The sequence below is a fragment of the Mesoplodon densirostris genome, chromosome 16 (genome assembly GCF_025265405.1).
Source record: "Mesoplodon densirostris isolate mMesDen1 chromosome 16, mMesDen1 primary haplotype, whole genome shotgun sequence".
Lineage (NCBI taxonomy): Eukaryota > Metazoa > Chordata > Mammalia > Artiodactyla > Ziphiidae > Mesoplodon > Mesoplodon densirostris.
The window spans coordinates 53,904,788-53,965,735 of record NC_082676.1 but is presented as its reverse complement, the minus strand read 5'-3'; the positions used below and the strand labels follow the sequence as shown (position 1 = coordinate 53,965,735).

The following is a 60,948-nucleotide window of genomic DNA, read 5'->3' as shown; positions in this document are numbered from 1 at the left end:
AGTTCTTTTGGGAGATGACTCTATGTAACATATATTCATAGATGAAAAGATGGAAATGCTCTAAAGCAGTGGTCATGGGAATCCTAATTTTTCTTTTTCCTTGCTTTCCCTTTTCTATTTTCTTTCCTTCTGCAATGAGCATGTATTCCTTTCAAGATTGGAAGGAAAGACTCAGCTTTTTCAGACCGACAAGCACAGGTGCTCAGTTTGAGTGAAGAATTCAAATCCTTTGCGCTCTCCATGCTGCCCTGTTACTTCTTGTCCTCTTTTTCCCGCCTCCGGCAGGGCTTCCACAGCATGGGTTCCCTGGCCTTTTCCCCTTTCCTTTTCTGAGTTTCTCCAGCCCTGGTCTGGGGCCTAGGCAGTATGCCTTCAGCTGTCCTCCTGCCTGGGAGTTGTGGAAGAGCAGGGACACAGAAACTCAAGGATCTGTCTTGAGGCTGAGTGTGGAGGGTCTGCTGTTTACATTCAGATCACGTCTGTTTATTTGAGGTGGTTTTGGTGGAGGCTGATGGAAATTATGGGGAGGCTTGAGCCCCATCTCCCTGAAACCCCCGCTCCAGTTGGCATTGCCACAGTCCTAGTGCTTTATTTCTTTGTATACCTGAAGATGAATTTGAGGGGAATGGTGAAAGTTTGAGGGAGAATGGTTAGGAAGGCAGGAAGAACACAGAGGAAGAGCCAAGAACAGAACTCGGGCATCCCAAAGCCTACTTTCCAGCTCTCTGAACAACACATGGCTGTGTGCCGAGCCCTAGATAAGTCCCTTTCCCTCTCTGGGCCTCAGTTTACCATTCTGTAAGAGAAGAAGATTCCATAGGCCAGCATTTCCTAATCGATGGCTTTCACCCCCGTGGTGATTTGCTAAGACAAACCAGGGATTTATGTTAGGGACAGTAAAGGGCATCTGTTTCCATTGTAATGATAAATAATGAACCTCAGAAAATAAAACCATTATTTAAATAGTTTCTCTTTATAATTGAACAGTTGAGAATCTCACTGTATTTGGAGTGAGAATGCAGAGTGAGAAGCAGAAATCTGATGCGCTCATGATTGAAATCCTCAGTGGGTGTATCGTTGCATTGTAGCCACTGTGAAGGTTTTGACGATTGTGTAGTTTAAAATCATTGTGAGTCATAATTGTATAATACTGCTTGAGTTTTAGCCACAGTGGCAAATTTCAGTGGGAAATCTTCTCTTTTACCTCATCATTTAGAAACAAAGTATTAAAAACTATCAAAATAAAGCACTTGATGTTTTCAGGAGTAAAATGGAAGACTTTCAAATATCAGGTCAGAAAAGCAATTTTTGTCTATTTTGATGTGGTGACTTGTAGTTCATCTACACTATGTTATACACTCAGTCTTAGGACAAAATATAACGTGCTGGTTTTTGAACTTATTTGCAGACAAATCATGCATCGTCTCACAGAGCTAGTTCAAAGTAAATCAAACTGCATGCATCTCTTGCTTACTGGGGGAAAACCCTCAAAGTTTGTTTCTATACAAATGTCATTAGAGCTGGGATTAAATAAAATTTAAATACCTTTTAAATATTATGCTGAACTTAAATGACATGTTTTTCTTTAAAAAAAACGAATTCATCATTTATCACCAGTTGACACAAATCCCTAAAAGGGGTTTGAGATTATGCTTGTGAAATTTACGGTCAAAAAGATTCGGGAAAGTTGTTGGATACTTCGATCAACAGTCCTTTCCAGTTTCAGTGCTACTGAATTCCAAAGTAGGGTTTAGCTATGTAGTTTATGACTGTACACACACACCCCTTGCAACTGCACCTGCCTGACGGTGCGCGGAGTCCTCCAGGCCTCCAGAGGGCACAAGTGGTCTCGTTTTGTTGCTGAGCATGCGCCATAATTCTTTTGCCTGGGGGAGTGGGCGTGCGGCCGGATCGCGCACGCGCGGCCTTGTCGGGGCGGGGACTGGGCTGTCAGCCGCCCGTGGTGGAGGAAGCCGCAGGCCGCGGGCGGTTTGAGGGGCGGGACCTGGAGGCCTGCGGAGGGTCTGGCAGCAGAGGCAGGACCATGCGGGAGCGCCGGGGCGTGGGGCCGCCGGGGTCGGTGGTGGTGGTCGCCACCGTGGTGCTGCTGCTGAGCGGCGTGGGGCCGGCGCGCGGCTCCGAGGACATCGTGGTGGGCTGCGGGGGCTTCGTCAAGTCGGACGTGGAGATCAACTACTCGCTCATCGAGGTGAGCGGCCGCCCCGCGGCCCGGAGCTCGCTGTGTGACCCCGGGCCAATCGCTCAACCTCTCTGAGCCGCGGTGGCCTCGCCTCTGACACCTGGCAGTTGCCACCAGCCCCCCACTCTGGGAGTCCTTTCCTTTTTAAAGGCGCCGCTCTCCGCGGGTCTCCAATATCTCCTCCCCAGTCGCGTTGGAGTGAGGGTTCTTATCTTGGGGTCAGCTACGGAGTGGGGGCGGGGGCGGGGCCCCGAAGGTATGTGCACATGGGTGTGCGGGACATTTTTGGTGACGATGATGGTGGTCTAAAACTTTTATTAGGTCACGCAAAACTAAGGATCCTCCTGCAAATCAAGACTCCAGATTCTTCAAAACCTAAACTCCAGATCCCCAGAATCCAGGCCCCAGATCTCTTAAAACCCAGTCTCAGCAGGACCCAGACCCCTTAGGACTGATTGATACCCCAGATGCTCAAACTCCCAGGAACACAGACCTCCTGAAACTGAGATTTCTGAAACCTATATTCCAGAACCTAGATACAGCAAGTCTTACCCACACAACAGAGAGTCCCCGCAAAGTTCAAATCCACTGCTCCTCCAACCACCCTGGGGAGCTTTTAAAGAGCATGGATTCCCATCCCAGAGATCCTGACCCAGTAGATCTCTCTTGGCATCTCTGGGGCTGGGAAACTATTTTTAATTTCCCTGGTTTCCCCCATGGGACCCCTTTTCCTCTGAAAATGTAGAGTTGTCAGCTGCCTGTACTGGGTAGTTATTGGAATTACACTAGAGATTTGTGCAGGAGTCTTTTTATTAAGTTGCAATGCCTGTTCAGTTAGATGATTATTAGCCTAGTGGAATTATGACCCAGAAAGCTTGTGAGAAGAAGGGAGATAGATGGAGGTAGGGATAGAAAGTCACTTGCAGGACAGATGGGAAGGGACCCGAGGGAGGGCTGGCCTCTGTTTCAGGAGGGTACTGATGATGGGGCAGAAGAGGGAATTGGGGAGAGAAAAAAGGAAGTGGCTGAAAAAGAGAAGGGAGTGGGGACTAAGACCCCAAAGGCTGTCTGTCTGAAAGCACATTGAGCTGCTTCTGTGCAGGTAGCTGGAGGGCTGCGGTGAAGGGTTGGACCAGTGTGTTCTACAAAGTAGGTTGCTGAGGATTGGGGGAGGGGTAGGAAGTAGATTCACATCCCACTAACTCTTTGACCTGGCCTTGCTCCAAGTCCCAGTTTTTATTCCTGTAAGATGGTGTTGGGTGAGAGGCAGCAGAACCCAGCATCATGTATTTTCTAAAGAAGTTAATCAATCGTCACCTTCAAGACGATTGGTCTTAAGAAGTCAGGCGTTCAATGAATCTACCCACTGACAGTGGCAGGGCTCCTAGGATCTCTGGGTGCCCATGCCACCTCCTGGGTTGTGGGCACAGGACATTCCAGAAGCCGCCTGGAAAGGCTTTGCAACTTGTAGTTTCCTGGGGCTCCAGGAGGAAAGTGAAGGCAGTAAGGGGCACTCCCATCCCAAACACTAATAGTGACCTTGAGAGCAGAGGGCAGGTTTTGTGACCTAGTATGAAATGTGTTCCCTGAGCCCTAGGGCTGCCTGTCCAGGTGGTCTGAGACACTCATTCTTTCTTAATTTCTGATTGTGAAATGAGGTGTTTCATATGTGTAATGTATATTGCCATTCTGTGCCCTGACCTGTGCTTTATGCAAGAAATGTAAATAAGATATTTCATAATCATTTCTTGATCGTGTTTTCTGTGTCCCAGTAAAACTACCTTCGCTCTTCTCCAGCTCTCTTCCCTTCTGGGTGTTTTTCCATCATATTCACTCAGTCAGTAACTGTTGAGTGAGCCCTGGCATGTGCAGAAGCCTTGTGTCTGGTGGGGATATTCAGTTCAGTGAACAGAGCAGACAGAAATCCCTAAAAAAGAAAAACTTATTGGTTGCTAATTCTTTAACAATCAGGAGATTTCACATTAAAAACTGCATTCCTGATTTCTCTGGAAAACCAGCTGATCTTTGGGCTGCAAAACTTGGCTTGGGTTAAGTAGCAATCTGTCTCTCTTTAAGTGAATGCCCCTTGATAGGACTTCCATGGCCCCTCTGGACAGCCAGATTTTTAGTCCCTGCTTTAAGTGCATGCATCTGAATTTCTTTATGGCCTGTGAACAAGTTTGAGTATTTATTGAGTACTTACGCTAAATAAGACACTGACCCAGGCGCCATGGAATGTAAGCCGTGGTCACCGCCCAAGGGGAGCCTGCAGTCTGTACGTAATTTCACTGTGTTCTTTTTTTTTTTTTTTCTTCTTTTTGCGGTATGCGGGCCTCTCACTGCCGTGGCCTCCCCCGTTGCGGAGCACAGGCTCCGGATGCGCAGGCCCAGCGGCCATGGCCCACGGGCCCAGCTGCTCCGCGGCACATGGGATCCTCCCAGACCGGGGCACGAACCCGCATCCCCTGCATCGGCAGGCGGACTCCCAACCACTGCGCCACCAGGGAGGCCCTTCACTGTGTTCTTTTCCTAAGTGCGCATGTTCTGAGTCTGCTGCTTTATACATCTTCTTAGCTGGTGTGACCCAATTCTGTTATCATAGTTACAGATTATTAACATTAAAAGTTTCTAGATGGATGTTACTCCAAGCATTGGAACTCTTTAGGGTAAATAATACAGATCCCTGGCCCTCACCTCAGACCTTCTATTTTAGAAACAGATGTGGGGCTCAGAAATTGCATTTTTTTAAGGTACTTTACAAAAACTTGAAGTATAGTTGATTTACAGTGTTGTGTTTAGTTCCTGGTGTACAGCAAAATGATTCAGTTATACATATATATATATTCTTTTTCATATTCTTTTCCATTAAGGTTTATTACAGGATATTGAAAATAGATCCCTGTGCTACACAGTAGGACCTGTTGTTTATCCATTCTATATATAATAGCTTGCATCTGCTAGTCCCAAACTTCCAATCCAACCCGCCCCAGGAATTGCATTTTAACAAGCCCCTTACTAACAGCAAAATTTGAAAATTTGTTTTAGACCCAGAAACAACGTAGAGACAGACACTAAAATAAACTGAAAACCATTGAAAAAATATGACTTTGGGAGATAGTTTCTAACCTGAAAAATATCAAATCACATTATTTTGGGGATACTTATCATTTCCCTCTGACCTAATGCCTAGTGTTAGTAGCTTCATATGGTAGGTCCTTAGCAAATGCATTTTGACTAAATGCATTCAGGTGCGTTATATGTAGCTAATTCTCAACAGTGATATTATGACTTCTCTTTTCTTTCCTTCCTTTCTAGATAAAGTTGTACACCAAGCATGGGACTTTGAAATACCAGACAGACTGTGCCCCTAACAATGGTTACTTTATGATCCCCTTGTATGATAAGGTAAGAGGGGAGAGTACTTTAGTCTTTTACGATGGGAAGTTGTCAGTGTGACCCACAGGGCTGCGCTGACTAGGAGAGTGGCTTTCCCACATGTGCAAATACTCATGTTTTGTATGTTGTAAGTGGAGTATGGTCATTCTGGCCAAATTCTGGCCAAGCTTATGAACTGGTTTGATTGAATGCAGTGATTCTCAATGTCTCCAGGGACATTTGGCAACATCTGGAGACATTTTTGGTTGTTACAACTGTGAGGGAGGGAGAGTGGTGCAGTTATCTCGTCAGTGGAGGCCAGGAATGGAGCTAAACATCCTGCCATGCTGTATGGGGCAGACCAAATGTCACCAGTGCCAAGGCTGAGAAACCCTGATTTAATAGAACCCTTTACTTGCAAGCGGCTTAAAATATCATTAAAAAGAATTATATAAGTAATATGTGAATTCATGAGCTTTGTGAAAAAAATCAAGGTGTTTAGAAGTTTATGAAGTAAAGTTTATCTTTTATCCCCCAAACCCCCCTCCCTCTGTAGTGATAACCCCTGATAAAAGTTTCAGTGTGTATCCTAGCAGATGACTTTCTGTGTATTTAGAGTTGTACGGATATCCACGAATATACATGCATGTACATATATGCAGATACACAAACACATGTGCACATAGATGGGTGTCCATGCATACCCGTTCTCCCACCCCTCATTCTCCCCACATTTCAACTTTTTACTTGGAAATACAGATTCACAGGAAGTTGCAAAAGTAGTTAATATACTGTGTAGTTTTGCTTTTGATTAAAAAAAATACAAATGGACTCAAACACTAGGCATTGTTCTGCAATGTGATTTTTTTTCCCTGTGGTGGTGTTTTGGCACACTTTGGACATCAGCATGTATGGACCTTCCTTTTAATGGCTGCACACATGTCAGAGGCAGGCCAAACTAATTTATTCCCAATTTCTCTATAGACACAGAGGCTTTTTCCCAGTTTTTAAAATTATTATTACTAACCACACAGCAATAAACATTCTTGAACTTACATCTTTATGCACAATACATAAGATTGATTTCTAGAGGTAGACTAGTTGGGTCTTGAAATCTGTTTTTGTTTTTTTTTTTAAACTATTAAAACATTCTCAAGGAACCCTTCACTCAAGGGTGTATGTAAAATCTAATTTTAAGAAATGACTTTAGTTCCTGAAGATCTGGCTGACCCTGGCAACCTTAGTCATATGAGGGGTTAACAGGAGACTGGATTAATAGAATGTTTGGAATCAAAAGACCAAGAGCTCTGAATACAGAGTCTTTGTAACTCTTTGATGGGTTAAACGGGAGGTTCGGGCGTTGAGATCGCAGCACATGAAGGGAATCGAGCTCACTACCCTTTACAAGTACAGAGTTTATGCTTGGAATTCCATTTCAGGTGGGAAAATTCTAGATAATAGGCTAGCACTAAACTAAATTAAACTAGTTGAATAGTCATCAGTTCTTAGTCCTTTGCAGTGATTTTTTTTTTCTCCTTGTAGGGAGATTTCATTCTGAAGATTGAGCCTCCTCTAGGGTGGAGTTTTGGTAAGTTAACAAATAACCAGGTACACTCTGTAAAGGATTAGGTTATATGCTGAATATTAATTTAAATTGACAGAGTGCATAGATTGTTAAAATATTAAGGATTCCTTTCTAGTGTGGAAGAGGGTTTTTTTTAACCACCTTGCCCCTATTACTTTAGAGTAGATTGGAGTTACTTTAGACCTACCTTAAGATTTTCTGTCATGTTTCTTAAAGTAGGCATCTTTTCTTGTACCTCTCAGAAAACTCCACTTTAGCAGCTTCGTTCATTAAGTGCCAGTAGAACTTGATGAATATAGAGGTCAGGAGTGGGGACTTTGTTCCTCTTGCAGGATGGCTTCTTTCTTAGCCCCCTCAGTGTTTTTAAAAAAAATTTTTCAGTGAATTAATGGCAACATTAAACATTGTGAGACTTGACATAAAAATCCAGATTTACTTCTCTTAAGAGATCAGAAGATCTGACAGCCTTGGGCCTTACCAGCTCTGTGACGACCTTGGACGAGTTACTTCCGCTGGGTCGGCGTCCGTCTTCTCACTAGGGGTCAGGAGAGTAGTAGTACCTGCCTCACAGGCTACTGGAGGATTAATGGACCAGTGTATTTATGTGTTCAGAATCGCTGGCACATAATTGGCAATTAATTAGTAAATACTTAAAAGCAGTCTTTCCGCACACGTACAAACAAAAGCTCCAGACTTTCCTGAGGTGACTGTCTTTTAGCAAAGTCAGAGGAGCGGGAGTGGGCTGGATCAGAAGAAGGGGTCCTGCTGTGACATGGCTGGTGTTTTTGGAGAGCAGAGCCTTGACGTTTCGGTAGAGGGTGTGTGACCCCAGTTCTGTAGCCTGCGGGGAGACGTGGAGGGCCCAGTTGTTCCTACCAGGCCTGCCTGTGAGTTAGAGGGGGAAGAACTGAGTCCCTGCTGTCACAGTGGCAGTGACAGCCAACTTGCATCTGGGCGACAAGCTCTTTCTCAGTTCACGGCCGGGGGTGCCTGGCTGGTGCGGTCCAGAAAAGCGGAGGGGAGTCAAAGCCAACCCACGGCCAGAGAGACGGAGACGACAAATCTGCCAGAGACGTCACAGATCGGTGGCTTGCAGGAGTGTTTTGTTTGAATCCCCTCCCTTCTTGTCAGTTCTTTTTCTTTTAATAAGTTTTTAAATTAAATTATAACATACTTTCCGATAACTGTACTCATCACAGGGATATCAGGTGATGAATTTTCACAAAACGAACACACTCATGTAACCACCACTTAGATGACAAGACAGAACCTGACCAGCACCCAGAAGTGCCCCATCCCAGGCACTTGCTAATTGCGCCGCCCGACCTAAAATTATAGATTATTTTGTCTGTTTTGAACTTCATGTAAACAGAATCACACAGGGTACGTTTTTGTGCCTGGTTTCTCTCTCTTGACAATTTGCACAGAATTCATCCTTATTATGTGTTATGTGTTAGTATATTAGTTCATTCTACTGCTGTGTGAATATCAAGTGATTTACCCCCTCTACTGTTGGCGGACATCTGGGCTGCGCCCCAGTTTTGGCCACTAGGAGCAGTGCTCCTGCGAACATCCTTGTATATATCTTGTGGTGCACACATGTCTACATTTCTGTTGAGTATATACCAGGGTGGAATTGCTGGGCGATAGACTTTTTACATGTTCAGCCCTAGTAGAGACTGCTGGACAGCCAAGGTAGATGTCGCAAAGCTTTGCTCTACCAGCCGTGTGTAAGAGTTCAGACCTCCACATCCTCACCAGCACCGGCTGTCAGTCTCTTTCATCTTAGCTGTCCTGGTGATGGAGTGGTGGCCTCGCATTGTGGTTTTGATTTGCATTTCCTGATGGTCCATGAGATTGAGCACTTTTTCATAGGTTTCGTGGCCATTTGGATATCCTCTTTTTGTGAGCTGCCTGTTCAAGGTTTTGCCCATTTTTCACTGGTGCTTTCCCCTGTGTATGTGTGTCATTCTTCATTTTACCAGAAATTCTCTCGACTGGTCCATTTTTTCCTCTGCTTCTCACTTCATGGTCTTCCTAACCTTTTTAAAACTCAACTTTAACCCCTGTTTTGATGAACTCTTCAGTTTTTTTTTTAATTTGACTCAGTTGCTAATATTGAAAAATCAGGACACGGCACATAAAATCCAGATTTCCAGTTCTTGAGAAGGTGGAAGCTTGGGCAGCACTGGGTCATGTGGCAGTAGTTGGTAGAAGCTGTCCCCCTTTTTCCATTTGCTGCAGTCCGTACTTGGCCAGTCTGCTGACTTCTAATCCACCCGGTTACTGTGGACATTGGAGTTTACAGTCCTGGTATAATGTGGCCAAACTCCTGTACTTGGTCAGGAGACAGATGTGGAGCCAGACTTTTGGGGTTGAATTTGGGCTCTGTCCCTCACAAGCTCTGTGATTTTAGGAGATTCTTTAACCTTCCTGTGCCCCACTTTACCCCTCAATCAGCTGCAGATGTTACTAGCTACCTCTAAGATAGTTGTCAGGATTAAGTGTACTTAGCTCAGTGCCTGGTCTGTGGTGGGCGTTCAGTAATAAAACTCTTGGGCACTCACTGGATTTTCCATGGGACTCTGAGATATAGCTCAGCTGCAAGACTGTTTACAAAAGTATATCACACTGTAAACTCTGGTTCCCTTTGGGGTGGGGGAGTGGGTGTAGGATGTAGGGGTGGGAAGGAGACTTTTCCCTGTGTATCTCCTTGTGCCTTCGGATTTCAAGCCACGTGAGTGGCTCAAAAGTGAATACAGTGAAAGTTAAGCAGTTCAATGTGTTTGACGCAGACAGTTTCATCCTGTCCCAGAACTCAGCTTGCTCTTGTGTCCTGTACCCTGTTCCCCCCTCCCCCTGTCATTGGGCAGAGCCAACCACCGTGGAGCTCTACGTGGATGGTGTGAGCGACATCTGCACGAAGGGCGGGGACGTCAACTTCGTGTTCACGGGCTTCTCCGTGAATGGAAAGGTTTGGCATTTGTCACGTTTGCACTGTGGTACATACTGGGTCTTCTCTTACCTTTAAAAAAGCAAGACGTTTTTAAACTGGGGGCTTTGAGCCCACAAGGGACCCACAGATAAGCTTCAAGAGGGCCTGGGAGCTCAATGAAATTGCATGTAAAACGTAGCAGGTGTTTTTAGGGGCCGGGTCTAGGTTGCTGGTCACTCCCCTGTCCGAGTATAGATGCCAGGATGGCTTTTTAGAGGGACAGGTTCTCAGGGGAGAGTTCCCCCTCCCCACACCCAGCACCACGGTTGAGATGCGCATATTTATTGCCTTCCTTTTTCTTCATGGTGGGTTTATTCTCCTTTCCCTTGACCCTGAGAGTGAGGGCCTTTGGTCCCGGCTTTTTGTGTGGGTTTCTTGTTAGAGATGGGGACCCTGGGTATTTATTCTTTCGCAGTGGTTTGTAAAATAATTGTGCATCTTTAATTGAAGGTATCTTAGAGTCAATGAAACAAAGTGTCATTTTACTGTTGCTGTTCCCTGTCCCCAAGCCTCCCTGGGAAGGGTATCCACAATCTCTACTATCTTTTCCAAGGAAACTTGACCCAAAGAAGGTCATGGGCTTCATGTGGGGAGCAGGATGGACCGTGCGGCTGGGAGGAGAACGTAGCTGCCGGGTGGCTCCTAACTCCTCCGTCTCCACGGCAGGTTCTCAGCAAAGGGCAGCCCCTGGGGCCCGCAGGAGTTCAGGTGTCTCTGAGAAACACAGGCACAGAAGCAAAGATCCAGTCCACAGTCACACAGCCTGGCGGAAAGTGAGTCATGCGTGTTACGCCCTGCCCCGAGGCTAGAGCCGGGCCCTGATGTGTGGGGAGCTTTGGATTTAGGGAGACCTGGGTTCAAATCCTGTTTCGGCCTCTCAACTTCAGATGGGTTCCTGCCCCTCAGGGCCTCAAGTTCCTCATCTGTAAAATGGAAGTCATTTGACCCATTACATCTAGCATTGATGCAATGATTAAATATGAGATAAATAAAGCACCTGCTGCAGGGCCTGGCACATGGTAGGCCTTCATTTAATGGTTGGGACTGGCTCTGCAGCCCGACAGCCTGGGTTTGAATCCTGGTTCCCCCATTTGCTAGCTGTCTGCCCTGGAGCAAGTTACTTAACGCCTCTGTGCCTTGGTTTCCTCATTTATAAATGAGGATAATCATGGAACCTACCTCTTAAGGTTATTGAGAAGATTAAATTACGATATTATCATTTCAAACTGTCTGGCATAGAATATGTGCTTAATAACTTAGCTCAATACAGATTAGCTCAGTTTTGATTTTTAAAAATCATTTTATCACTATTACATCACAATCATTTTGTAGTTGGAACTAATAACTATTTAATTAACCTTGCTGAGTCAAATTTAAAGCATTTATGTAATGGATTTATATCGTTGAGTTGTAAATGTTAATAGATGTGCCAAGATTCATATCAGAATAGTTCCACCTGATGATGTTGAAAGCACGCAAATCACCACTGACTGCTTCAATCCACAAATATGACTAAACTGCAAAATAGAAGTTTGTAATGAGTCTGTCAGTACATCATCCAATTTTTAAATGATGATTGTTGAAATTATATTTCAGTTTTGAAAAATACTTATTGATGCCTCTCCAACCCCCTCCCCGATCTGTAGAGGATCAGAGGAGGGGGTGGGACTTTCATTTTCTCTAGTTTCAGTAATTTGCTGCTGACCGTGCTGGGAAAAGTGACTTGAACTTTCCGAATCACTTTCCAAATCTCTTTCCTATGCGCTAACTAAACTGACAGTAACGCGCAGAACCGGGATGCTGTGAACGTGAAGTAGAGGCTGAATCTTACCCAGGCCAAAATCCAGTGGCAGTGTCAACTCTTTTGTAGCAAACTGATTTCCAAGCTCTATCCAGTTATTACAGGCAACATTGGATGTAATATAATACCACCACAGAAGAAGAAATTGCATGAAATTTTTCATGTCGCTGGAATTAGCCCTTTCATGGTCCGATGATTTGCAAATCCAAAGGGCTAAATGTGGCAGAAACGTGGTAGTAGTACTTCCATCCTCGGCTCATCCCACTCTGGTCTTGGTTTGTTCACAGCTGCTAGAATAATCTTTGGCAGCTTCTGGTTTCATCACAGTTGCTTTGTGCAAGAACACAGATTGGCTTCTATTTGTGTCTGATAACAGGTCTTAATAAACTCTGGGGTAGGAGTCACGCTCTTTGTCACCTGCCCTCCCCTAGCGCTTAGTGTCATCTTGTGTAAGCGTCCGTCTCAGCTTATTGGGTCTGTCCTCTGTTCTTTACCCATCTCTCATCCCTTCCCACTTCTGCTTTGGATGCTTCCCTTCTCTTCTGTTCATGCCTCTCACTCTGTCAACACACACTTGAATGTTCTGTGACTGATCCTTGCTGAACCACAGGGACTGGTTTTTAGGCCAGAAATTTCTGGGGTTAAGGGAAACATCAGCCTTCTCTCCCATTAGCACACGAACCCCTCTCCTTGCACACAGCCAGTGCCCAATAAGTGTTGTCTGATGAGGATTTGTACAGTGAAGGATTGAATTTCATTTATGCTCATTTAACTGGCTAAGGGCAAGTTCGTGATAACTCAAACATTGTTTTCTTATGCTTCCAATAGTTGTCCTAAAATTAGAAGTGCTCGGGTTGTTGCCAGAAAGTGAAGTGGTATTTTGTATTTCTTAGGTTTGCGTTTTTTAAAGTTCTTCCTGGAGATTACGAAATCCTTGCAACTCATCCAACCTGGCCATTGAAAGAGGTGAGCATTTATTTCAGTTATGTCGATGGCCATGCCAACAGTGTGCTGGTTTGGGGACAAATGTAGAGGTTTTCGATTCCAGATATGAAATGATTTTATGGTTTTTCTAGAAGTCGATGGAAAAACACAATGGTGCTGCTGATTAGTTTGGTGGTACTTATACAGGAAAACTCCCTCCGTGTAGCAGATGTTGCTTATATTGGTTTCAGTTTTAGGTAACAACATTGTCATCCTGCTGTGAAATTGGTCTGTTATTAACTGTAGCTATTTTAAGCTAAATCAACACCAGAAGGACCCGATGAGATTATTTTATTGTTCTTTTTTTAGTCTGTAACAACAATCTATAAATACACTTAACAATTTAGAAACTCTTGTACATGTGCCCAAGGAGAATGTATAAGAATGTTTATTGCAGCTTTGTTTGTAGTAGCAGAATACTATAAACAACCTAAATGTCCATTAAGAGCAGAATGGGTTGTGGTTTCATCACACAATAGAATTCTGTATGTCAGCAATAATGAATGAACCAGAGCTACGCATATCAATATGACTGTGCTTAAAAGCATAAAGTTGAAGGGAAAAGGCAAATTGCTGAAGGATAAGGAAATATGATACCGTTTATATAGTCATTAAAAACACTTATGATAATACCACTTATGGATACATTCACACGTAGAAAATTATAAGACACGAATGGGAATGGCAAACAGTATATTCATTATGGTACTGATGTTTGTAGAGGGAGGGAGGAAGGGGACGTGGGCATCTGCAAGGGTCTAGAATTGTATTCTCTTTTATTCTTTAGCTGGTTGGAACTTATATAGGTGTTCTTTGGTATAGATCCCTATAGTTGTTTTTGTTTAACTGAAATAGTTTATAATAAAAGAGCAAAAAAGGAAGAAAAATACTAAGCGAGGTTCTGTAATAACTGAAGAAACAAATTGAAGTTAAGACTTAAAGAACATTTTGACAGGCTTAGTTTTTATATTAGTTTTGAGGCTGTGTCTCATTGTTTTGCTAAAGAAGCATCAGTATTTCAGTTTTTACCTTGTAAGTTTTACGCATTTATAATTGATGATATAGTTTCACACCTAGATATGTCTGTATTCTGTTTATGACTTTGTTTTCAGGATTTTTCTCTTCTGGGCAACACTGAAAAATGTTTCATTTAAAACTCCATAGCTTACACATTATAAATAGAATACATTTTAAGGTTTGCATTGTTTGTTAATTGTATACATAAAGGAATTTGAGTTTATTCATGTAAAATTGTGTTTTAAAGTAAAGCAGGCTGTTAAAAGTCAGGATAATGGTTGCCCTTTGGGGGAGTAGTGACTGGAAATGAGCATGAGGGGAGCTTCTAGGGTGCTGGTTCTGTTCTGTGTCTGGGTGTTGGATGCATGGTGAGTTTGGGAAAATCACTGTGCTGGACGCTGAGACTGTGTGCAGTGTTCCCCATGTGAATTATACTTTGACAAAGAGTTTAAAAATACACACATACATACCATGAAACATGGAAAAAAATAAAGCATGTTCATTAAAAAAAATTGGAACATACAGAAGAGCATAAAGGAGTGGAAGTGGAAAATCTGGAAGGTGGAAAACTGTAAAAGAGGTAAATTGTTACCATCTAGACGAAATCACCATCATCTCCATTTTGCCACAGTTCCCTTCACTTCATTTTGCGAATTAAAAAACTGTTGTTATGGTACTACACGTGCAATTTTGTATGTTGCTTCCCCCCAGTTAATATTTTAGTGTCAGCACGTCCTCGTGTTGTTAAACGCTTTGTGTTTATTCTTTTGGAAGTTGACACCTTCTCTTGTAGGCGAGCACCACTGTACGAGTAACGACCTCCAACGCCAATGCCGCGGGCCCCCTCATAGTGGCTGGCTACAACGTGTCTGGCTCTGTCCGCAGTGACGGGGAACCCATGAAAGGGGTGAAGTTTCTTCTGTTCTCTTCTTTAGTAACCAAAGAGGTAAGCAAAGAAGAGTGAAGAACAAGAGAGATTGTGGGCAGGGCTGGGGGCACAGGGGATCACAGACTAAGAATACACGGTTTAAAATGCAGGTCAGTCTCAGACTAGAAGACAAACGTACGGTTACCAAAGGGGATAGCGGGAGGTGGGGAGGGATAAATTAGGAGCTTGGGATTAAGAGATACACACACCACTACATATAAAATAGATAAACAGCAAGGTTCTACTGTGTAGCACAGGGCACTATATTCAATATCTTGTAATAAGCTATAATGGCAAAAGAATCTGAAAAAGAATATATATATATATGTGTGTAACTGAATCACTTTGCTGTATACCAGAAACTAACTCAACATTGTAAACCAACTATACTTCAATTAAAAAAAATTAAATAAAAAATAAAATGCAGGTCAAGGTTGATTTATAGTTTCAGCATTTAAGAACCTTGTGTTTCTCTGTTGACTCACAAGAAATTGAATGTCTGCACTGGGAGACAGTGGAATTCAGTGGAAAGTGCACTGGCTTTGAAATCAAACAGACCCAAGTTCAGACAAATCCCAGCTCTTCCTCTGGCCAGCTATGTGAACTTGGGCCACTCTGGTTTCTTACCTGGAGGATGGTGACCATTTTTAACTTTTCAAACTTGAATGTAAAGATTTTACATTCTACTATGTCCTCTGCTCTGTCCTAGGTTTCAGAAATATATATTTTGTGAAATAAAACTTATACAAGTATTTTTTTAAATTAATTTATTTATGACTGTGTTGGGTCCTCGTTTCTGTGCGAGGGCTTTCTCTAGTTGTGGCAAGCAGGGGCCACTCTTCATTGCAGTGCGTGGGCCTCTCACTATCGCGGCCTCTCTTGTTGCGGAGCACAGATTCCAGACACGCAGGCTCAGTAATTGTGGCTCACGGGCCCAGTTGCTCTGCGGCATGTGGGATCTTCCCAGACCAGGGCTTGAACCCGTGTCCCCTGCATTAGCAGGCAGATTCTCAACGACTGCGCCACCAGAGAAGCCCCTACAAGTATTTTTAAAGCATGGCTATTTGATAATAATCAGAACATGTAAGTGGAAAAGGAAGTCATCTTGGGTTTTTTCTCCTGGCCTAGGATGTCCTGGGCTGCAACATCTCCCCAGTGCCCGGGTTCCAACCCCAAGACGAGAGTCTGGTGTATTTGTGCCACACGGTCTCCAAAGAAGACGGCTCCTTCTCCTTCTATTCGTTGCCGAGTGGGGGCTATACTGTGGTGAGTGAAGCCGACTTCCGTTCTGTTTATGTTTGGGATACTTACATCATAGGAAGAGTCAGTGCCATTTGGATATCAAAGGACTGAATGGTTGGCCTGCAGTTCCATGACCATTTTATTTAGCAGTTACTGAAGATGTAACTCTGTCCCCTCAGTAACAGCTGGGAATAGTGCAAGTCTTTCTCTTGCACAAATCTGAAACAGTTAGGATTAATAGTGTCTCTTTGCCTGCTTTGGACCCCTGGTTATTTGTGGGCCGCTGGATTGAGTGTTAATATTGATGGTTGAATCATGTTATTGGCTCTTGGTAATTAACCGACTTTTTCTTCCAGATTCCATTCTATAGAGGGGAGAGGATTACCTTTGACGTTGCTCCTTCTAGACTTGACTTTACGGTGGAACATGACAGCCTGAAAATTGAGGTAAGGCCTCTTTGTTGGAGTTCCCATCCCTGGGCACAGGTGTTGCAAACGTGTTAAAAAAAAAATCAGTTTATCTAGAAGTACTGTTGGAAAAAACAGAATGAGGTACTGTCTTCCACTTCATTCTGGGATCCACTAGATCCTTCACCTCTCTCACATAATGTCTTTATCTTAGAGAATCAGAGCCCTATTTACATCTACTTCATTCAATGAAATATATTTACCAAGTGTCAATGACATATATTTTAGGTATTATTCTAGCGATGGGCATATAGCAGTGACCCAAAGAGGCAAAAGTTCCTGTTTTTGTGAAATTCATGTTCTAATGGCAGAAAGAGATAATATACTTACAAATAAGTAAATAAGAAAGTATATGAGAAAGTCTTTGTTCTTTAGAAACATAAAGCAAGAAAAGAGATTATATAGTTTCAAGGTTAAGATAGGGTTGAGGTCTCATAGGTTGTTCTTGGGAAGGCCTTAGGGTGAAGGTGACTTTTGAGTGACAACCTGAAGGGGAAGAGGCAACGAACTGTACTTACATCTGTGGGAAGAGTGTTTAAGACAGGGAATGGCAGGTGCAAAGGTCCTGAGGCAGGAGTGTGGCCAGAAGGTTTAGGGAACCCCAGAAAGGCCAGGGTGGCTGGAATGGAGCGAGTGAAGAAGGGAGGAAGAGGGGAGAGCATCAGAGAGATGGTGGGGTAGGTTGTGCAGGTCCTGGTGGGCCATTCTGGGTGACAGTTGGCACCGCTGAAAGGTTCTGAGCAGAAGAAGAGGTGTGTCCCCTCCAGCTGCCATGTTGAGAAGAGTCTGCAGGGGGCAAGGTGGAAGTGAGGGACGGGTTGAGTAGGTGAGAGCTGACAGAGCCCGCAGTGGAATGACAGCTGGGGTGATGGATGGGGTGATACAGGCCCTAAAATAGATGGTAAATGTGTTTTTCATCACAGTTCTGTCTTTAATTACAGACGTAGAAAATGGTTACTGTAGAAAATTTGCTAGATAGAGCAAATCCCCAAAGAAAACAGCAGTCTTTCATAAGTGGACCACCCAGTGTTACAGTTACTGAAAAAATTAAATTTAATCGTTTTCTTTTAATGTTATATTAGAAAGTACTGCGTTAAAGTAGCTTAAACTGGTGGGAGCCAGCTTTTAGGTCACATTCTCAGTGGGGTTCTGACTCTGCCTTTTAAGATTCAGTAAAGCATTTGACTGTAGCGCTGTGCCCTGGAGCGGGGATGGAAGGGTGAAGGTCAAGTCCTTAGTGCTTCAAGGGGCTTGCACAGAAGGATGGGGGCAGGTGAGTGGGGAAAGACATTTCCCAGATCACAACCAAATGCAAGGTTTTAAACAGACATGAATGGAATTTCAGGGAGGGGCTTGTAAGCTGTATGAGGTCGGGACCATTGAGTCTTATTCTTTACTGTATTCCTAACACGTGATTTAGTGCCAGGGACGTGGTAGGTGCCTAATAAAAGTGATTGTTGAGTGAATATATAATTTAATAAGTGGGTTAACCACGTCTTTTTAGAAGGATCAAGAAGAGCTGCCTGGGCTTCCCTGGTGGCGCAGTGGTTGAGAGTCCGCCTGCCGATGCAGGGGACATAGGTTCGTGCCCTGGTCCGGGAGGATTCCACATGCCGCGGAGTGGCTGGGCCCGTGAGCCATGGCCGCTGAGCCTGCGCGTCCGGAGCCTGTGCTCTGCAGCGGGAGAGGCCACAGCGGTGAGAGGCCTGCGTACCGCAAAAAAAAAAAGGAACTACCTGACTAAAGAGGAAGCCATTTTATTTTCTTAGAGCTCAAATGCTGTTGCATATATGTGTGCATGCATGCATCCATCCATTCATTCAGGAGTCATTTATTGAGTGCCTACTGTGTAGCAGGTGACTAAGACAGAAAAGGTCCCTATCTTCATGAAGCTCACATTCTAGTGGGAGGTAGACAAACTAGAAGAAATCAAACAAGGACATACCAGATATTGGGGAGGTTTTTGCTGAAGCCTAGAAAGTAGGTTAGTGTGATGGACAGTAACTGGCTGGGGCGTGAGGCAGGGGCTCCCGAGAGAGGGTAGTTAGAGCATCTCAGAGGTGATGACAGTTTGAGCTAAACCTGAAGGACGAGAAGGGGCGGCCTCTCCCCCATCCTCTGCAGGTGTGGGAGGAGATCCAGGCTGAGGGAGCAGCTGGTGTGAAAGCCCCTCGTGGGGAAAGCATGCAGGAACCCAAGATCAGGGTGGCGGGAGCCCAGCTGAGTGCAGAGAGCCAAGCCCTGGCCCTCACAAGCGAGGAGGGCCCAGACACATAAACCAAGCGGAAGACAAGACCTGGGAAGGGGCTGCGGGTGGGTGAGCTGGGAGGGAGCTGGCTGGCACGGGGCACCAGAAGGCAGTGTAGGCAGGGGTGCTGAGCGGCGGCATGAGGGGCATGAGGGGGGCTTCTGTGGCTCAAGCACATGACAGCCTCCTCCCTGTTCTTCATCTTCTAGCCTGTGTTCCACGTCATGGGATTCTCTGTCACTGGGAGGGTCTTGAACGGACCTGAAGGAGAGGGTGTCCCGGACGCGGTGGTCACCCTGAACAACCAGATCAAAGGTGGGCAGACACGTTGGGCCCTGGCCTGTTTGCCTGGGCTGGGTTTTGCTCACAGAGAGGAATGGAAAGGAAAGAAAATCTTAACGACTCTATGAAAACATGCCAGCTTTTGGTCTCGAGTATCCCTGTGTAAATGAGGACTACACAGTTGTTTTTGTCTCATCCTTTGTTGGCCTGTTTTTGTTTTACAGTCAAAACAAAAGCTGATGGCTCATTCCGTCTGGAGAACATAACAACTGGGACATACACCATCCACGCCCAGAAGGAGCACCTCTACTTTGAAACCGTCTCAATCAAAATCGCACCCAACACGCCTCAGCTGGCTGACATCATCGCCACAGGGTAAGGCGGGTGTGCGGGGCCTGGAAGGGCCGGTGCTTATGTTGGCGGCCAGTGGAGGACAAGACCACCTTTGATCTGACCGTGCATTTCTGCCAAGGGTCCACATTCCAGTCTCAGACACCTATGGAGAAACTCAGGCTGGCTTCTTTAGAAAGATCAGGGCTAAGTGTTATAAACTGAATGTGCTTAACTGTTAGCTGCTTCAAGAAAATCATCTTGCTTCAAAGTTAAAGTGGGTTCAAGTTAGAAGAAGATCTGTTGTGCCTGACTTCACATCTATGAGGCCTGCCTTGGCTTCACTGGAAGATAATGTACTTGGTTGAGAACGTTTGCTGTAAGATGCTTCAGGTCGTTGTCACAGTTTTTCCCACTTTGTTGTACTTATTGTGAGTTGTGAGGGGATATCCCGTGGTTGAATTCCTATAGTTTTATCAAGTAGTGGCAGTGTCTAGTGCGGAGAACCCCGGCCTTGGAGTCAGAGTTTGGGTCTTTCTCTTATCCGTGTGTCACCTATAGAATGGGGAGGCTGCCATCCCTCCTTGGCAATAGGTGCTCACTAAACAGTAACTTAACGGGGTGGGGAGTGGTGAGCAGGGTCTGCGTGGAGAGAGGCCTCTCAGAGCAGCGCGGTGCGGATGGGGGCATAGCACCTGGTGTTGCTGGAGTGTAAAGTGCTGGGTGGATGAAGGGGGCAGGTGTCAGAGGGCCTCCTCACTCCCCGTTGGAAGATGGGGATTTTCTCCACCAGGGAGAAAAGTCAAGGGGCCGGTGAACGGTGTGAGCACGGAGGTAACGTGGTGAGGTTTTTGTCTTCAGTGAGACACTATGGTGCCACGGCTGGGGGGAGGGCCTCGAAGGGGACAGGAGAGGGTGCGGGAGGCCTGAAAGCAGAGTTGACGAGGGCCTGTCTTATGGGGAAGTCAGGGACAGATCGGGAAGATGTCTCAGGGTTCCCAGCCCGAGAGGCAGGATGCCTGTGGACCGGGAGAGGAGCCGGTCGGGGATGAAGCTTCAGTTTTGGCCGCAGCGGTCCATAGGCCCACTAGGTGGCGCTCTCCACCACGTGCTTGGATAGATTGTAAATCGGGAAGACTCGGTGGCAGGTGGCAGCCAGAACCTCGGATGTGTAAGAGCAGGTAGAAGTGGATCAGTGGACCGGAAATAGAATGTCAGCCTTCGAGGGGCGGCCTCAGGAGAACCTGGGGCGGGGGGTTAGGTGTGACCTCCCGAAGGTCCCGGAGTTCCAGGAGCTGAGCCCTGAAGGCATGCTTTATTGGCTTGGTCGCTGAGGAGGTGACCGTTGTCTGTAGGCAGGCGGGGGGTCCGGGTCCGGGGTTCAGCGTTGAAAGGCAGGTGAGGAAGCAGAGCACCCGTGGAGCCTGCTGCCGTGTGTGTCGTGGTGGAGCCTCAGGAAGTGACTCCTGGGCTGCAGTTCTCCCTGCTTGCCTCATAAACAGTTCTGAGCAGCGACTCCAGGTGAGCCACCGTGATAGGTGCTGGGTGTGTACAGGGAACCAGGCTAATGTCACAAAGGCAGGGGTCCAGGAGACAGACTGAAGACGAAGAGTCAGTGACAGTAAGTTGGGGTGGGTGTGCAGGGAGAGCTCGGGGACTCCGAGTGGACTTCGTTTAGGTGGGGCGCTGTGGAAGCTGAGACCTTCGGGAGGACCAAAAGGTAGCCGAGTGGAGGGCTTGGCAGGCAGAGGGGACAGCGTGTGCCAGGGCCTGGAGGTGACAGGGGAGCTCTGGGGTCGGGGTGGGGACAGCCAGCGTGGCTGGGGGCGATGGTGAGGCTGGAGGGCCACGTGGCCTTGTAGCCATCTTGTGGGGATGGGCTTCTCCCCAAGTGCAGTGGGAAACCACTGACGAGTTTTCATCAAGGGAGCCGCATGGATCAGGGCATTTTGGAAAGGTTTTTTTTTTTTTTTTTGTCTTTTTTTTCCTCCCGACTGCTGTGTGGAGAGTGGATTGGAGGAAAGCCAGAGTATAAGTGGAGGGCGTAGATGGGAGGTGTGACAGTTGTCTGGAGGAGATGGTGACCGGTGGAACCTGGGACCCTGCTGGCGGGGGTGGGAGGAGGCGTAGGTGGATTTGATGAGTGATATGGAGGCTTTGTGCATCAGAGCCCAGGTTTCCTATTTGAGCATCCAGGTAGATGGAGGAGGTGCCATTCATGGAGATGAGGAAACGTAATTTAATTTTATATTTATTTTCTTCTTTAAAGTGGAATATTTGGGTCAAAGAAAGAGAAACAACATTTGTTGAGCATCATTGGAAAAATTCATCATTTTCCTTTTGGCCCGTTTGCCTTTTAATTCATTGATATTTCGTACTCTTTCTGTTTTTCCCTTTTAAAAAATTATTTGCTAATTTATTTGAAAATCAAACTCTGACTTCTGTCTAAATGGTAATGAGAATATAGTTGTCTCACGATGCACCAAAATTACTGATTTCTCTTCATTAATGTATTAAATCCTGATGAAATAATTTATTGACACATCAATTTTTAAGAGCTTCAGTATAACAAAACACTGTCTTACTGGCTTTTTAGTTCTTTTTCTAAACTAAACCAATATATATTTGAGGTTTAGGGTAATTGGACACTTATCTTTAATTGAGAATACGAGCTAAAACTGATTGTATGGTTAAAATATTTAAAACGTAGGCAAAGAGGTTCAACTTGGAATGAATAAGGGGACTTCCCCCCCAACATGGGCACAAATGAAGGGAATATGGAAGGTCCTTGAGAATAATTCCATCAGTAGTCCCTTCCTATCCATTTTCTCTGGTAGTACACAGTAGGGAACCAAAAGGCAAACCTTTGAATCTAGATCAGGGGCTGGCACAGTTTGTCTGTCAAGGACCAGAGAATAAATATTTCAGACTTCACGGGCCGATAAGGTCTCTGTGACGAAACCCACTACAGACAGTTCATAAATGAACAGGCTTGGCTGTGTTCCAGGAAAACTTTATGTGTGGACACTGACGTCATAGTAGCATGTCATTTATTATGTCAGGAAATAATCTTTTGATTTTTTTTTCCCCTTTAAAAGTGTGAAAACAATCTTAGCTCACAGTCCCTCCCGAAACAGGTGGCTGGTGTGACTTGGCGCATGGGCTGTGGCGTCTTGCCCCTCACTGTCCAGCCTGAGCCCCCATGGCCGGGCTGGTCACATCCCTTTAGGGAGACGGCTGTGCTTTCCTTCACTCCTGGACTTCACACACACAGCGTTCCACCGCCTTCTTGTTCCTTCTGCTGTTTTTTCTTTGCAGCAGAGTGGGTGTGCCAGCATTTAGTGCGCCCCATAATTATCCAACACTGAATCCAGCATTTTTTATTCTCCTTCTGTCAAAAGGCACAACTGAATTTTTATCTAAAGTGATTCTCTTTAAGATTAGAAAATATAACCTTTAGGCAGTTGAAGAAGCGATTGTGGCCTCCAGCTGTGGGACATTATTACACTTAAACACACCAACTGACTAAAAATGAAGACGGTCACTCCACGGACGCCAGGCTTCGTTGGTGTTTATTAGCGAGCGGATGTGCCTTTCATGTGCTTCTGGAGGTGTGCCTTGTAGCACTTTACATGCCGCTCATTGCAGTCTCCAGTCTGAGCCATTACGTTAATAGGGCTTTTCACTTATAAGTTGCTTCTGTGGCTCCTAGCTCCTAAGGAGTTCAGTTAGCTCTGCATTTTTGTTTACCTTAATTACCTTTCCTATTCAGACGTCTCAGATTGCTTTTATCTGTGCATTATATATAATCACAGGCGAGGAAGGCGTCTTTGATAACCCTGCCTTGTTTTATCCCCTGGGTAATACCACACTTTCATAGGCAGCATACAGCTCTTGCTTTTAAGGACTAGTCTACATTCTCAGTTTGAGGCTGCTCCACCGTCAACGAGCCAATTATCTGAAGCTTTTTTTTTTTTTTTCTTTGCGGTATGCGAGCCTCTCACTGTTGTGGCCTCTCCCATTGCGGAGCACAGGCTCCGGACGCGCAGGCCCAGCGGCCATGGCTCATGGGCCCAGCTGCTCCGCGGCATGTGGGATCTTCCCGGACTGGGGCACGAACCCGTGTCCCCTGCGTCGGCGGGCAGACTCTCAACCACTGCGCCACCAGGGAAGCCCTATCTGAAGCATTTTTATCATCCACAGATTGTTTGAAAATTGCTTCTGCAGTGGAGGATGGCCAGATGTCACCCAGAACATACGAACAGCCCTGCCCCGGGCCCCGGGCCCTCGCTCTGCCTTTTCCTTATGCAGAAAGAGGTCCAATCGTCTTTCTAAAGGGTGCTTTTAAAACTGGAGTCATTTTGGCTACATTCCTGTCTCTTCATTAAGATCATACTAGTCTTAGGGACGAGGGCTGAAAGAGGGATGCATAGTTTGGGTTGCTAAGCACCTTTCCTGTGATAATTGAGTTCTCATGCTGGAATGAATGGTCCCCTTGTTGCAGGTTCAGTGTCTGTGGCCAGATATCAATCATTCGCTTCCCCGACACTGTCAAGCAGATGAGTAAATACAAAGTTGTCCTGTCCTCTCAAGACAAGGACAAGTCTTTGGTCACCGTGGAGATGGATGCTCAGGGATCATTCTGTTTTAAAGCAAAACCAGGGACCTACAAAGTCCAGGTATGACCAGTTTTGTTCTATTTAAGATATTTGAAGAAACACCAATGATTTAAAAAGGGTTATCTTAAAATGGGATTAGAGAAGGAGCATTTCCGTTCCCAACTTCTTATTTTGAAATCTTTACATTCCTGCATGTCACAGTTAGTAGAGCAGACAGGTAGCTGGTTTGCAGGTGATGCAACAGGCCTTTCTCTTTTCCAGTCCTGATGTTTATTAGGTGTTAGTATCAGGCTGCCAGTCACGCCTCCACCTTCTCAGGCTTCTGGCTGCTGTTGAATATCCACGGGTCCCCAGAGGAGATCGCAGTGAACTCTTTATTAATGGCAGCTCAGTAACATCCACAGAGCATGGCTTCTGGACCCTGAGGCCAAACACAGCTTCCCTTTTCCTGCCTTGCTGTAAATTGAAGACGCTGGGCAGGCACCACCTGATTTCTCCATCCAGGCAGGTGGAGAAGCAGGGGAGACCCTGGCTTGTAGTCTCACCATCAGGGTGAAAGCCTGAGCACTGGTGGGGGCAGTGGGCAAGAGATGAGACAGACGTGGAGGTCAGGTCACCGGCCCCCTGGGGTCTCAGGCTCTCACCCATCAAGTCAGCTGCTCCCTGGGGAAGAGCAGGGGAGGGGACTGGGAAGGGTCCTTCTAAGACTTTGCTCTCCTGTAGGGCCAGTGGGATCCCCCCTGGCTAAGGAGATGAGGTGGGCGCACAGCCTTGACCCTGCTTCCACGAACAGCATACTGTGTGGGTGGGCAGCTCCTTTACCAGCCAGCCAGTGTCTTGTGACGTTGGCCACATGGACAAGCCTTTAGAGGCCCTTGTCCAGGGAAGGGCCATTCCAGAATGTGGTCCCTACCAGGGATGAAGAAGGCGAGCACCACCTCCCCTCCCAGTCCCTCCTGTGAGCTTGAGAAAGGCACATAGAAATGAGGGAAGAAGAAATGGCCCCGTTCCACTGATGGTCATCCACGTGGCATCCACAAGTTCACAGCTCCTGTCACGAGTGACCTCAAGCCAGGATCAGGTTCTGGGATTTAGTATGGTTTCCACCTGGGTGCACATGATCACTGACAGCTTTGCATGCCCTGACACGCTTCTGTGTACACCCTGGTGCTGCTGAAGGCTAGTGTTTTATGTCTGCTTAGAAATACGTTTTCTTCACACCGGCTGTATGCAGATTTGTTGTGATTATAAAACTAGGCCTAGGAATGAACCTTCGTCCTACAGAATCCGTTTAGCCTTGGGCCCAGGTGGATGTTCTGGTGCCATGTTGGCCAGGGAGCAGCGGCCCTGATGCAGCCGCTGACCTTGTTCTGTGTGTCCCGCAGGTGATGGTTCCTGAGGCGGAGACCAGAGCGGGGCTGATGTTGAAGCCTCAGATGCTGCTTCTGGCTGTGACTGACAGGCCTGTGATGGACGTGGCCTTCGTGCAGTTTTTGGCATCGGTTTCAGGGAAAGTCTCTTGTTTGGGTAAGGTGTCAACTGAAAGCAAGAACAGATAGGTTCAAAGAAGTAAGTGGGGAGAGGTGGGATTCTGGTGAGCTTTTCCTCACTGGGCAGCATTGAAGGTAAAAGCAGAAGCTGCTCCAGGGGAGTGGTGTCTGTCTGAGAGTCTGTGTAGTGTGCAGTTCTTTCTAAATAATTGCCACAATCACCATAACATTTCTCTTTGAGTAATGCTGCCTTGGCTTCCAGAAGAAAATGTGAGTTTCTTTTTATTGCCCTCTGATTCTGAAAGGAAGATGGTAGTTGGGCCCAGGTTTCCATCCCAACTCTCACTTACCGCTGTGAGACTGTAAGCATGTACTTGCCCAGCCTCAGTTTTTCTTCTGTAAAATGGGAATACTGCTGCTCTCAGGGTTTTAATGAGGCTTAAATGCGGTCATGTCAAGAGGCAGTGTAGCACAGTGGTTAAGATCATAGACTCTGGAACCAGACCACATGGGCTTGAACCTTCGCTGTGTGACCTGGGGTAAGTTACTTAACCTCTCTGTGCTTTGAGTCCCTCATCTGTAATGTGGAGATGTTAATAGTACCTATCTCACAGGGCAGTTGTGAGGATCAAATGAGTTACTGTATGTATAGCCGTTGGAAGTACCTGGAACACAGCAAGAGCCATATAAATCTTTGCCATTATTAGTAATATTATTATGATGATGATAAAGGGCCCAGTTCTATACCTGGTATGAAGTGGATTTTCAATAAAGTTTTATCACCTTTGTCTATTTTTCTCTGGCTCCTGTTGATGCTCCATAGATATTACTTCCCCCAATGCAATAATTGCTGAGTGGCTTCATTGTTTGGTACCAATGATAAGCATAGGGGGAGACTTCCTAGAATCAAGTAGATGCATGTTAGCTTTGAAGGAACCTCCTGGCACTGTCCTTCAGGAGCTAAGCGGAGGCAAGCAGCACACAGAGATGGAGGGTTCGAACTGGTGCTATGGTTCACAAGGCAGTCAAGTGAGGCCCCCGCATCTTTTCTCTGCAGACACCTGCGGTGACCTGCTGGTGACCCTGCAGTCCCTGAGCCGCCAGGGCGAGAAGCGGAGCCTCCAGCTCTCCGGCAAGGTCAACTCTATGACTTTCACGTTTGACAACGTGCTGCCCGGAAAATACAAAAGTAAGAACCGAAGGCAGCACTTCCTGTCTTTCTAAACTTTCTAGAAACCTCTCAAGTTGCATCCCAGCTGTACAGTTGTACTTGTTTAACTCTTCTTTACCCCTTGACCTTGAATGTGCATTATTTAGCCTTGGGCAGTAATGCAGAAGTTGAGGCTTTATGAACTGACCGCTGCCTTATCAGGATGACCCACACACTTCTTCTCATGCCATTTTATTTCTAAATGCCGGAAAAGAGTGTGAAATAATTACACGGATGTGTTCTACCACTTAGCAGCTGTGTGAGCGAGGCAGCTTACTTGATCTCCCTGAGACTCAGTTTCCCCTTCTGAAATAGGAGTCATAGAACCTTTCTGCAGAATGTAAGACTCATGAAATCCAGTATGTGAAGCCCCTTGCACAGGGCCTTGGAAGCAGAAGGTGCTGGCAAATGTTGTTTCTCTTTTCTCCGCCTTTCTTGAGAAGCTCCCATTGCTTGTATTTTTGCTGTCAAAGTTTAGCTGGGAGCTGCTGGCAGTGAATGGCTTATAAAGTAGGCTGATTTTTCTGAGGAATTATATTTTCTGTTATGTCAGGTGTTGGCAAACTATGAGCTGAGGGCGACTGCCTGTTTTTATGAATAAGTTTTATTGGAACACAGCCACGCCCACTTGTTTGTTTATTGTCTGTGGCTGCTTGTGTGCTGCAGAGGCAGAGTTGAATAGTTGAGACCATGGGCCCGCAAAGCTGAAAATATTTACTCTCTCGCGCCTTACAGAAGAAGTTTGCCAATCCCTGAATGTCTGTCTTGTAGTCTGCTCTTAGGCCCAGATGAATTTCTTTCTTGGTGATTTTTTTTTTTTTTTTTTTTTTTTTTTTGCGGTATGCGGGCCTCTCACTGTTGTGGCCTCTCCCGTTGCGGAGCACAGGCTCCGGATGCGCAGGCCCAGCGGCCATGGCTCACGAGCCCAGCCGCTCCGCGGCATATGGGATCCTCCCAGACCGGGGCACGAACCCGTATCCCCTGCATCGGCAGGCGGACTCTCAACCACTGCGCCACCAGGGAGGCCCTTTCTTGGTGATTTTAATGGCCATTGGTTTCAGTTTTTCTTTAGCAGTTACTTATTCCCACTGTGATTAGCTCTATGTGTATAGTGACACACACACACACACACACACACACACACACATACATATTTGTTGGTATGTATGTGTATAGAGGCTCACACAAAGAATTCATTAGCACTGTTTTTCTGGGGGCACTCAGTGAGGCGGTGTGCTCTGTTCCCACGTGGGTGTGTGTTGTGTCCTTTGCAGTCAGCATCCTGCATGAAGATTGGTGCTGGAAGAACAAGAGTCTAGAGGTGGAGGTTCTGGAGGACGACGTGTCAGCGATTGAGTTCAGGCAGACGGGATATATGCTGAGATGCTCCCTTTCTCACGCCATCACTCTGGTAAGCGGGGCTTCTGAGGATTCTCTTATGTGGAAGGACACTCGCCTTTTGGAGAGTGAGAAGGACTAGCATGCTAAGAGTCTTATCAGCATAGATAGTCAAGGCGGATTCCCTTTTCTGCCCCTCGACTCTCCCACCTATTACGGAAAGCACCACGAGGAAGCATTTTAATTCCCTTAGTGGAAAGATGCCTTTGTTTGGGAGATTTCCTTGTCCTGGCTTCACATTAAATTCTAACTTTGACTAGTGATTTGGGGAAGCTGTTGACGGAGTGCAAAGCACGTGGGCTCTGTAGCATCGGGCAAGTTCATTTAGTGTTTGTGAGCCTCAGTTTTCTCCTCTAAAATTGAGATCATAATACTCACTCCCCAGGGGCATGATAAGGTTTAAGTAAACCTCTTATGTATTTGAAGTTTTCCTGGCCATACACTGCTATTGTTTATGAACAGGTGCAGCTGAGGACAGAGTTGGTTATTCTCTTGTAGTCTCTGCAGCTGGATTGGCAGTGTACGCAGTGGGTTTCAGGAAAGGGAGCACCTGTGTACACCTATGTAGACCCATTCATGAACTTTATATAATTTTTTTTTCTTTTTTTTGCGGTACGCGGGCCTCTCACTGTTGTGGCCTCTCCCGTTGCGGAGCACAGGCTCCGGATGCGCAGGCTCAGCAGCCATGGCTCACGGGCCCAGCAGCTCCACGGCACACGGGATCCTCCCGGACCGGGGCACGAACCTGCGTCCCCTGCATCGGCAGGTGGACTCTCAACCACTGCGCCACCAGGGAAACCCTATATAATTTTTTGACTTCCAACAATGGCAGATGTCACTGTCAGGTCCTAGTGGAGAAACAGAGGCAAATGGCAATTAAGTGGCCGCTTATATTAGACACCAGAGGCAGTGAGACTGGTGTCTCCAACACCAGTTGAATGCTCTAACCACTTAACTACAAGTGCTCAACAAACAGCTTTGTTACGAGATGGGTTGATTAATATCCAGTTGAGAATAAGTAATAGACATTTAGGAAACCATTCCTTCCCTTAAACCCTCCAGTGGATTTGCATTTCCCTTAGACGGAGATCCATCTTCCTTAACAGTGGCCAGCCCTTCGCTAACTCGTACCTTACCCCTTACCCCTCTCCCCTTCGCTCACTGGGCCGCGGCATACCGGCTGCCTCGGCCAGTTCCACACCAAGCTCGGTCCCTTCTCTGGGCCTTTGCACATACTCTTCTCTGCCTGGAATGACGTGTCTTCTGCACAACTGAGCGTATTTGCTTTTTCTCATCACTCAGCTGCAGCCCCAATGTTACCTGCTCAGGAGGGGTCTGTTCTGAGGCCAAGCTGAACAGGCCTCAGCGGTGGTCCCTCTCTATTCTGCTCCCTGTTTATTTCTCTGTAAGCTCTGTTACTTCCTAGCTGAAATCTACTGACTTCTTTGTTGACTACCTGGGTTTTCTCTTTCCCATATTAGAATGTAAGCCTCCCTGAAAACAAGAGCCACGGCAGCAACCAAGGCCCAGCCTTGAGTCTGCCGCATAGCAGGTACTCAATAAATATTAGTTGATTGAATGAAAAAGATCACGTTTTTGTTGGAAGTTTTGGAAACTTTTTGATTTTCCTGTGGCACCCAGCTGCTCACATGATTAATGGGCAAAACAGATGACTGGTTCAGAAACAGAAATATTATTAATCATTGCTGTGTCTCCATCTCCCCTAGTAAGTCATTGTATTGGCTTTGGTCCCTTAGGAATTTTATCAGGATGGAAATGGACCTGAGAACGTGGGGATTTATAACCTCTCCAAAGGCGTCAACCGATTCTGCCTGTCCAAGCCCGGTGAGTCTGGAAGGATTGATGTGCTACGAGTGAGAGAAATGGAAAGGTACCAGAGGGTGGTTTTAAAGGTGTTTTTCCCTATCTTGGTTCAGTTTGCATCAAGCTGTCAACTTTGGCTGTGGTTAGCTCCTCTGGAGGGAGCAGCGTTTTTACTCAAAGAAACAGAGGTGGGGACTGGCACGTGTTCCCGGGCTCTCGGGTTGGAGTTGGGGCCAGACCACTGGGCCCTTTTCACTTCTAAAAGCATTGCACCATCAGCCCATGACCTCTCCTGATGAGTGATCTTTTTAGGATAAAGACTGGATCATCTCCCGCCTTGCTTAAAGTCCTTCAGTGGCTTCTCTGTCTGTTAATGACTTTATTGAGATGCAATTTGCAGACCATAAAATTCACCCATTTAAAATGTGTTCAGTACAGTGATGTTGAGTAACTATACCGAGCTTTACAACCATCATTATAATCCAGTTCAGAACATTTGCATCACCCCAGTAATACCCTTCCTGCATGTTTACATTTGATCTCTATTCCCAGCTCTAGGCAGCCACTAATTTGTTTTCTGTCTCTATGGATTTGCCTTTTTTGGACATTTCATATAATGAAATCATACAATACTGTTACTTTTTAGGCTTCTTTCACTTAGCATAACGTTTTTGAAGTTCACCCAGGTTGTAGCAGGTATTAATAATTTGTTCCTTTTTATTGGTGAATAGTATTCCATTGCATGGATATATTACAGTTTGTGTATCCATTCACTAGTTGGTGGGTGTCTGAACTGTTTCCAGCTTGGGGCTATTATGAATAATGTTGCTATGAACATTTGTGTACAAGTCTTTGTTTGGACATTTGTTGGGTAGATACCTAGGAATGGAATCATATAATAAATTTATGTTTAATTTTTAAAGAAACTGCCAAATTGTTTTCTGAAAAGGCTGTATTTGCCATTTGATATTCCTACCGGCCATGCCTGAGGGTTCATGTTTTTCCACATCTTTACCAATATTTGTTACTATCTTTTTGATTTTCAGCCATCCTGGTGGGTGTAAAGTAGTATCTCATTGTGGTTTTATTTTGCATTTTCCTAATGAATAATTCAGTGACTTCTCCTGGTTCTCAAGATAAGATACAGTCATCCCCACTCACCCATGGTTTCACTTTCCACAGTTTCAGATACCTGTGGTCAGCTGTGGTCCAAAAATGTTAAATGGGAAATTCCAGAAATAAACAGTTCATAAGTTTTCAATTGCATGCCATTCTGAGTAGCGTGATGAAATCTCTCACCATCCTGCTCCCGTCCAGCCCGGAGATGTGAATCGTCCCTTTGTCTGGCACGTCCTTGCTGTATACATTACCCACCTGTTAGTGAACGTGAAAACATAATATGTAGAGGGTTGGGTACTATCTGCGGTTTCCGGCATCCACGGGGGGTCTTAGAACGTATGCCCCACAGATAGGGGTTCTCTTGTATGAAACACTTATTCATCAGACCTTGAGCTCCTGTATAATCTAGCTCTGCCTGTCACACTCTGCTCCATTCACTCTGTCCTGTGTTTTCATCAGGATGCCGTTGGCTGCAGGTCACAAAATCTGTACGACAGCCCTCAACAAGTGGGGTTAATTTGGCTCAGTAGCAAAGTCTGGCAGCATCAGGCATGGGTTCAGCAGCTGGTAGATGTTAGGGTTGGTGTCTTCGTGATTCTTTTAGCTCTTTCCCTGGTATTTCTTACCTTGTGTTTTCAAGGTGCCTACTGTTGCCCCAGAAAACTTAATGTTTAAGGCAGGAAGATGAGGAGAGGGGCGGGCAAACTTCGTGTCTTACCGGCCAGAACCATGTCACAAGGAAACTTTGTGTCTTACCGGCCAGAACCGTGTCACAAGGCCACTTTTAGCTGCAAGGGAGCCTGGGGAGGTTGGATTTGCTGCCCGAGGCTGGGCGCATGTTCACCCTAAATGTAAGCAGGAAGGACAGCTGTTAGGGAGACAGCCAGCAAGCCTGTGGTTCAGATGCTGTGCTCTACCTCAGTGCTTTCCCTGCCCCACCCGCTCTTCACCCAGCTCTGCCTGCCTGCCCATCACTTCTCGGTTCCAGTGTCACTCCCCAGGGAGACTGGCCCCCCAGTGTCGTTGAGAGCTCCCTGCTGTGCTCGTGTCCACAGTGCCCAGTTCCTCCCCTGCCCATACCCGTCACACCTGGTGTGCACGTGGCTGTCGAATGCTCTCTCTCTGTAGATGGCAAGCCCCACGAAGGCAGGGACCGTATCTGTGCCCACCGTGTACCAACACCTGGCACAATACCCGGCCCGAGTGTTGCCCTGTCAGTGTTTGTCAAATGAAAGAACAAACAAAATGAATGAAGAAACCTAGTAATTTTTTTTCTACTCGTAACTGCATTGAGGCTTGATCAGTGTGACAGAAACAGCAGAGGTGATTTGAACTAATTTCATGTTTTGGTCGGTCATATGGCCAAAATGTTGGTTAAAGACCATTTGGGAGAATCCATTGTTACACTTTGCTCCTTCCAGAGACTATTCTGGCAAATGACATCCTAGGCCCCTAATCTGAGTGTACCCTGCGTGAGCTCATGGCATGAAAGTGTTTTTGCAGTTGTTCCATAATTTTCTGGGCCTTCCCCTGCCCCATACCCCGTCTTAGGAATATTTATAGGAAGGAGTCCAGGCTGTGGCTGTCTTTTGGATCTTTAACAAAATCTATTAAGTAGAAGATTCTTAGTCTGATTCGCAGTAGAAATGTACTTCCTGTTCCTCCTCCTGCACGCGTCTGTTAGCTTGGTCTGTGTAGACTAAAGTGCTGTGACTTGTTAAATTATGCAAAATGAAAATCCTTGCTTTGTGAGTGGGCCTTTACGTGGATCAGGTCATTGGTAAGAAGCCATCATAGGCAGTGGAAAAGGCATTTCTGATCCCGTGTTGCACATCCATGATAGGTTGTAAGTGAGAGGCACCACCTTTGGATTTCGGATGTTGGAATTGCTCAGCATAATAGATGCTCTTCTCTGAAAATTACTTTTGATTTCCTGGCTGCAGGCGTGTACAAGGTGACCCCTCGCTCCTGCCACCGGTTCGAGCAAGCGTTCTACACCTATGACACGTAAGCCGGGCGCCGACTGCTCCGGGGTGTCTGTGTGTCTCCTGTGGAGGAGAGTGAGCGTGACTCTCTTCTCCACGCATTGCTGAGAGCACGGGAGCTTTTTGTATTGTTTCTGGAAGCGGTAAGGTTAGGCATGGAAAAGAATTTCTAGACAAGGATTTTAAGACAGTTGGGTAAATTACTGAGGAAATGAAGGAGCTCTTCTTTCCCAAGAATCCTGTAAACCCAGGACGGAAGGCTGTGGTTTGGAAGTGGCTTAAATACAATGTTTGTTGAATCTTCCAGCCTCACTGATGAGAATTTCTCAAGCTCAAGTCTACCATTTTTCTATTTTTACAAATGCTTGTGGGTTTCACAGGGAATTGGAGGGTATAAAGTTTTGGTGTGGAGAATCAGTTTACTCTTAAAGACACTTGTATGTATTTCAGGAGTTCTGAAGCGCTAAGAGCAGTGTCACATAGTATATTTCAGGGTCAGGAAGGTCGCCCATAAAGGATGTTGTTTGTGATCCTTTGAGAACCGTGAGGTGATGTGGTGTTTTCTTTCCACTTCTCTGATTTATAGGTCTTCACCCAGTATCTTGACGTTGACAGCCATTCGCCACCACGTCCTTGGAACTATCACCACTGACAAAATGTTGGATGTCACCGTGACTATCAAGTAAGGCTAGTCTTCCGTGCTGGGCTGAGCACGGGAGGGTGGTGGACCAGACCTTCTCTAATGGACGCTCTGAAAATTATTCTTGATTTATCTCTAGGCGTAGTACAAACGGTCTTTGCTCTTATACTTATGTGACATAGCTGTAAATTCACAACAGCCTGTTCCTTTCCTTTTATGACTCAGGAATTAACTGTGGATGAGGAAGAGTCTCCTGACAGCTCCTTTCAGCATCTTAAATTTCTGTTTGAACTCGTTACACTTCCTGTCTTTGCTAAGAAAAAAAAAAAATCTCTGGTTTGTTCACTGTATTTCAAGTGTTTTAGCAAATTCAAAAAAAATTGCCTATTTTTCTTTAGACCCTTTCTCGAAGGCTTGGGAAATAGAGATGACACCTTATAAGAGAAGGGTCATGAGAGAAAGTGTATGAAAGGCAGTCCCTCACTGAGGGTCAGGTTTGTGTGAATGTCACCTTTGAGAGGAATTTTTGCTGTGTGGTGGGTGCATCTGACACCCTAATTTTCTCAAGAAAGGAAAGAGTTTTGACAATATGACCATCTTTGTCAAATAGAATGGAAATCTGAGTAACTTTCTTCCAGCTTGCCTTATTTGAAGTTGCCTTTCCAGCCGTGTCTCCATCTTTCTGTCCACCCGTCTGTCCATGAAGAAAATATGTATGGAGAATCCTCAGTGGTTAGGCACTGGGCGTAGGCGATAGCCCCTGCCCTCGTGGAACTTAGAGTCTCATGGGGGCAGCGGACAGTAGTCCAAGAGTCACATACAGAACTGTAAAATTACAGCTGTCATAAGTGCTTTGACTTTGACCTTGTCAGGGGGTTGAGGTCCATGCAGGAGAGGTGGGCTTCTGGGGGCCAGCCACGTTAAGGGTCTTAGCTGTGTCCCATGGACACTCTGACATATTTCAAGTAGAGGGATCACTTTCTTTTTGTTTCAAGAAGGTCCCCCTGGCTGCTGAGTGGAGAACAGATAGAAGAGGCGCAAGAGTGGAAGTCGATCGAGGTGGGGGCAGAGGCTCTTGTAGGAGTCCAGGTGAGGGAGGATGGGGGCTTCAGCCAGGCGGATGGCGGTGGGGGTGGAGAGAAGTGGACAGGTTGGAGAGTTGTCAGGGAGATTGAGTTGAAGGGACGCGGCAGCAGGCTGACCACGTGGGGTCAGGGAGGGAGGAGTGTCAGGGGCAGCCCGTGGTCTCTGACTGAATTGATGGGATACCTATTCACCAGGGTGACACAGTTTCTAGGAGAAGGACTTGCTGCATTTGTCTTGTGGGCCTGGCACTTCGCCTGGTGCTGGAGTTAGTATTTTCCTGCTTGGGAAGTATGAATTCCTGGTATGACTAGAAAGTCATATTTTTACCAGTAGTGACTCTGTGTTACGTTGTTTTCAGTCTTCATTAACTTTATTTTTATAACCTCAGAAGAGTTTTGGTTTGGTTTGGTTTTGCTGAAAATTATGTGAAATGCATCTTCCAGCTGGACATGGCCGGGGGCGGGGTCCCTAATGGGGATCTTGTACTTCCCGGATTCAAAACCAGATTCCCGGTGGTCGCCCTCCAAAGACCTCCTCTGTAGCCTTCCCTGTTTCAGAAATGGCAGCTCCGTCTTTCTCGTTGGTCCTTGACTCTTCTTTCTCTTGCATCCCATACCCAACCGATCCATCTGCAAATCCTCAGCTGTACAATCCTTGGTGTCCATGGGGTTTGGTTCCAGGACCCCCCGTGGTTACCAAAATCCACAGACGCTCCAGTCTCTTATAAAATGGAGTCGTATTTGCGTATAATCTATGCACATTCTCCTGTATACTTTAAATATACTTTAAGTCATCTCTAGATTACTTATAATATCCAACACGATGTAAATGCAATGTAAATAGTTGTAAATACAATGTAAATGCTATGTAAATAGTTGCCAGCATGTGGCAAAATCAAGGTTTACTTTTTGGAACTTTCTGGAATATCTTTTCCCCCAAATATTTTCCATCTGTGGTTGGTTGAATCCTCGGATGCGGAACCCGCGGAAATGGAGGGCCAACTGTATATCTGTCATCCAGTCCTTTCTCAGCACCTGGCCTCTGTACTTTGGTTCCACCCACCCTTGTCTCTTGCTGGGATTGTTGCCGCAGCTTCCTGTCTGGCTTCCGAGTTTTGGCTGTTGCTTTATAACCGTGTGTTGTTCATGGGGAAGTCCAAGTGATCTTTAAAAGTGGAGACCCTGTCATTCCTCTGTTTAAAACTCCGTCCCCCCAGGGTCCACACCAAGGTTTTCCAAGCCCTAGTCTGACACCTGATCTGGCTTTGCCTGGGTCCCTCTGCCCAGGCCTCCCTGGTCTCCTCCTTGCTGTCCCTTGAGCATGGCAGGGAGCTGCCTCCAAGGCTTTGAGAGACTTTGCACTCGACACCTCCTTGCCTGAGGTCTCCTCACCCAGAGCCGAGCAGTTTGCTCTCTGCCGCCCTTCCTTCAGGTCGGCATGGTGTCACCTTATCAAAAGGGACTTGGCTGAGCCCCTAATAAAAAGTAATGCCCCTCGCCTCCCACCAGCTCTTTTATCTTTCCACGCTGCTTTATTTTTCCTTATTGTACTTATCACCTGACAACGTTTTTCTGTTGATTGTCTGCCTCTTCCCACTAGAATGTGGATTCCACAAGGTTGGGGAATGTTGTCTGTCCTGTGTACAGTCTCCCCAGTGCCTGGTTCTCTTGCAGAGTACGTTCTCAATAAAGGTTGAAAGAGAGACAGAAGATGGTGGTATGCAAAGGACTCCATGTCCTACGGGAAATCTGATAAGTCCTTCAAGTCATAAAGTCAGTGGTATTTCATCCCAGCCCAGATCTATCAGATACGTCCACCATGGCAAAGAAGTTCAATTTTTTGTTTTTAAAAAGCTATTAGTTTATTCGAAATGGGAGAAGAACGTGTTGGTGGCTTTATGAGGTGCTTGGGGTTTTTACTGCTGGATCTCTGCCTGCAGAAATGTCCGATTCCCGCTGACTACAGGGACACGTGACTTCGTCTCTGGACTCTGCTCCTTCCTTTCTTCCAGATCTTCCATCGACAGCGAACCCGCCCTGGTCCTCGGCCCTCTGAGGTCCGTGCAGGAGCTGCGGAGGGAGCAGCAGCTGGCCGAGATCGAGAGCCGCAGGCAGGAGAGGGAGAAGACCGGTGGAGAGGAGGGGGTCGAGGGAAGGACCAAGCCCCCCGTGCAGGAGATGGTGGATGAGTTACAGGGCCCCTTCTCCTACGACTTCTCCTACTGGGCACGGTAAGTGCTCTCCGGCTTTCCCTGCAGGGTCCTCTGTTCTGATGTCCTTCCTCATGGGGGGACAGACCAGCCACATTGAAGTATCTTACTTATTTTAGGTCTGGAGAGAAAATCACTGTCACACCCTCGTCTAAAGAGCTGCTCTTTTATCCTCCTTCCATGGAAGCCACCGTCAGTGGAGGTAACTGTCAGCTCAGCGAGCCGATGACACACCTTTGCGAGTGTTTCTTTCCCTGCAATTAAAATTCTATTCTGTGCTCCTGTTATAGTGAAACCATCTTTGTAAGGCACCTTCAGTCCCCTTTGGCACATAGATCTTACTACTTGATGAGTGAGTGGATGAACGAAAGGTCTAAATCAGTAAACGTAACTTTCACTGTTAGAATTGGGGGATCTTTTTGGAAGAGGACTCGGTTTTCCTTGATGTTATCAGGTTGACACCAGAAGGGAGATAAAAAGCAAAAGCATCAGTTGTTGAAACGTCTGAATGTCTTCGTGAGTCCGAACTGTTGGTGATGTTTATGTTTTTTGGTCGGGGTTATGGGAGGGTCTTTTGGGGACTGGATAACCAGAAGTGATTGCTGGTGGAATATTTAGGCTACCAATAGCTTTTCCCAGCATCGTGGGTTCATTAAACCCTGGACGTTTCTGTGTTGGAAGGAGAGTATTGAAGGGCGTGGCTGTCCAGCAGGCAGCCTGTCGGGGGCAGCCCTCCATACCGGTCCTCTGAGGTCCAGCCGCACAGGCTCTGACCTGCAGTAATGGCTTCTCTCCTCACCTGTGGCCGGTGAGAGCCAAGGGAGAGGAGCAGGGGAAAGCCAGCTTTGTTGGCTGTACCTGCTAACATTCCTGGCAGTTGAACAAGGCCATTCATCAATGGTGAGAGGCTTGGGCCACTTGCAGTCACTGAGGATTCTGGTACAGTCAGCAGCCTCATTGGAGCTGGCTTCCAATATCTCAGTTTTAGGCCCTTCTTTAATGGGAAGCCCCAACCTAGTCTTCTGTTTATCTCTTCCCTTTTTAGAAAGCTGCCCAGGGAAGTTGATTGAGATCCAAGGGAAAGCAGGCTTATTTCTGGAAGGCCAGATCCACCCAGAGCTGGAAGGAGTGGAGATTGTCATCAGTGAAAAGGGGGCGAGTTCACCGCTGATCACAGTCTTTACTGACGACAAAGGTGCCTATAGGTAAGGCCGTGACTAAGAAACACTTGCTTGGGAATCAGTCGGGGAGCCTAGAAAGAAACTGGGGAGCCAGGTTTTCTTGGGGCAGGTGATGCTTCTTCCAGGATTTGAAGCAAAGCCATCTCCAGTGTTTCTTTTTTATTCAGTGTTGGGCCACTGCACAGTGACCTGGAGTATACCGTGTCCTCGCAGAAGGAGGGCTACGTTTTGACTGCGGTGGAAGGAACCATAGGAGACTTTAAGGCTTATGCCTTGGCAGGCGTGAGCTTTGAGGTAACACTGTGTGCTTTTAAAAAGCAGCTTTAGGGGGTATAATAGACATACAGTAAGCTGCACTTTGTGTATAATTTGACAGTTTTGACATATGATGACCCCCGTGAAAACACTACCACAATCAAAATGGTGGCCACATCCGTCACCCTCCAAAATTTCCTCATACCCTTGGCAACCCATCTCTCCTGCCCCTCCCCACTGCTCTGATTTGCCTTCTCTCACTATGGATCATTTCGCATTTCCTAGAGCTTTATATAAATGGAATCATTCAGGATGTACTTTCTTTTGATCTGGCTTCTTTCTCTTGTAATTAGGAGTTCTGTTGACTTTAGCTCGCGTGCATACCTTTTGGGAAGTATTTTAAGCTTTCATCCTTGACTCTGTTCTCTGTCGAAGGATGCAGAATGTCTTTCTCTCTTGCCTCAGTCCTTCTTGGGAAGAAGCATGCTGTGTAATGGACAGAGTGAGTCTGGAGATCCTTGAGACTGAATATTTTCAACATAGAGGCCGAATAAATTAAAATTCTGTATTGCAGAATGCATTTTAAACCAAACTGAAAGATAGTCAAACTGGGAAGAAATATCTGTACCATAAATAACATTCCCTGTTTACCAGGGACTCCTAAAATCTATAAGAAAAAGACAGCCCAACATGAGACTCCCCTGGTGGTGCAGTGGGTTCAGAATCTGCCCTCCAATGCAGGGGACAGGGGTTCAATCCCTGGTCCAGGAAGATCCCACACACTGTGGAGCAACTAAGCCCATGCTCCACAACTACTGAGCCTGCATTCTAGAGCCCGTGTGCCACAGCTAATGAACCCTGTGTGCCTAGAGCCTGTGCTCTTCAACAAGAGAAAGCCTGTGCTCGCCGCAACTAGAGAAAGACCGTGCGTAGAAACAAAGACCCAGTGCAGCCAAAAATAAATAAATAAATAAATAAATAAATAAATTTTTAAAAAGAGACAACCCAACAGAGAAAAGATGAACCAAGGATATGAAAGGCAGTTCACAGAAGTCATCCAAGTCACTCATAAACATACAGGAAACACTCGACTTTGGTAGTCACTGGGGAAATGCAAAGGAAGTTACCATCGAAACACTGGGTCTGGGCTGAGATTTACAATAATCAAGACAATATCCATCTTCTTGGCGAGCATGCATTTTCCCACACGTAGGTAATTTGTTGGAGCTGGAAATGGTTACAGCCACCATGGAGGGCAGTCTGGGGCTTTCTTTCTGAATTTCGAGTGCACACATCCAACAATTCTACTCCTAGGAATTGACTGTTTAGAAAAAGAAAAACTTAAAAAACTTAAGTGCACAAAGATACACACGCTCGGGGACATTCAGATCGTCTCTCCTTTTCCATCACAAAACTTGGTGGCTAGCCTGTGTGCCATTGTTGGCTGACCTCTGCTTTAGAACGATATGCACCTGTTCTGAAGCAGCGAGGCTGGTCGGTGGGGACTGGTGGACGAGGGCAGCCGGGAAAGTGGCTGAGGGCAGAGAAAGCAACTTGCAGTTACAGAACCGTACAGTTTAGGGGGCCTCCCCCATCCCCACCAGATCACTTACGAAGTCTGTCAACAGCAGCCATAATGCTGATAAGATTTGTGTGGGCACAGAGAGTTCTGGAAGGCTGCACACCAAACTATTAACATTGGTTACCCTGGGATGAAGAGGAGACCTTTTGTCTCCCCCAGTGAATAACGGTAAAAGAAAAACAACCCATTAAGGATTACCTCTTGACTTGTTCATGGTTAATATGAGTTAACCTTGCTCTGGGGTTCCTTTTTCCACCCCCAGATAAAAGCTGAAGATGACCAGCCCCTCCCTGGGGTCCTCTTATCCCTCAGCGGTGGTGTGTTTCGTTCCAACCTCTTGACTCAGGACAACGGCATTCTGACCTTCTCAAACCTGGTAAGGTGTCTGGTAGTTTACTGCCTGCCTGACTCCCCCATGAGAGTGTGGGGACATGGCGGCCGTGACCTGTGTGTTGCTTGACAACATGAGAACAGAAAACCAGCCTGGAGTGTTTTACGTTTCTTCGGGGACCAGACGTAATTAGAAGATTGCTCTCACTAGAACTTAATGCTGCTGATTCGTGTTCCCTTCTGCACAGACTTCTTGTTTTCTGGTCACCCCCTTGTCACTGAGACAGTGTAATTAATTACCCCGGCCACAGCGGCTCCTGTCTTAGGCATCCCTTTGTTCTACCACAGGATCGTGCTGTTTATAATGCTGAGTCTCATTTGGGGGTTGAGCTCGTGTTTCTTCTGCAAAGCACACTCCCCGTGGTGGGAGGATAGCACCCATTTTTCACTGGGGATGTAGAATGAGGCCCTGAGTGGTGGGCACTCAGGAGTGCACGTCAATTGGCCATCTTGTCCGTCCTGGGAATAAAGTGACTGTTACAGGGATGTCGCAAACAGGCAGTGAGGTGTATCCGAAAGATCACATGCTGTGCAGTGATGCATACCCAGCTTCAAATCTTCCATCTGCTGCTTACTTGCTGGGTCATCTCAGGCAAGTTACTTGACCTCTCTGAGCCTCAGTTGCTTCCTTCATAAAATTCACATATGATTTCTACCCCACAGCGTTCTTATAGGCGCACCATGATGACAGCTGCTGTTAGAATTGTAATTGCTGTCACTGTAATGATTTATTGTAGAGTTAGAGTTACCATTTCTGGGTGTCTAGGAAGCCATGGAGCTCTTGGGCCTAATTCTGGTCCATCATGACTTCAGCCACCCCCTTTGAAGCCATACCTAGATTTGCAGCAGAGGCTCAGTTTGTGGTTGTCTCTCGGCAGAGCCCCGGCCAGTATTACTTCAAGCCCATGATGAAAGAGTTCCGGTTTGAGCCATCCTCTCAGATGATCGAGGTGCAGGAGGGGCAGAACTTGAAGATCACCATCACCGGCTACCGCACGGCCTACAGGTAGGCAGCCCCACCCGCACCCCTCTCTCCCAAGCCCGGGCTGTGGGATCACACTCACGCTTCTGTTCTCTAGAAAACTCATCCCAGTCTTCATACTGATTTTATTTGGAAGACAAGAGACATAAGATACGAGGTCCACAGGCTCCTGACTGCTGCCATTTTCTTCTAATACCTCCAACAAGTGTCCCCCCCCCGCACTTTTTTATTTTTCTTAATTTTAATTTTGGCCATGCCAGGCAGCTTGCAGGAGCTCAGTACCCTGACTAGGGATCGAGCCTGGGCCACAGCAGTGACAGTGCTGAATCCTAACAACTAGGCCAACAGGGAACTCCCTTCAAACGAGTGATTCAGTCACAAAGTTCCTATTTTGAAATTGGCCCGAAAGACCCTATTTAGTTCCTAAAAATTTTCATTTTTTAAAAAAGTTTGAAACTTGAGTTACATTTTGAAAAGGAAATGCATTCACTTGAGTGAAACTTGGAAATGCTGGAAAGAGTCTGTACAATGTGAAGTTTCCCTCCTGTCCTTGTCTCTGAGCTACCTAGGTTTTCCAGTATTTCTGAACACTTTCAGAGACGGTTTATACAAATATTAGTAAATATATTTATACACATTTACAAAAGCACTCGAGGCAAAGATCGATTAATCAGAAGGAGTGGGTTTAGAAAAATGGACCATTTTCAATCAAATATAAAAATGGAATGAAAGGGGAAGTGACTTATTTTCATTTTATTGGATGCTTCATTATTTAAATTAAAGCTTAACAAAAAAATACAATAAAGTGGAATAAAATAAAGCTTAGCCTTTTTTAATTACAATTTTCTGGAGCATCCCTTAGAATGTACAAGAAGAGAAATTGATGACAGCCTTCTGGCTGGCCTGAGCCCTCCGGCAGGAAGGCTCGATTTGCAAGTGACACAGCTAGAACTGAGTTGTCTGGGTCATTTGGGGCACAGTTCTCCCACTGAGCTGTTTTGCACTGTAAATTGTTAGTAAATGCAGGACACTTTCCCTGAAATCTTTTGTGTGCTTCAGAAAACCCCAAGAATGTCATGTTCTGTTTCTTCTCTCGTCCCTCTAGTTGCTATGGTACAGTTTCTTCCTTAAACGGAGAACCGGAACAGGGTGTTGCCGTGGAAGCAGTGGGCCAGGACGACTGCAGTATTTATGGAGAAGACACCGTGACGGACGAAGAAGGAAAGTTCAGGTTACGTGGATTGCTGGTGAGCCTTTGCACGTGTTTCATTAGTGGATTTTTTCATACCAAGTTCAACGGTGCCTTGTGGTGCCCCCAAGACTGCTAGGAATGGGGTCGAGAGCGTTGCCAGGGCAGCGTAGGTTCTGGAATTCTTCCCAATCCCTATTGTAGCTGACATACTTACCTTTCATGTAGCTGATGTACTGGGTTGGGGGTTTTGTAGCGAAATAAATGTGGAAAACCATGGGTTTGGTGCACCTTTTGCCTAGCATGGGTAGTGTGGCTCAGGCCAGGGCTCTCAAACCAGATGCCTGTGGCGCCAGAAGACAAGTGTGAAAGGCTGGAGGATGCTGGGTGCCTGGTAGGGAGCGGTGCAGACTGCGGGGCCCTGGAGAGGGCCTGGCCCACGAGAAGGGGACAGCTGCCACTCAGCTCCAGCTCTACACAGCTGTGTGGGAAGACAGACTCAGGGTTGCCAGATCGTTTTGAGTTTGTAAAAATGTGAAAACTTCTGATTTTTAGATGTTAACAACCAATTTAAAAAAAAAACCCACAACTTTGTGCAGGCCAAATAACCAACTTATTTGTCCTTTTGGCTGCTCAATTGCAACATTTGGTTCAGAATTTATGGTGCCTTTTTCCTCACTTTTACTTGCACATCCATACATTCATTTGCTCGTTCAGCAGACACTAAGTAGGAGTCACCGAACAAGACTGTGGGTTGATGGCACCCACTGGACAGGGCCGCTTGGATCCAGGGTTTGATCCTCAGCCTTTCGGATTCACAAACTGGATGTTCTTAGTTGACCCCAGGGATAGTCGTACACCTCTTGGCAACTGACTGATGTTTGCCTGAATCGCGTGAGCTGAGGTGCAAATCTGTTTGCCAGTTTACTTAGGTATGTTGGGGCGATGCTGTCCTTTCCCAAAGGTAAGAACATCCATGTCCATTGTCCGCCCATCCCCACTCGCAGATATGGGGAAGTCAGGTCAGGAGGTTGCTTGGGGAGTGAGGAGGGTTCAGAAAGCTGAAGGAGGAAGATGGGCTTGGGGAGGACTGGAGAGCGTATGTTCTGATGGCCCAGCCGGATGGGGAGGACTGGAGAGCGTATGTTCTGATGGCCCAGCCGGATGCACACCCGCAGGTGGGCTCCCTGTGCCCTCTGCCCACCACTCCCCGTCTTCAGTATCTTCTCCTCAGACTCGGCGAGACAACGGCGCTCTTGCTCCCGCAGGAGTCTGGATGGCCTGACCGCGACGCTCCCTTCTCGCTCTCCTCTGCCCTTGGAGAGGCCCACCCTCTGTGCAGCATGCTGCCGCCGGGACACTGCTCCCTGCTGTCCCTCAGGCCTGCTTTCCTTTCTCGTAGCAGTGGTTCCAGAGAGCACAGTGGTGGCAGCAGCATGGATGTCCCCTGGGACATCCAGGGCCCCGGGAGGGGCGACGGGTCCTTAGAGCCAGCTTCTCTGTCTCCTGCATCCAGTGCAGGCCCAGCCTTTGAAATTTAGTCTTTCATGGGCCGCACTAATGCCTTTTTCCCTGGGTTTGAATCCTGCCTCCGTCATTTCTTAGCTGTGTAAGTTCAGGCAAGTGTCTCGTGCTTTTTATGTGTTTCATCGTCTGTAAAGTGAGAATGAGAATAATGTCTACCTTCCAGGATGGCTGTGAGTATTAAGTGAGTTAATACACGTAAAACACATGGAGCAGTGCGTGACACACTGACTCCGTAAGTGGTAAAAGCAAGCACAGACAGCACCTTCCCCTGAGGTGGTCCTCACCAGAACTGCCAGCTTAGGTGTTTGTTTGCAGCTTTTCTTGGTCTAAGTTAGCAGCAGGTGGAGGGCCTGGCAGGCGTCTGTGCACTTCAGTCTGCCTTCCCCTGGCCGGGGCTGGGGGGACTCGGTGTTCCAGGCTCACCTCCCTCTTACGGTTGTAGGAATGCAGATTCTGCATCACCGTGTTGGTTCTTCCGAGGGTCTTAGTGGCCCAGACATGTTTCTCTAAACTCACCAACTTAACACGTTTTATTTAACTAAAGCGAATATAGTTTTCTTCTCCACGACAATAGATTTCCGTTTTAGATGTTGCTGCCCCACACCCTCCTCGTAATAGGTGTTAATTCATTAGTGCTTTCAGTGTTGTTTAGAGTCGCCCCCTTGTGGCAGTCCATGCTTTTTTCACGTGCCAGGTCTCAGATTCTGGAGGAATAGCCTAAGGCTAGACGTTTCCCATCAAGGGTTTAGATTTGAGTTTTCCAGTCTCCCAGAGGACACCAGGCTGGAGAGCCCTTGTTGAAGATTTCCTAAGGATTTCAACCCCCTTTAGAATTCATTTCCCCAGTTGATCTTTCCGGGCAGTGTACTTGTCAAGGCATCTTGGGTGAGAAGCTGCATCCCTAGATGTTGCTGCCAGAGGCTGAAGGTGAATCCCAGAGTCAGCTGGCCAGGAGCGAGGAGTCAGGCCGGTTAGGATGAGAGTAGCCGCCTGATGGTCTCCTGCCCGGCTGGGCATGGACATGAGGGGGCAGTGCCCGTTCCTTCTTTTCTTTACAAATTGCTATGCATGTCTTTCTTTTCTGAGGTGCAGGTAGATATTTTGAACCAAACCCAATGCTGCTAGTCCTCACTGAGGTATAAAGTGAATTAATACAATCACTATTGGTGATCATAAATTTGATTGTTCTTGTTTTTTTAATAATAGCTTTATTGTCTCTGTAAAGGTACCGTGTGCTCATTATAAAATAGTTCAAGCAACATATCAAGGATAAAATTTTGAAAGGGAAAAAAAAATCACCCTTAAGCTACCACCTGGAAGGGCCCCTGGTTAATGTAGAGCGAATGCCGTTTCGGACACTGCTCTGCCCGCACACAGAGAAGAAGGTCACAGTGCACACGATTTTAGGAGACCAGGGCCGTGTTATCCTCGCTAACGTATAGATCAACAGTTACAATCTCAGGGTTGTCCCCTCTTGGATGCACACGGTCAACTTTGAACTTGGCCCCGGCTCTAGATCCTAATGTGTCATCAGGTCTAGTGTGCAGTTGATGATCAGCAATTGGTTGTTTTAAAAGTTTTTAAAACCCCACTAGTATAAGTGATCTGTCATCCTTTGCAGAAAGATGCAGATCTTTTCTTTTAATAAGTGTGTAAGAAAAAAAATAGTTCAGAAGTTGACAAACAGTGGGTTCTTTTATACTCTTAAAGCCTTGCGTAAAGCTGAATTCTGTCTGATTTGCAGCCTTCCGAGAAGGCTCATATCTTGAACTCATATCTTTCTTTATTAGAGTTGCAACTAGCCCATACAGCAATGTAAGAAACAAACAGAAGACTTCATTTCTTCAAGGCAGTTTACTTCCCTCTATTGGAAAATTGTCATAATGTGCTGGCTTTCTTAGAACAAAGTACTTTACTGCTATCTACCAAAAAATTATCTAAGTAAATAATATACATCCTTCATGTGTGCAGTGTCAAGAAAAAAAGTTTTTTTAGAAAAGTGTGGGTTTGTTTTTTTTTTGGTAAACATCATATATGCCTATACATTTGAGGAATAGAATAAAATGTATAAAGAAGAAATTTGTTTTAAAAAAGGGAAAACCTCAAATCCCACTTCCCAGAAATAATACCCCTTTGGGAATGTCATTCCAGATACCATTCAGTGCACATACACAGCTAGAGGGGCGGGCTGGGCAGCAAGGAAAGAATAATTTTATCAGAATAAGCATATCATGCTTGCAGTTTTGGAATCAGAAACCACATTTAATTTCCCTTGGGTAGGAGAAACTGAACGGGGTTTGAAGGAATTGTAGAATTTCAGGAAAATGTTTCTGCATCAGGGTGCTTTTTCAAGGAACTCTTAAGAAGGTTAACCGGCCACATCCTAGGAACTGAGGTGGAACAGGAAGGCGCCCGTCTGATGGGGGCCTGCAGGCAGAGCAGGCTCAGATCAGGTCTCGTGACAAGCCCCTTTGCAAAGAAGTGACTCCTGCATTTGTTTGCAGCCGGGATGTGTATACCACGTTCAGCTCAAGGCAGAAGGCAACGACCACATTGAAAGGGCCCTGCCCCACCACCGGATCATCGCGGTATGACATGAAATTCTTCAGTGGAATCGTGGCATGATTGCTTCCCTGATCCTTCCCTGATCCTTCAGCACTCCTCTGGCTGTCTGCCTTTCATCTGTTTCAGCCGGGGCGGGGTGCGGGGGGTGCTTTAAATCCTAATTAAGGGCCCTCTTGGAATAGTGTCATTTTCACAAGCAGCATTTTCTTCGGCTTTTAATGAATAGCATCGCTGTCGTGCATCCAGAGAAGAAATCCCAGCTGTTGTTTCCCCACTTGCCCTGCAAGTTCCTATCACTATTCTGCAAGTTAAGGATCTTAAGGGCTAAGTAGCATTTCAAATCAAGGGAGGGTAATAAAGAGAACATGGGCTTAATTGGTGACGGGGCCGCCCACTTTTCTTATATTTAGATGACCTTGTTTTCCCACCAAGGAGAGCATCTTGATCTTTAGGATCACAACTTAGCTAATTGATACCTAAAGAGGCAGCCCTCCAGGTCACAGGAAGTGGCCTTGGAATCATTTGCAGTGAGGTTTTCTTCCATGGAATAAGTCTTGTTCGCTAGAGTAGAAGGCTTGGGTGGACAAGAGGGCCTGCCTCTTGCTGGCTTCATTAGGTGGCATTAGGCATAAAGATTACGAGGGGTTAGGAGGCCGGTGGGCCGTTAAGGACTTTGGGGCCTAGAAAATGAGTTTTCTTGATGTCTTTATGGCACCTGGCACTTTAAATGGTTGTGATGGCTATGTCTTATAATTTTGTATTTCCCTGCCATGGGGACTCAGACCAGATCACAGGCAGTCATGTGGACCAAGGTCCCACATAAGAAAAGGTCACAAACGGGGGCACACACCCACCCGGGGGGCGCAGCTGGAGCTTGGCTCCTGCCAGTCCCTGCCAGGCAAGAACATCTTTCCCTTTTTTCAAGAAAAGCTGGGAAATCTGGCTTTTTTTTAAATGAAATTTCTTTTTTTGAATGTGGCACAGTCATTAAAAATTAGAAAAAAACAACAACTGTGCTTGTCAAACAAAATGTGCCCACGGGCCAGGTGTCACCCACCTCCTGTCAGTTTGGGACCATAGACTCAGGCTGCTGGAACGGCAAGCTTTGCTCCCTGAATACAAAGTGAAGTCAGCTAGGAAATAGCTCCTAGGAGACCCCCTGGCTGGAGTAGAAGTCCCCCTTCCAGCATCCTCAACCCGAGTCTTCTCTCTTCCCAGGTTGGGAATAACGACATCGACGACGTGAACATCATAGTTTTCCGGCAGATAAATCAGTTTGACTTGAGTGGAAATGTGATCACTTCATCCGAGTATCTTCCTACGTTATGGGTGAGGCCAGATTTTTAAGGTTCAAGTGCCCTGTTCTTTCCGGCTTCAAGATGAGAGGGAGCAGGATATCTGGGCCTGTCTAGCGCTTGCTTTAGCTGGGGGTTGAGGTTGAGATTTAAGAATCTTCAATCCCAGCATGCCTCTGGGGGAATGATTCCTGACTGCTGGAGAGACACATGGTCCAGTTTCAGATCACTGTTTTGCCCGCCGTGTGTGTCTTTGGAAGCATCACAGTAGAAACCTAATGAACGAGCAATACAATCTGGAGTGTAAAACGGAAAGATGGTTTTAGGGCAAAGCACCTCGTCACTTTCTAGATTCTGTGCAGGGTTGGGGTGATGGGCAGTGGACCTGGAGTCAGACAGTCCAGGCTGGCTCCTGTCCCACAGTTACTCACCTGGCTGCCTCGGGCACCCCCTCATTCCTGTGGGCCTCTGTCCCCTGCTCTGTGATACCACGGAGTTGGACTCAGTGGCCTCTTAAGGCCTGCTGGAGCTCTAACAGAACCCGCATGTCTGCAGTTCATGGAGAAGTGTCTGTACAGTGCCCTGTGATGCCTGGAAGGATGTTAATGAATCGCCATGGGGAAGTATTTTTCAGAGGCACATGTAATGTATACAGTGAAGCATTTGACTTGAGTGAGAACATGTGCTTAGGTTAACTCACCTCAGCTGCCCTTCAGGGGCTGCGGGCATGTTGCCTATGGGCCTGGTGGGTGATGCCCGAGTGTGAAGAGGGCTGGGCAGGGATGGGGAAACTGGAGGGAGGGGATGGCGCCAGGGCTGTACCTCCCGTGTCTCACGCCCCATTGCAGATGGTAGTGGGAACAGGCAGCGAACCCGGGCTGGAGAGAAAGAAAGGCCACCAACAAAGCACTGAACTGCTTCTGGAAGCAGCCGGAGAACCAAATGCAAAATGGGAATGCGTTTCAAGTTTAAGGAATACCTGTGGGGTTGAGGTTACAGCATGTGGGAGGCCACGCCAGGTGGGCGAGGCCGGCAGTGAGGAGGGCTGGGTCCCAGGCTCTACCAGGCGATAACTGTGCGACCTTAGGTGATGCACGCTCTCTGAGTCTCCATGGGGATGACTAGCATGCCTGTGGAATAGCCAGGATTGGTGACGATGTATGTGAAGTGCCTGTAGCAGGCCTGGCATGTTATAGACATGTTAGAAGCTATTCTCTTCAATAGTATCACTACACTATTTTGAGTGTTAATGTAAGTTATCAGAATCTATTTTAAAATCTTAACATTTCGACACATGCCACGTCACTGGCATCTCAGATGCGTTAGGAATGGCCTGTCGAGGGTGGACGGTTGCTCTTTCAAAGATCCATGTTTCCAGAGATCCTCTCCCCACAAGAGATAAGCTGACCCGAGGGTGTCTGAAATGCAATGTTCATCGTGTTTTCAGTTTTAAAAGCACGCCCTCTTTGTCTCTGCTCTCCAGGTAAAGCTTTACAGAAGTGACAACCTGGACAACCCGATCCAGACGGTCTCCCTGGGCCAGTCCCTCTTCTTCCACTTCCCGCCCCTGCTCAGAGATGGCCAGGTGATGCCCGCTCCACTCTGCTTTCTGTCTTTGTCATATTGGTTGCACTTTTCAGCTAAGGAAACACAGTTCTCCCATTTTTCCCCCCTTATACCACCTTGCTGGCACAGTAGATGTCGTGCTTTCTGAATCAGAGGAGGTGGGGCTCTCTAAGGATTAGTTTTTTGGAATTAGCTCTTTTTCTATTTACAAAAATAATACACATTCATGGCAGGAGATTGGGGAGGGGGGTGGAAATCAGACATAATCCCGTCATCCAGAAGTAACCACTGTTAATGTGCTGATAGGTTTCCTTTTGGTCTTTTTTTGATTGATGTGCACATGTGTGTATAAATATAAATACACATATATATTTATTTTGATAATGCAAAGCTGGGACTGTTTTGTACATTGTTTTGTAGTCTTTGCTTGTACATTGTTTTGTAGTCTTTGCTTTTCAATGAAAACTATATCACAAATATTTTCCCCATCGTTAAATCTTCCATAGCATGATATTTAACGGTTGCACAGTAGCCCATGATAGAGGAAATACTATAATCTATTTAACCAAGGCCTTGATGTTCATCACTTACTGATTATAGGATGTTTCCTATCCATTTTAATTGGGCAGAGCAAGCTATCGTGGCTGGCGCGGTGGCAGCAAACTTTGCAGAGAACTTGGTCCCTTTCCGGGGGACTTAGCCTAAGGGTGTGAGTAGCGAGCCTGTGTGTGTGTGGTCCCTCCCCCGGCTTCTTACCACTTGCCACGGGGATGATACTCTATGGCCTTTTTCGGCGTGAAATGGCTGTGAAATAACGAAGCAGGTTGTGATGGAGTTTGGGGCCTCTTCCCCACTTCTCCAGGTGCCCTTTGTAATTGAGCCACTTTCGGCAACACAACAGCGTGGACACAGACTCCCCTGGGCTCACAGCCTGCTCGGTACCCTACAGCTGAGAGACCCTGGGCATGTCATGCTTCACCTCTTCAGGCCTCGCTCTCCCCATCTGTGAAATGGGGGCAATAATCCTGATCTTGTCAGTGGTTGAGAGCAAAACAGGCATTTGCCTAATGTGCTCATGGCACTGGGCCCCTGGTCGGGGCTCAGCACACCAGGACCATGACCGTCACTGGAACCACTGCAGAGACGCTGCGTCTTAGAACTCTCCAGCTAATGAGCCACTTAAGTATCATCCCTTGAAAGTCAACCTTGTTTTAGATTAAAAACAGTCTTCCTCAGTTTGATCATGTGCCCCCCTCATCAGAACTGACTCATCAGAACTGTATGTGTTTCATAAAGTCAGATTCTCCAAGGACCACCGTAGGTGCAGTGGTTGGATACGCTTGTAAAAACGAGCTCTGAGCGCCTCTTCAGAGATGTCAGGGACGCACGGCTGTCACTCCTGGAATAGCCTGCTGAGGCCGCCCCTTGGGAGTTAGCAACCTAGGCTTGGAGGTGTAAACTTGGGGATTTCTTTAGAAACATAAAGTCCTTTACATCACAGTCATACGTTAGGAGTTAGTTTTCTTTTGCTTTATGAAAACAACAACTTCTTCCCTGTGCACAGAACTACGTGGTGCTTCTGGACTCCACGCTGCCCAGGTCCCAGTATGACTACGTCCTGCCGCAAGTGTCCTTCACGGCAGTGGGCTATCATAAACACATCACCTTGATCTTTAACCCCACGGTAAGGAGGAGGGAGTTTCTGGGTGTAGGGTGTGAAGAATGGTTCCAGGTGCCACTGAGTGCTTTTCAGAGCCCATCCCATGTAGGAAGTTGGTGGGAGTCATCATCCCTGATGTAGAGAGAAGGCTGGGGGCTCGTGCGTGGCAGAGCCCGGACTCACACATGGCTCCTCTGCTGGTTTCTGGCTCGTGCTCGGTGACTGGGCCCATGATCTTACCTGGATAGAGGGTTCCTCCCAGTTCCCGCTCAGCAGAGACTCGCTCACAAAGTGCCAAAGAGACGAGCACGTGGGGGAACCATTTGTCTCTGAGTGGAGGTGCACGGTGACCCTAGGGGAGGGAGAGGGCCTCTGCGGAGGGTGCTGAGGCTGCAGCCTGGGACACCTACCAGGGCTCGCCAGGACACTCCCTTGGTGCAGGGAGCCACGTGGGCGGCCTGGGCAGGACAGAGGTGCCGCTTTGCGGGGGCCGAGCAGCCAGGCCTCGTAGCTGCTGCCAGGAGTGTGGTCCCACATCTGAGACGGTGAGAGCAGGGCCATGTGCCAGGGAAGGGATGGCCTGGCGGGGTGTCCTGCTGGTCCTCACGACAATCCTTCCATGGGGAAGGAATTCTTCCATTTTTTATGGAGGCTCAGAGAGGCTGAGTGACTTAACTGGAGGTGGTCAGCAGATCCGGGTTTTACCACATTCCAGCCGTCTGCTGGACAGCTCATTGCTGTGGCCGTAAGGGCGCTTTGCTTTATCCCGTGTTGAATGTCAGTATTGATAGCCACGTTATTGATGCTTGACCCAGTATTTCATGCACTGCTGACCACTTCACACACCTCATCTTGTTGAACTTTCACTACATTCGCCTGCAGTAGGTGCTGTCTGTATTATCCCCATTTTATAGTTGAATCAACTTAGTCTTAAAGTGACTGCCCGAGATTACACGGGAAGACCTGTCCTGGAGCCTAGACCACGGTCCTCAAGGCTTCTTCTCATAATCACTCTGTTACTTCCCACTGACTTCAACTTCTCCTTAAGGATTTACTTTAATGGAAAACGGTTTGGGATCTAAGACATGTCAAAAAATGTTGGAGTAGGCAGTTAGGGATGGAAATCTGTTCCTGCCCTTCTGTGTATTAAGGGACCATCTCACTCTGCCTCACTCATCTCAGGTCAGAAGGCCCCTCAGTCATTCTCCAGCCTACGTGTTCTCAGATATTTTGGTCTTGGGACCCCTTTACACTGTTAAAAATTGTTGCAAATCTCAAAGAGCTGTGATTTATATGGGTTATATATATATTTATCATATTAGAAATTAAAACTGAGAAATGCTGAAAACACAAGAATCCATAAGCCACACACCCCATTACCTGTCAGAGTCATGACATCATCACATTTGCAGCCTCTGGGAAAGTCCACTGTACACTTGTAAGAGCATGAAAATGGCATGTAATATCTTAGTATTATTATGAGAATAGTTTGGACCGTGCAGATCTCCTGAAAGGGAGGCCCCTGGGCTGTATCTTGAGAACCAGTGCCCTGGCCCGTTAACCTGTTTTATCATCAACCGAAAGTTATCTTTTAATTTATTTGTTTCTGTTGTCAGGGTGGAGTGGGCTAGTTAGGATATAGGTTCATTTGCTGTTACAGAGACCCAGCATTTCAGGGGCTTTAGCAAGAGGGAAGTTTCTGTCTTATGTCAGCACCAGGAGTGAGCAGTCCAGGGGTCATATGGCAGCTCCAAGGTGCCGGGGCCCCCAGCTCCTTCTCTCCCGTGGCTCTGCCATCCTCCAGCATGTCGCCAACCTTCCGAAATGACTCACTTGGCTGGAGGCTGTCTGGCCAGCAAGGAGGGAGGGCACACCATTTCTCTCCAAGGGTACAGCCTGGGTGTTGCACCGTCAGTTCTCTTCCTGTACCGTTGGCCAGAACTGGTTCCAGGGCCCCACCTGGCTGCGAGGGAGGCTGGGGAATGTGGTCTGTTCTGATTGGCCCAGATGAAAGTCAGTCCTTCCACTGGAAGGAAGCGTGAATGGCCCCTGGGACCCAAGCGCTGCTTCTCCTCCTCACTGGGTATGACCCCTGGGACTAGCTTACTGCCCACTGTGTCCCCAAGCCTGGAACAGTGGGTTCTCGATGCCTCCTTGTAGGAAAGAGTCCCTGTGTGCGGCTGGGACTCAACAGAATGAGACCCTTCTGCTTTTCAACCACAGCGGTCCCCTGCGGCCCGCAGCTGTTTGTCCTGTCAGTTTAGACAGTGAAGGGTGCGGGGGTGAGTAGCACCTTGTTATTGGAATCTGGTTATTCCAGAGCTTCAGAGAGCAAGTGAGGAGAGTTTGTGCAGCAGAGGATTCACTTGAGATTTATCTGCGTCGCTTCGGTTCCTTACTTTGGGTACTGAGTGTGCCGGGGGTCCCAGCGGGGGCCGGCTCAGAAGCCGGGCGCATCAGGACTGTGGATGGAGCACTGGTGTCTTGGGGTGACGGTGCTCTCGATGTTTGCAGAGGAAGCTGCCCGAGCAGGACATCGCGCAGGGATCCTACATCGCCCTGCCTCTGACACTGCTCATCCTGCTGGCTGGCTACAACCACGACAAGGTAGGGGGTCCTGAGACCTCATGGGCAGCAGATGTGTCGGGGGGAGGGATCCCTCATGACTGGGACGTGGCAGTGGAAGAACGTCCACTGTTACAGAGGTTACAGCATTTTAGGTCATGTCCAATCCCTAAGGCCTCCTTGCAAGGCCAGAAACCTCTTGTAACAGCTCTCCTAACCCTTAAACCTGGAATACCTCTGGGTCTCTGGTGACCGTCTGTAGTACAAAGACCTGCCCTGGTCTGAACTGAGATCTGCCTGAGAGCACAGAGCAGGTGGTGACGGGGGCTGGGGAGGGAGGGGCGCGGGGGAGGGTCTCTGATGTCCCACTGGACGGAAGTCTTCTCCTGGCGTCCCCCTCTCTCATACTCTCTCTCTTTCCAGCTCATTCCCTTGCTGTTGCAGCTGACAAGTCGCCTGCAGGGAGTCCGAGCTCTCGGCCAGGCAGCCTCTGACAGTAGTGGCCCGGAAGACGCTAAGAGACAAGCGAAGAAACAGAAGATGAGGCGGACGTGAGGGGAAGAGGCCAGGAAGTCTCCCTCGGGACAGGTCCCTGGCGTGGAGGACACGCTGCCTGTCCCCACCCTCCCCTCGCCCGGCCCCAGTGCCATACCGTGAATGGACCCTCCTGTCACTCTGCTGAGCACAATTGATTTTCTGAGTTGAAGATAATTTATGATTATTATTTTTGTCGAAGTATTTAAGCTGTGCCGGTGGTGTGCGAATGTAATCCTCAGTCTTCTGCTTCATTTGCAAGAAGAGTTCTAGTAAATGGGGGCTCTGACCCCCTAATCAAGCACCTGTTGGATTGACCTTCCCCTTAACTTCCCGGTGCATTTGAGGTCCCTGCTAGAAACCACACAGCCTGTGTCTACTACTGGAAGGGTGTGTTAGGAGGTAAAACTCAATAAAGTTGCCCGTTTGTTTTGTTGTAGGTCATCTCAGGTGTAGTCCTTGGATGACACGGGCCTAATGCTGGGGTCACCGACTAAGCCGCCTGGAGGGGCACGTGGGTCCTGAGTGAAGGCGAGATGACACACGGCAGCTGGCTTTTGGCCTCAGTGGTGGTAGGAAGACGGGGGAGGGGGGACTGTGGCACAGCAAAGAGCCCCACCCCCACCTGATCTAAAGGAGCCCGAGGTTCTCAGGGGCTCTGGCTCCCCGGCGCCCTGCGGGAACATGCGTTCATTTTTCTAGAGAAGCCAGGAAGACAGAGTTTTATGTGAACTCTTCCACGTTTTAAATGTTAGAGACAAACAAAATGCATACGTAGGATGTGTGAAGCTTGAAGGCTGCGGGTTTGCATAAGGGATCCACAGGAATGCTCACCATTTGAACAGCATTAGTTTAATTCTTATAGGAAGTAATTAACGTTAATAAGTTATTTTGGAAGCGGGGACATCCATCCATCCAATGTTTATTGAGTCGCATGTGTGACAGGCACCAGGGTATGCGATGAGCAGAGTAGACGATGGTATAAACGGAGCTGGATGAGGACAGGGCCCCTCTGCTTTGTTCCTCATCGTGTCCCCAGCGCTTGGTGTGGAGTGGGCATTCTCGAAGGAACGAATGAGTGAACGCGTGCGTGCTTGCAGGAATGAACAAGCACACGGGCACGGGGCCCCGCCCCCCCAAGCGCACGACCCAGCCATCGTTGGGTGAAAGACAAGCCAGCAGGTGGACGAGTGCCGTGCGGAGAGCTGAAGGCCTCCTGGTGGAGGAGGCTCACGTGGCCGAGGGGTCACAGAGCAGAGGTCGGATCCCACCTGAGAGCTTAGGGAAGCTTCCCAGGCATGATATTTAGGCCAAGTCTGGAAGGACCCAGAACGGAAAGAGGAAAAATAAGGCAGAAGGTCTTGTTGGGTGCCACGACCAGTGCAGACAGTCAGCTGGAGGGTTCCCAGCCCCTTGGTGGCCACCCGAAGAGCTGCTGTGTTTCCAGCCAGCGGCTGTTGAGCTGTTGGCCATTTCACGGGTGTTACTTTTTCACCATGAAAGGAAATAAACTCTTAGAGATCTGGGACAGTTGAGATACATAATCCATTTCTTGGAGTGTGTTCTAACACTTATTCCAAGTGGACACCCAGAAACATCCCTTTTAAATGTTAATGGGGCTTTTTATTGACACAGTGTAAAGGTTAAGAGCTCGTGAAAGATACAACTAAATGTCAATATGTTCCATCCAGTTCCAGGCGCTGCCATTAAGTGGCAGTCTTCCCCCGTCACTGCTACATGTCACCCTTGGTGGTGGTGGGTCTTCTAAAGGGCTCCGTTCCTGGAAAAGGCTGCTGTCTTTCTCGGTCCATTTGGAAGTTGGGCCTACTTTGTTGCCTGTAGTTGTCTTCATTTGCTGGCAATCTCAGGACAGCTTCCCTGATCCCCCTGTGAGGTGTAAGTATAAATAGTTAGAGGCTTTTGAACGGGGCAAAAGTTATATGAGACAGATTTTTTTTCCCCTGAGAAATTAAAAATGTATAAAATGGCAGGTCCCTGAAGACCTCCATTGCTTGCACATTTTTTTGCTTATTAAAGTAGCCCCAACCTCAGTGAGGACACCCCAAAGACCGACAGGGAAGTGCCCTTCTAAGGTGCTGGCTTCACCTCAGTCTTTCCTGGTTTACTTGTTTGGAATGTTATCAACCAACCAGCAAGGATGGTTGGAGTGGGGGGTGGGAAGGGGTGGGTGTGAGGAATGTGTAGTGGGGAGGGGCTGGTGGCTGCAAGAGAGGTGGAGGGAAGAGGCGGTCCTTGTGCCCAACTCTCAGTGGTCTGTAAGGAAAGAAGATTCGTGAAAGTAGAGAAGAGTGAATGACTACCTCCCTGAGTTAAGAGCACTCGTGGAAAGACTAGCCTCTCTCAAGTGGTGACCACGTGCCAGGTGCCATGCTGAGTCGTTTCATGCATGAACTGCTTTGTCCACGTGACCTTATGACACAGGTATGTTTTTAACCCTACTTTACAGAGGAGGAAACTGAGACTTAAAGATCTTGCAGCTACCAAGTAGCAGAGGTGGGATTTGAACCCAGGTGCAAGAGTTCTTGACCACTGTGCTCTGCTAACTCCTGCTGTACAAAATGAGTCGGTGCATTTGTGTGCCAGGTTGTCTGGGAATAATTCAGGGGTTTAGAAAGTGAATATCATCTGCCAGAGATGTGGGCATAAGCTGTGATAAATTTAGTCAAGGCACAGTGACATGCAGCCATGTGTGCAGTGGAGCATCGGGCCATAGGACCTTTTAATTGTTCCATCAGCATTGTTTCTAGAACCAGAGTTATGTGACTAAATGCTTAAATCCAATTCCCTAAACACAAATCCAAATCCAGTGGGTGAGATTCCCCTTTCCTCAAAAGCTGGAGCAACCTGACAAGGAGAGTTGGGAAGGATTTTGGGGACAAAGTCTGCATAGTTGCATTCCGTTCTCTCTAGGCTGAGTGTTCACTGGGAGTGAGGACTGTGTCTCAATCATCTGCGTTTCCAGTCCCTCACACATGGCGGGTGCCTGAGGTAGGGAGCCAGCCTCAAGATCATCCCCCCGATGATCCCCACTGCCTTTGTGTGTGGTCCCGTTGCACACTGAGTCAGGGCTGGCACTCAGACGTGAGTGATGATGTGTGCCTTCTCAGGCGGGGTCATAAAGGGCATTGCACAAACATGGAAACAACCTAAATGTCCATCAACAGATGATAGAGAAGATGTGGTGTATATATACAATGGAATACTACTCAGCCATAAAAAAAGAACAAAATAATGCCATTTGTAGCAACATGGCTGCAACTAGAGATTATCATGCTAAGTGAACTATACTCAATATCCTGTGGTAAACCATAATGGAAAAGAATATTTAAAAAGAATTATGTAGTGTATGTGTATAACTGAGTCACTTTGCTGTATAGCAGAGATCGGCACAGCATTGTAAATCAACTCTACTTCAATAAAAAAAAATTAAAGGGCACTTCACTTCCCACTTTGGCCCTGGGGGAAGCCAGCCGCCATGTGTGAGGATACGCAGGCAGCCCTCGGAGAGCTGAGGCCCCTGGACAGCAGCCAGTCCGGCTTGCCAGCCATGCGCTTCAGGAGCCCTGGACATGGATCCTCCAGCCCCAGTCAAGCCTTCGGTTGACTGCAGCCCCAGCTGACGTCTAACTGCAGCTGCTTCAGAGACCCCCCAGGTGACACTGCCTGGCTGAGCTCTTCCCAAATTCCTGACTCACAGAATCTGTGAACATGATATATGACTGTATTAGGCCTCTAAGTTTTGGGATAACTTGTTATGCAACATTAGGTAACAGGAACAATACTCACTAAAGGTCTGTCATGAATGGACAGTGACTGAGAGACCCCCAGTAAATCGATGCATTTCTACTTGTATTAGTCAAGGCTCTTTTGGTTCAAGTGACAGGAACCCAACTCCAACTAGCTTAAGCAAAATGGGGCATTTCACTGCCCATGTAGTTGAGAAACCCAGGAGTGTCTGGCTCCGTGCATGGCTGGATCCAGGGTATGTCTTAGCCTCCCGGCTCTGCTTCCCTTTGTGTGTTGACTATGCTCTTCCCTCCATCAAGGCTCTACGCCAGCTCTCAGTGATTACCTCTGAGAGACCCCTTTGCTGGAAACTGACAGACATTGAAACCGGGTCCTTGGCTATTTGTTCAGTCACTGCTCTGCCTGAGGCAGTGGCAGGGGCAGATGTGGAACGGACTCCACTGTGAGTAGAGCTTGGGAAAACTGGCTTTTGACTTCTGATTTTTCCTGCTTCTGTGGAAGATGGTCACCCAGCAGCGTTGGGCCTGTGTCATCCCAATTTGCAGACCCAACAGAAAGAGAACTTCCATCTCACAGACCCTGTGTCCATCTGGGGAAGGTGAAGGAGTGATGGGCAAACTGCTCATGGGGCCCTGGCCAGCCCTGAGCCACACCTCCGTCCATGCCATACGAAGCTCCTGCAGGGGGTCGCTGTGTTTCCCAGAGAAACAAGGGATCCTGGGTGGGCAAAACCAATAGAAGTCAACTCCACTCCCTTCAAAACTTGATGACAAGGCCTGGTCGAAGTCACCCACCATTTTTGGCTTTATCTTTTCATTAGCAAATAACTGTGACCTTATCATGACATGCCTAGGGGATGGGGAGAAACTCTTCTTGTGGGCCTACTGTGTGGAGTGGGGGAAGGTATGAGGGGACCCCCTCCCTCCCCCCTTCTCAGTGGGAGCGTTTATGCTTCATGATACAGTGGTAGGATTTTAGATGGATATGACCATTGTCACTACAGCCCTTCTGCTGTCCCCACACCTGGGGTTGTTTACGATGCTGCCTGCTTACATACCCTTTCGGATGAGTGACTGTTTCACTGTTCCACCTTGTGGATGAAACAGCAGCCCATCTTGCATTTGCTTTTTGGAATTTGAAGATTCTGTAAAATAGATGAATGCATTGGAACAAGTGGTCCCCAAGTCTGTGCGGAATCCATGCCTCTGGGGACTGATGGCTGCCCCTCCCTGTCTAGTCTCTGCAGGGGAGGCGGCTGACAAGAGGAGGGAAGCTGACAGCTGCTGCATTTTTATCCTGTTACTGCTCTTGGGGCCGAGAGGAAGAGATGGCTAACCGCCGCTGAGTGATCAAACTCGAGATGGGCCTCTCTCACTTCCTTTTTACGGGCCGGGGTGGGCGGGAATACAGAGAAAGAACATTTTGTTGCCCACTAAAAATGCTTCTTCCCTTGTATAGTTTCGAGAATGCCTCACCTAAGTGATGACTGATACTCAGTTAATGATGGCAAAGAACTGTTCACATATGAAGATGAGGTCTAAGACTGACACTGGTTGAGGGCAGGGGTCAGCAAACTCTGGCCCCCAGAGTCTATTTCTGTTTTATAAATAAGTTCATTTGTATCATTTTTTTTATTTTTTTTATTTTTTATTTTATTTATTTATTTATTTATTTATTTATTTATTTGGCGGTACGCAGGCCTCTCACTGTTGTGGCCTCTCCCGTTGTGGAGCACAGGCTCCAGACGCGCAGGCTCAGCGGCCATGGCTCACGGGCCCAGCCGCTCCGCGGCATGTGGGATCTTCCCAGACTGGAGCACGAACCCATGTCCCCTGCATCAGCAGGCAGACTCTCAACCACTGCGCCACCAGGGAAGCCCTGTATCATTTTTTTTTAGATTCCACATATAAGTGATGTCATATAATATTTGCCTTTCTCTGTCTGACTTCACTTAGTATGATAATCTCTTATGACCATCCATGTTGCTGCAAATGGCATTATCTCATTCTTATGGCTGAGTAATATTCCATTGTGCATATATACCATGTCTTCTTTATCCATTCATCTGTTGATGGACCCTTAGGTTGCTTCCATGTCCTGGCTATTGTAAACAGTGCTGCTATGAACACTGGGTTGTGTGTATCTTTTTGAAAAGTTTTCGTCTTTTCTGGATATATGCCTAGGATTGGGATTGCTGGATCATACAGTAGCTCTGTTTTTAGTTTTTTAACGAACCTCCATACTGTTCTCCATAGTAGCTGCTCACAGACATGGAAAACAAATTTATGGTTACCAAAGGGAAAGTGGGGGGTGGGGGAAGGATAAATGAGGAGTTTGGGATTAACAGGTACACAGTACTATATATAAAACAGATAAACAGGGACCTACTGTATAGCACAGGGAACCATATTCCATATCTTATAATAACCTATAGTGAAAAAAATATATATAAAACTGAATCACTTTGCTGTACACTTGAAACTAACACAACATTGTAAATCAACTATACTTCAATTAAAAAAAATTACAAATTGCCAAAAAAAAGACCCCAAAACTATGCCTCCCCCACCCCTGCCAAATCTGGTCTGCCACTGTGTTTGTATATAAAGCGTTATGGGAACACAGCCACACCCGTTCATTTACAAATTGCCCGTGGCTATTTTCATCCTACAACAGTGGAGATGAGTAGCTGTGGCAAAGACTGTAATGCCCCACAAAGCCTAAACTATTTACTATGGCAAAGACTGTAATGCCCCACAAAGCCTAAACTATTTACTATCTGCCCCTTTATAGAAAAGGTCTGCTGACCTCTAGTCTACTGGATACTTCGTAAAGTTTAATTTTGGGGAGAGTCA

At 47.0% G+C, this 60,948-nt stretch overlaps 1 protein-coding gene across 1 annotated transcript; it reads left to right on the top strand.

Annotated features, from left to right (window-relative positions):
* Positions 1-1,935: 1,935 nt before the first annotated feature.
* LOC132503577 (BOS complex subunit NOMO1) lies at positions 1,936-54,769 on the top strand. The gene is made up of 31 exons (XM_060120132.1): positions 1,936-2,209; positions 5,516-5,605; positions 7,118-7,163; positions 10,034-10,134; positions 10,822-10,928; positions 12,850-12,922; positions 14,751-14,903; positions 16,014-16,151; positions 16,484-16,573; positions 19,052-19,157; positions 19,349-19,499; positions 23,959-24,133; positions 25,459-25,600; positions 26,621-26,752; positions 28,048-28,184; positions 29,929-30,016; positions 33,058-33,121; positions 33,686-33,781; positions 36,837-37,055; positions 37,154-37,236; positions 38,080-38,239; positions 38,383-38,509; positions 40,315-40,428; positions 41,321-41,448; positions 42,530-42,671; positions 46,645-46,728; positions 47,924-48,034; positions 49,484-49,585; positions 51,131-51,250; positions 53,741-53,833; positions 54,215-54,769. The coding sequence occupies exons 1-31, from the start codon at positions 2,045-2,047 to the stop codon at positions 54,344-54,346; spliced, it is 3,669 nt and encodes a 1,222-aa protein (XP_059976115.1). The 5' UTR covers positions 1,936-2,044; the 3' UTR covers positions 54,347-54,769.
* Positions 54,770-60,948: the final 6,179 nt, after the last annotated feature.

Excerpts from the sequence above, each read along its gene's own strand:
- LOC132503577 (XM_060120132.1), top strand. The coding sequence starts at position 2,045 with ATGCGGGAGCGCCGGGGCGTGGGGCCGCCGGGGTCGGTGGTGGTGGTC. Across the intron at positions 30,017-33,057 it reads ATTCTGCCTGTCCAAGCCCG|GCGTGTACAAGGTGACCCCT; the intron begins GTGAGTCTGGAA and ends TCCTGGCTGCAG. Across the intron at positions 38,510-40,314 it reads TGGCAGGCGTGAGCTTTGAG|ATAAAAGCTGAAGATGACCA; the intron begins GTAACACTGTGT and ends TTCCACCCCCAG.